At 38.8% G+C, this 60,948-nt stretch overlaps 3 protein-coding genes and 1 long non-coding RNA gene across 4 annotated transcripts; 1 reads left to right on the top strand and 3 right to left on the bottom strand.

Annotated features, from left to right (window-relative positions):
• Positions 1 to 2,700: 2,700 nt before the first annotated feature.
• On the bottom strand, positions 2,701 to 12,637 carry LOC141899619 (RNA/RNP complex-1-interacting phosphatase-like). Its single transcript, XM_074786030.1, has 11 exons — positions 12,489 to 12,637; positions 9,698 to 9,773; positions 6,814 to 6,845; positions 5,885 to 5,984; positions 5,644 to 5,723; positions 5,482 to 5,528; positions 4,833 to 4,893; positions 4,343 to 4,389; positions 3,967 to 4,036; positions 3,543 to 3,689; positions 2,701 to 3,126 (listed from the first exon to the last, which is right to left on the bottom strand). The coding sequence occupies exons 1-11, from the start codon at positions 12,512 to 12,514 to the stop codon at positions 2,787 to 2,789; spliced, it is 1,026 nt and encodes a 341-aa protein (XP_074642131.1). The 5' UTR covers positions 12,515 to 12,637; the 3' UTR covers positions 2,701 to 2,786.
• A 9,627-nt stretch (positions 12,638 to 22,264) lies between these two features.
• Positions 22,265 to 23,479, bottom strand: LOC141898396 (uncharacterized). The gene is made up of 3 exons (XR_012618554.1): positions 23,394 to 23,479; positions 22,798 to 22,867; positions 22,265 to 22,339 (listed from the first exon to the last, which is right to left on the bottom strand). It is a non-coding gene; the product is annotated as an uncharacterized LOC141898396 (long non-coding RNA).
• Positions 23,480 to 23,738: 259 nt separating this feature from the next.
• Positions 23,739 to 24,704, bottom strand: LOC141898995 (uncharacterized). Its single transcript, XM_074785143.1, has one exon. The coding sequence runs from the start codon at positions 24,702 to 24,704 to the stop codon at positions 23,739 to 23,741; it is 966 nt and encodes a 321-aa protein (XP_074641244.1).
• A 3,843-nt stretch (positions 24,705 to 28,547) lies between these two features.
• On the top strand, positions 28,548 to 54,078 carry LOC141898993 (uncharacterized). The gene is made up of 15 exons (XM_074785142.1): positions 28,548 to 28,656; positions 29,138 to 29,257; positions 31,255 to 31,327; positions 31,515 to 31,641; positions 31,816 to 31,906; positions 32,009 to 32,088; positions 33,283 to 33,431; positions 35,173 to 35,296; positions 44,228 to 44,377; positions 44,959 to 45,025; positions 45,386 to 45,472; positions 45,750 to 45,811; positions 46,867 to 46,964; positions 48,980 to 49,293; positions 53,061 to 54,078. Exons 1-15 carry the CDS (start codon positions 28,548 to 28,550, stop codon positions 53,171 to 53,173), a joined length of 1,764 nt encoding a protein of 587 aa, XP_074641243.1. The 3' UTR covers positions 53,174 to 54,078.
• The last annotated feature ends 6,870 nt before the right edge of the window (positions 54,079 to 60,948 follow it).

Here is a 60,948-nt window from a genome sequence, read left to right as displayed (position 1 = left end):
ACGTGTCACTGACATCTAAAAATCTAATAAACACATTCAACCAATTTTTAGCAACAAAATTCGGGCATGAGTCACATGAATCACTCAATTGTTGTTTCACTCAGAAACTAGGGGTCCAGGGACACCATGCCCACTTGAGAAGTGGTTCCAAATGCTCAACAATCTAACAATTTCAATATTCAACGCCTCCTGGTGACCATATATAGAATCCAATGACCTTGAAACTCACCACAATCATAGAACATGTCAGCAGCTACGATTTTGTAATTGATTGTGATAACAAAATATGCCTCGTTACCACTTAAATATGGAAATACTAAGTTATTCTACTATTCAACGCCCCCTGGTGACCATATTCAAAACCCAATGACCTTGAAACTCACCACAATCATAGAACATGTCACGAACTATAACTTTGTAATTGATCATGGTAACAAAATATGCCTAAGTACCAATATAATAAGGAAATACTAAGTTATTCTACTATTCAACGCCCCCTGGTGACCATATAGAATAAATAATGGCCTTAAAACTTGCCACAATCATAGATGATGTCATGAGCTACAACTTTGCAATTGATTGTGGTTACAAAATATGCATTGATACGAATATAATATAGAAATCTAAGATATTGCATTATTCAACGCCCCCTGGTGGCCATATACAAAAACCAATGACCTCGAAACTCACCACAATCATAGAACACGTTATGAGCTGCAACTTTCTAAATAATTGTGGTAACAAAATACGCTTAGGTATCAATATAATGTGGAAAAACTTTTTCCCACTTACGAATGAGTACTGCTGACACCAAGATGGCCGCCAATTGCGTCATAATTGGCTGATGAAAAATACCTGTCTCAGGTATAAAACATCCCTTTCCAAAGAATACCCATCACAAATTGCAATGAGAAATGATAAACCAGTAGGAAGCTACAGGACTCAGAATTTGGGCCAAAATTAACATTTTTGGGCACTAAAAATGTCATAGGACGGCCATCTTGAATCCGATCGACCCAATGTTTGTTATGCTGATGGGCCCTGGGGGAATTCACATAATCCGAAAGATTGATCAAAGCGTCTTCAAAATTTCCCTCAAAAAGTTCAAAAATGTGTAAAAAGTGCTGATTTTGGCGAACAACAATGGCTGCCAGTCGGCCATCTTGAATCTGACAGGGCCAGTTTTTGGGCTGAAGATGTGTCTAGGGTAGATACATGTGTAACCCAAATATCAAGACATTACCTTGAAGCGTCTTCAAAACCAGCCAAAATAACTGGATTCTGTCTACGGACGGACGGACGGACGACGGACGAAAAGTGAACGCAATAGCCCGCTGGGACTAAAGTCCAAAGTGGGCTAAAAAGCATTTGTTTTTCATTTGCGAAGATCAAAGTCACAAAAATCAAACATGATTTTTCAGCCGCCAAGTGCGCAACGTTTATCACTTGACAAATGCACATTTAGGAGATGTATGTCCTTAAAACTAGACCCAAAACTTGGTTGAAAAAGCTATCACTTTGTTTTTTAAGCACTTCATGACACCTTTGTAACCTGTCTAGAAAATGGGAATAACCCAATAAGTATCATTAGTAAAATCAAATAAACTAGAAATGTCAAAAGATCACATCATGTCCGGTAACATTTTTTGAAAATCTAACAAATACTGATTGTGACACAAGTTGGTTTTAGTTTTAGAATCCAGGAAGAAAGACACTCTAAATATTTGGATGGATATATGAAAGCTGTGGGTACTGGAGTGTGTAATGGGTAGTGCAGTGTGATCTGTGTGCATTTGTGGCCAGCACACAGATCACATTGTTCAATGGGGTTTGGTCCAGGACTCGCGAGATTTTCAACAACACGGAAGTAACGTGTAATAAATGATGACTTGAATTGCATGACTACCTTCCACCCCTCATTATTGTTGGAAAACTAAATGTTCCGCACTGACTAAAAATTAGTAATAACATTTTAGAAATGGCCAGAATTTTAACTTAGGTTCTATCTCATTTTCATTTTACAATTGCGATTGGTATAATTTTTTTTTAAACGGCCGTTAAGGCTTCATGTTTCGTCTGCAATTCACTGCAAATACGCAACTACGCACATTTCAGTGTTTTTGGCAGCTGTACACTCAATCGGCACCGTTCGTGACTAGCTTCACTGTGGAATTATCATTAATTAACATCGCCATATCACATCATCAACTTATATTGTGCCTTAAAACCCTAACAGCCGAAATAATTGAAATGCACACACGATTTCTATTATTGAAAATTGAGAGAGTGGCCATGTTTGTGTTTGCTGCTTCGCGTAAATCCCGCGCGGTGGCGCAGCAGCGCGGAGTGGGGCCGATACGTCCAGAAAATTGCGAGTTACAATTCAATTTGATGGGTAATACATGTAGCTTCTGATGAATTTTCCATGAAAATAAGGATTTAAATTCATCCTGTGTTTTGAATCATAGTTTGCAATTATGTCTGAGTGAGAGTCCGCTGTTCAATTTGTGTTGCTAATTTGCAATAGGTTCGATTTGAGACATCCCCCTTGTTAAGGAGATGGTAATTTCATTGAATTTCGAGTTGGATTTGCCATGTTTGTTCTCACAAATATGTTGGCGTCAAGGGAGCTCTGGCATAAAAACGAGGCGTTATCCATGTAACTGACTGAAGAATTCTAAAATTGACTATTCTCCATGTGTACCCGGTAGTTAAAAAATTCTTTATTGAAATTAAATACCTAACTTTTCGTGCATTAAATCGATAAAGATTATTCATTAGTCACATTACGGCGTTCTACGGCGACCTAAACCTTCTCTAGATCTCTTCGATGAACTCGGACGATCGTCAAACGTATCCTGCGTAAAGTCATACGACCGTTCGTAAGACCTAGGTTCGTACCGGTATCTATTTTGTTGTCCATAGTGGTAACTGTTCTGTCGTCCATAGCGGAAACTGTTCCTGCCGCAATTGTTGCTGTGATACGGTACTGAATGTCGTGAATGACGCCATCCATAGTCGCTGTATCCATGTCTTGAGTAGCCGTCGTCGTAGCCATATTGATTTCGATCGTTGTAACCGCCACCAATATTCGTCTCGCGCTGCTCCCGCCAGTCATGTTCCATCCTAATGAATGTTCAGAAAGACAAATAGACTTTGTAGAAATATTTTTTGTGACACTATTCAAGTAACACATCCAACTCTTTGTGAAATCGAGCGGCTTAAGGTCTGCTGGGCAAATGAAATGCCTGTATTACTACTAATTCGGATGTCACTCAAGTTGGACACATCTTCATGGTCCCAAAAGATCTAACTTGAGCAATACCAATACCCTGAATATTCATCCAAATACAACAGGAAACAAGACATGATCCACCACATGGATGGAAAGACAGGCGGACAGAAAACCTGACTAGTTTTAAAAACATAAATCTATGAACAGCTGGACTGCAAATAACATCCAGATCAGATTACCTGCTCTGTATTATGCTGGTGTATTACTCTTAATTGAATTAATGAAGACTAGATTATCATGAATTTACCTGTCATCATTTACCCGCCAATGATCATCCCTCTCACTATGTTCTGGATTCCAGTATTCGTTCACATCTTGCTGTTGCTGCTGCTGCTGTCTATGTTGTTTTCCTTGCTCTTCCATCCTATGCGTCCTCTTGTCGGGTGGGTCCACACTACAAATTCAAGTGTTAGAAACAACGTAAATGCAGTACAAAGCTCGATGAATACCCAGTATACATTCCTGTTGACATACATTGCGTTCCAAAACCGTTGAACATTTCCGAAATAAATTAGCATCCAAAATGTAGGCTATGCCTCATGAGGCCCAAAAATATCTTTTTTCCACTCCAGTGTCCCTCGACGTTTATTTCAGATGCCACCAGCCTCTTTCAATATTAATGAGTTCCACTAACTTAAGATTTCATTGTACAAGGGTTTTAGAAGACTTACTAAGGTTCACCGCGTAGATCAGCGAGGTAATGTGGTCGTTCCATTTCGTGGCCTCTCGCATCATTGAAAGCTGAAAACATCAAATTAATAAAATAATTGGTATTCTACCTATACAAGGTACGGTGCCAATAGAAAGTACAGTCAAACTCGTTTATTCAGATCAGTGAAATCTAGCTTGATCTAATCTGCATATAATTCATGAGCCACCTACTCCAAAATGTATATAGAATCTGACGTTTAATCCGGATATCTCATAAACTGATTTATTGAATTGGTCCCAAATCATAATGATCAAAATGAAGCAAGCTGTACTGTTTATCTTCTGAGAGCATTGGGATATATCAGAGATGTTTGATTTTCCAAAGATTTTTATAACCTTTTATAGCTGTTTCTGCATCGAAATTCATTCTGTCTATCATATACCTTTCAAAAAATGAGAAAAATAGAATTATAAGCCCATGAAAAGTCAAAATCCGAAAACTTCTGATATCATAAATCTATCCGACAGTTTATAGATTATAAGTTAAATATTTTTCATGGCCTACTAAAAGTCATCCTCCCCAGGCAGGGATTTGAACTTTAATGCTAGACTCAGCCACGGCATGAAACCCTGCCACACAAGAATGGGTGCCCAGGTGCAGGTTTGCTGCAGGTTTTCTTGCGGCACCAATCAGATGCCCGTTGTATAGACCTATTCGCTGAGGCAAATTTCATACATTAACTATAAATGGAAACGTCGGGCTAAAACAAAACAGGATTTCTGATTGTCTAATTATAACGCCATCTAAGCTGCGCACTCAGTCTAGAGAGGCAGGGTTTCATACCGTGGTAATCTCGATGTCATTGGGTTCGAAAACCGTACAAACCTGCAGACTAGGTATCCTGTTCGGTTGACCCCATGTGTACAATGAATACCTATCAGCTTTTCTGTAACAGAATCAATTTCATTAAAGTATTACATGTTAAGTAACTTCAAGCATTCATTGAAAGGGAAAGAAAGCAGCATTAGACAATCGACTGACTTCCATAAAATCAAATCGTTCAATTGTCCATGTGGATGGTTAAACAATTTACTTAAATGATTGTTGTTAACTGCCCAGCTAATGCCCCAATTATGGTAAACTATATGGGACAACTGTACTGCCCAAAACTTTCTAAATTGAATCACCTTATACAAATTCTGAAGAAATATCTGGTAACTGCTCTGTGGAGATCAGTCCGTTTGTTTATCCAATGGTATACTTTGCACAATTTTTGCCAAAACGTTTTTGAGAATAGGCAAAGGAAGGGAATTCAGCGATGGCGCATGTTGGCTCGAATCTTGCACACGATGCAAAACCCTGACAAGCAATGATGAAGTATCTGTGCGATTGATAATTAGTAATCAATGCTTCCATCAGGACAATTAATACATACCGATATAGAGAAAATAAAGATTTCTGAATTCAGAACAGTTTGCTAAAACTCCCAATATTCCATAAAAGAGTCCTTTGTATATGTTGTATATAAACTTACGGTTATCACTATTTTTCTGCAAGAATTCATCAACAGCATTCATGAAACTGCAAAAATAGGAAGGAACACGAAGTCAACATACATGAACCAGGAACAGGTATCTTACAATATTCATGTACCAGGAACAGGTATCTAAATTCTATTACAAACAATAATCTTTACCTTTCCTGCACTTTTTTACTCGGTACTTTTTGGCCTTCGGTATGTATTTTCTTGTATTCAACTCCATGTTTTATAATTTCCTGAAGAATTAGGCAAGCGTTCGTTATAACTTATATCCTCAACAACCCAGGAATAAGCTCATGAATTGATGAGACAAGTAGGAACATTGAAAAAAGACCACTTGGTTACCAGCTCTCATAGCTTGTGTTATGTTTTCATGAGCAGAATAAATCATACAAACCTCGCGATTATAGTATCTATTCGTGTTCGTCAGATCGATAATCAAACCCAGTCCGTCCGCTTTACATTGAACAATCTTTATCAAATCACTAGGATTAAATCTACAAAATCATGAATGAACAAATAAAAGTCAGTTTCATGCTATTGAACATCTAATGTATCAATTCCATAAAGGGTTATGTTGTCTTCGCCATCGCATCTAATGCAGTTGCCAAAATAATTTGAATCTGGTGTCATTGGACGCAGAGTGCTTTGGCATATATCATCTCTTGAAATATATCTGGCACACAGGTTTTAAATTTGGTTGATATTGTTTCTACAGAGGTGGATTTTGGGGGTAGTTTCGGGTCCGGAGCCCTGCCTTCCCCATGGAAGTTGCTCCTTTCGCCAAGAGTGAGATGATTAAAACGTGAAATTATATCTTTTCGGATGGATTTCTCCAAAAATATTTAACATCGCGGGTGGCCCCCACCGGTGACATTTGACGCATGCAGCTGCTTTCTCTGAGAAATGCCTTTTTTCTATTCTTCTTGGCCCCCACCTATTCACACATTTTTTCACAAACCACAAAAGGGTTCTGTATGGGTTGGTAGGTGAGCAATAAATTTTTCACTATAGTCAAACGAAAGTATATCTTTGACAAGACCACAAATAAATAGTTTAAGAACTAGTTTAAGTTCCAAATTAGACCGGTCAAGTTTAGACCGGTCAAATTTTGCACGGTCTAAAAGAGTGAACCCGGTACGGACCCATTTAGACCCGTCTAACTAGTTGTCGTGTGAACGCAGCTTATCTGATCCCATGGCCGCTACACAGTTTTGCTCCTTGCTACGGGCCTGGAAGAGAGCTAGCCTATTTGACTGCAGGGTTAGCCTATTGACTTTTCCATTTAAGTTATTGATTTATTGACCTTCACTTGTCAGCTCTTACCTGTCACTTTCCTTCAGTTTTCGATTAAGTGACTGAAATATGAATATAAATGAACATGAAAATAAATGAGTTAATAACTTTGCAATTGAATGCGCTGATAAAATATGCATAGATCCTAAATTAGGAAATACTAATGTAATTTCACGGTGAACATAGTCCTATGCAAATGCCAATGACCTTGAAAATCACCACAATCATAGAAAGCGTCATGTTCCACAACTTTTATATCCATGGGCGTCCCTAGGGAGGGGGGGGGTGGTTCGGTAGTTCGAACCCCCTTTTTTGAATTTTCAAACGTTGACACATGGTCTGCATTTGCTAAATCAGCAAAATAAAATCAATATATTCAAAGTAAAGGGGAACCAGTCTACCTATCGTCTCACAATTCCGCGATCTCAGTGTAGAATTTGCGCTGGTCTCTCAACAAAAATGGCTTCCGACAGGTAAATTGGCCCGTGATCGGACAGCCTCTGATTGCAAAAATTCCCATAAGAACTAGATTCTCTCTACAGACAGACGAATGGATGACGGACAAAAAATAAACGCCAAACCCCAGAAATGGGCTAAATAGAGTGAAAATTGTATCTAAATTCAAATGATGCGAGAAATGAAGAAAACAATTTTTTTTCAAATAGTTAGATCAAAGAATACTCTTTTCGATTGGAAAAATTATGATGATTGTGATGACAGTGGAAGACAAAAAAAAACAACTATGTGAGATTTTTGGCGGAATTCAGGAGTACTGCAATCAAAACAAAAGCCTGAGCTAGAAATAAGACGTGGCACCAATCAGATTGCCAATTGTATATCATTGCTTAGGCACTTTTGAGAGTATAACCCTGACTGAAATGAAATGTGCCATTCCCATTGGCTGATAGTGACAATTGGCTCCAGTTACTAGGGGTTGTCCGATGGGGTCAGGACATCCCTCCTTAACGTGTTGAGGCACCTTAAAAATCCATCCTCAAATATTCAATATTCAACTCCCCTGGTGGTGAGAACAAAAACCTGGGTAAATCCAAGTCCACCTAAAGAGATGAATACTACGACAGCGATACAATTTATCAAATATTAAGACTACAAATTGATGAAACTAAGAATAAGATGGCTACTGATTGTGACACGCTTGACTGATCAAAGAATATATTCATTGATCAGTTTTATGTCTGATATGTATAAGAGCCCTCACAAAGTATAACCTTCACGAATTTAATGAAAAATGGCCAACCATTCGGGAGCTACAGGTCTCGGAATTGAGTGCAAAAATGACCTTTTTGGGCACAAAAAAGGTCACATCATGTTCTCAAATTTCCCTTGAAAACCTTAATAAAGGACCATGGTTCCAGGAGGATCAACGGAGTACATTTTAGTTTTGAGCACAAAAATCGATTTGTTCTTGCAATGAAGTATAAACAGCTGATAAAGATGAAATCATTGTAGACTGTGTAGTAAGCATGTTCAACTTTGATGATATAGGGCCTACATGGTAATGGGTTTTCCCTATGAGTCACAAGAACATGGTAGCACAGTTCTTGATAATGTCACTCGGAAAGCCCTTCTAGAGGGATTTCCAAGTAATACCCTTCTGAAGGGCTGTCCCTGTGATGTCAGAAAACAAGGGCAAGCATCGATTAGTAGAATGGGGGAAAATTCAGTGAAGTTTTGCACATTTTCTCCCAGCACTTCCAAACGGCTTAGAGCTGATGGACGAAACTTGCCATATAAATTCCAATACCTATTTCCCTCCTAATGACAAAATATCAGTTGTGCATATCCATTGGTTACAATTGGTGCCACCAAGAGCTAGCAGAGAGTAACTCTCAGAACCATTCTATAAGGATCAATCAACACAGTTGATCCTAAAAATGTGTCAAAAGTGCTGATCTTGGCTAACAACAATGGCTGCCAGTTTTTTAGGCAGAAGATGTATCGGATCAAGTATAGTAATGGGATTGTAGTTCGTTCGGTGTAGCCTATGATTATATAGAAACGGAAGTTGTGATTTGGCTTTTCAGACGCAATGTTAAGAGATCATACAGTGAGAAGTGCCGGCAATTGGATGTGAGTTAGTTTTACTTGCTGACATCGCCAACATCGGGATCGACGGGATCCACTTTATATAAGGGTAATCCATGCACACACGCGGTCCCACACACAACCCCTCGATACCAGCCACTTTATATAAAGGTTATACACGCACACACCCAGCCCCTCGATCCCACCCACTTTATATCAGGGTACCCCACGCACACACCCAGTCCGTCGATCCCAGCCACTTTATATAAGGGTAATCCACGCACATACCCAGTCTGTGAATCCCAGCCACTTTATATAAGGGTTAAGGGTAATTCACGCATACGCTCAGTCCATCGATCCCAACGTCGGCAGGTAAAACTATTACTTACATTAAAAATCTCTTTTCCAATGTCAGCAATGTCGGTAAATAAAACTAACCCACATTAAATATCTCTTTTCCAATGCCAGCAATGTCGGCAAGCAAAACTAACCTACACTGATCTCTGGCGCATTGCTTTTTTTCTTGTGATAAGGCTCATCGTTTTACTTGTCCGTATCATCTTGAGCCGATGTGTTTAGGGTAGATACACATTTAAACCAAAGGTCAAGACAATACATTGAAACTTCCCAAAATAACTGGATTCTGTCTATGGACGAACGGCCGGAAAGTGAATGCAATAGCCCTCTGAGACTTAATTCCCAAGTGGACTAAAAATCATTGTGTATGAGCAACAACAAAATTGCGGCAAAGCTTAGAAAATTCCTTCAAACATTTCTTGAGTGGATACCTCCTTTTCTTTGACCCTGGATCCACCCCTAGAACCTCCTGCCAAAGGAAGAAAGGGTCCTTATGCAAAGCAAGACTTACTTCTTTCAATGGCACTTTAAAAGAGATGAATCTGGTGCCTTCTATTGGCTCACCACATGGTGTGTACGGTTCCCATCTGAAAGATATTCCATTGGTTTTATTATTGTCAGTAAATATCAGTGTCTATTTATTACTTCATGAGACTTGTTTTCTGTAATACTTTGCTTAATTTTAGGATTATATTAAAGGCTACCTCAGTAAGGTCTTAACATGACCCAAAAAATCTTTGATAAGGATTGGACATTCAAAGGATTGCCAAAGAGTCTTTTATAGGGCTAGCTCAAGATGTATCGGAGAAAGCAGCATTCATTTTTTTAAATTTCCTGAAATTGAATCCTTTATTTGATTGGAATCTTTAAACCAGTTAAGAACTGTTACAGTATTCATAGCCTCAAGGCCAACGAAAATTCAAGGCTTTTACCCTGCAAGAAAAATCCGTTTTTGCGACAAAATATTCACGCTTCATCGATTCGAAAACGTACAAAACAGCTTTAACGGGTGCCACTGCTGACCCAAATTCACCCTGCCCATGTTATGCCAAATTCACTGCCAACTGCTGCAACATCTTAAGAAATTACTAAGTTACTAAGTAACTGGTCGCAAGGCTCTTCCGTACAATTCAATCAAAAAGACATGAAAATTCATCAAATAGAAAATAAATCATGAAATATACTTGATTACAAAATGAACCCAAAAATTCCCAATTTTAATGGCTATGTTGAAATGTATGATGTAGGCCTAGTGCATATCAACTCGGGACTCACACAGTAGCGGTGAAGGAGGACACAATGTTTTGTACTCTCACTACTAGAACTAAATCATCGTCACACCTGAAGGATCGTCATCGTCATCGTCACGATGTAGATGTAATTTAAAAACCATAACAATAATTCAAGGATTTCAGCGCCTATTCAAATTTACCAACTTTAAAGGTCCAGTATGCCTATTCATGAACCCTACATTGCTGTTAATGCATGTTAGATACCGGGTACTGGGAAGTTGGAAAATTTAAGCTACTAAACATCCCCAAACTTCAACTACGAGCCTTTATCGTGCTTTTCACCAAGAACCTTTGTGTCTGATATTACCAAAGGCACTAAGATGCCAAAATGACAATTTCTCGTTACTTTCAAATCGCTATGACTTTAAACCACAGAAATCCTGTTTCACAGAACCGAGTGTGAAACATAAACTATCAACACAAACCTCAGATAATCAGTTTTCTTGTTATTATGTTTATGATCATAGTTGATGCATGATGCAATATGAATATGGAAATAGCAAAAAGTGACTGCATCTTTGAAACTATGCATTATAACACTGTAGTTCGTTAGCAACAAGACAACTTGAGCGATGCGTGTCTCATCGCTAAACAGCACATCATTTTTGTATCTCAAATTTAGTCGTACTAAAATCAGATTTATCGTCAAGATGATAATATGAACAAACGTAAAACGTCATGAGGTCAGTGTAGTTTATTCATCTCAATCGGCTGTCGACAAGTTGAAATCTTGCAGTTTGAAGACAGATAATTCTGGTAGACAACAGTGAACTTGCACGTGTCTGTGGTGGGTGGTTGGTTACACTAATGTCTATATATTTTCATCTGACATCTTTTTGGGATATTTCGCTTGTAACACACCTCAATTTGGTCTTAATAGGACCAGAGAAACTCATATGTGCAGTCCAGATAAACCATAGTTTTTATATCCATTCTAATGTCCATTTATAAAAGGATGAGACCTGTTTTTCTGGGATATTTCACTTACTTTTTGGGGTACATACCTCATTTAGGTCTTAAAAGAATGCCAAAAATCGCGGACAACAACTGAATATCAGATATCATTCCAATTCTGTACCAATTAGATGGATTGGCGAAAAGACTTTTAGTCCAGTTGAATAATAGAGAAAATCCTTCATTTTGTGAAATTTCTTGAATTTGAACATTGTCACCATGCCTATGCCACCCTGATTTAGTTGTTGAAATCTCACAAGAAAAATAACATCATTTCGTTAAATGAAGTTATTTTTAAGATCTCTGTGGAGGACTGGGTGAATCGCGTTCTGTTTCTGTATAGGCCTAGTACGTTGCTGCATCCCAATTTGCCATAGGCCTATACAAACGCAGCGGTGAGTTTAGTACCTAGCCGTTGTTCCCCAGGGAACCCATACGTAACGACTGGTAGGCTAACAATTCAATTCAAATCAATAAATTCTCCAGTTCGCGATTTAAATCATCAAAAATATTATTACAAAACACGTTTTAAAAGTCAACAAGGTAACTAATTAATTTATTTTAGTACAAAGGTTTGATCCGACACTAAAATCAGTTGTTGCATCATTGCAATTAACAGGAGCTAACCTCTATTTAGCGTCAGACGTTGTAGGGAACGGGTACAACAACTGGTATTCAAACTATGGTGCGTTGTGATAACATTTTAGGATCGTTTTATAACGTTTTAGGATCGATCAGGATGATGGGTCGGTGGTAATTTTTACCGACACACACATAGATCTAGTCTAAAACTAAACTAAATATAGTGTCCAGCCATTGCTCCTTCAAACGGTTGTTCCTCCAAACAAACAGTTGTAGGGGACTGCAACAACGTCTGGTATTCAGACTAATACAGATCGGTTTTTTCCTGATCCTGTCTACACCGACTTTTCTTCAGTCCTGAATCTTCGCTTTTTTGCTGTCGTTTTTTTTATTTAGACTCTTGACTTCTTTTCTCCTTTTCTCACTTTTAAAAATTACTAAATCTAGTAATTGATGAAAATTACCGATCATTACCTGTTAGGAATGTTGTTAGGGGCCATTGTTTGAATAATCCTAATCTTCTCAATCAATCTCACATGAAGTGTACTACGTGGTATGGCAGCCTATTGCATCGTATGTAGTAAGAGAGCCAGAGGGGAAAACCAAAAACTAAATCCGCCATTCGCGCAACGACCTTGAGATCAAACATGTTCCGAATTTAGCTTATGCTGTATATTGTATATTTTATCAATCAATTTATAATTCATTTATTAGGATGATAAAACTAACGTTTACAAGTATGAAGTTGATAGGCCTCATGTAATATTGAACGATAGTATTTAGAAAAACTATTTTTTTAATGATGATGACGCAGTGGTGGCGCCGCGTTTTTTGAATCAACGTATCAGGAGGGCAACCGTTCGACCGTATCAAATTTGAAACTTTTAATCCGTCGACATCCTATTGTTTAAAGGTCAGTAACCTAATTATCCGTCATATACAAATTTGCTCCAGAGCAGAGGTGCACACTGCGCGGCAAATTCGTCGAATGAGTGGAAGTTACTTAATCTTTAGAAAATTCACTGAATCCTTGAGAAAATTGTTCTGAAGAATTTTCTTGTGAGACATGCCGGTGCAATAACTTGATCCTCTCTTAGTCAGTGTTCTAATTACTATAGGCCTATGTTGACTCGCTATTTGAATAACACGGACATCCAGATACCCGGACACCTTCTCGAAAACGGCAACGCGCTGTTTGACTTTGAACAAATTCACTGCACTTTTTGTTACAACTTTCATTACTACGAAACCGTTCAACCATTTCATTTTGATTTTGCGAGCATGGAAAACATCGGAAATTCTTGTTTTGCTATTTAAACTCTGTTTTGCAGCCACTAGCTGCTCTAGATTTTACTTTTGACAATAGACAATGGTAGGTTTACAAATGACTTGAATACAACCTGAAAATCCAACTATAGTCTATAGTTCATATATAAATGTTTATTTTGCTCTGTACTGTCTGTGTCTGTTTTTGTACTGCTGTACGTGTCGTTCTACAATTAGTGTAACTTTTATACGAAAGAAATAAAATTAAATAATTCAAGAGTGAGTTACTTGCATGTTTCACAGATTTACCCATTTTCATATACGGATCCAACGCTGTCTTATCGTATATTACAGTCAACCCCGTATTCGTAGCCCTGGGGACTGACGATTTTTCTACGATTTACGTGATGTACGAGTTATCTATAAGTCGTGGTTTTATATGAATTCTGTAAATCAGTGTCGTAGCTACCGGTGCGGTTGGTCCGACATGACGGACCAATAATTACCAAGGTGGTTAAAAAGATAAAAACCCACTATCTACAGATTAAAAGAATTTAAAATCAAGAATTTATTTATTCGAACAATCTAAAATATATAATAACGACGTTTTGATCTCACTCTAGAGATCATCGTCAGGTGAATTCTAATTCGTTCAAATTTGCATTAAAACATTTCGAGGGGGGTTAGGTTAGGATTCGATTTTTCTCGAAGTCACTGTCCCGTGAACTGCATCGGGGCCAGAAATTATTTTCGCAATGCCTGATTGCGGCATTTCATCATTTATCGCATCTGGCAATCGAATGCGCGTGAGCAAGGCGAAGGTTGTTGTTTTCTAGGGATTCGAACCTAACTGATCTCACTTTATTTATCTATGATTTGGGTATTGTCGGAGCCATCCTTTTCATTGACTCCAGACATAAACAACAAACAATCGACCACGCGTGGCAGCAGTCTTAAGTCTTATTTTGTCATTAGTCAATGCTGGAAAATGGGCCTCAGATGGCCCAAGAACCCCTTGAAATTTCGAAATTTTCTTGGGGGAGGGCCCCCGAATCCCCCCTTAAAGAAAAAAGAGCATTTCTAAATGTTCTTCCAAATATCGTTTCTTGGACTTGGTCTGGATATTGCCAACTAACGTCTGCCAATTTGTTTCTAGGAAATCCGAGAAAGCTGCTGTTCTCAGAAAAATCAACACTCGGCAGTAGTTACTTACTACACACTGATTTGGTAGTCTCAGTATGTCATCTAAACCATGTTGTTTCATCTGCATTCCGCAAAAAAACATGAGAATTGAGCGAAAAAATGACTGAGCTGGAAATCCTTCACAACCTGCCAACGCTGGCGTCACCTAGCAGCCAATCTAGCTAAGCTTGTTCCAAAAATAATGAATCGGTGCTGAACGTGTTAATTTCTAATGCGCTTGTCTGGGTGTTCATGTCTCCCCAGCGGGGGGCAGCAGCAGATTTTAGAGGTGGTCTCCAGGGTCCGGACCTTTACCTTCTCATTGAGGTTGCCCTATTCGTCGTCAAATCAAAGATCTTTTGAACCTGCAAATTTGACACTCTTATGGAAATTGCATATTTCTTTCGCAATTACATCAGGGGTGGATCCAGGGACACTGTCGAGGGTAGCACAACTTATAAAGAGTGCATTTTGAAAGAAAAAGGGCATTCTGAAATTTTGGAAATCTGCTTCTGCTGCAATTTCCAAGCAATTAAAGTCCTGACACGAAGTGCTTTCTAGGAAATTAACTGCATTGAAATGTAGTTTCCACGTAATAAAGACAAAATCTTTAAGATTTATGTGCTTTTTGTGTAGAATCATCTACCTCGTCTTGTAAGAAGGTGCCCTTTTCTAATTTGGGCATTAAAAAATAGGCACGAGATTTTCGCGATGGTAGCACGTGCCTACGGTGCTTCTGTCTGAATCCACGCCTGTGCATATGTATTTCTTCATAAATATCTAATGATGATGGATAACCCCATTAAAAAGACTGCTTCATCTGAAAAAAAGCCTTTTCTTTTGGACCCCAGCCTTGCAAATTTCCTAGATCCGCCCCTGGGAGGGGGAGACATCATAATCATGTTTTACTCAGTCTGCGCTGTCCTTTTGAGACTTCATTAGTGCGCTGCATGCTGCAAATCTTGATGAATTTTTCTTAAACTTTGTGTGAGAATTGAGGCAAGTGAGATGTCCACCCTAATATTGGAAATCAATGGAAGTTATTGGCCAAAAAATATGGCACTAGGGCAGCCATCTTATATATTTCTTGTTAGCACGCTTGTAGGCAAATTGCTTAGGCATTCTTGTGAAATTTAGTGGGTAGATTTGAATTTTTTAGCGAGACACAGCCAAGTTCTTGATTAATTTTCATGAAATTAAGTGTGCGGATTGGGGCAGGTAAGGTGAACTTAAAAGGTAACAATAAACGTTTTTCTCACCTACGTATGCAGGAGGGTATGCTTACATACAGGGGGGCTTAAAGAATTGGAATTTAATGCGTACGTAATAGATGAATGGTCCCATGGCCTCGTTACGACCGAAGCAGGTTCGGTTATTAGTTCCCACCACTAAAACTGAAGTTCGTCTATTAAGCTGTCCACCCCAACAAAAATAGAAGTCATCAGCCATCAAATATGGCCACCAGCCAACTCTTTTCAGAATTTCTTATTATCATGATACAGCCTGCAATGCCGGATATCTATGAAACTTGATGTGAGAGTAAGTTTATCAATTTTCGACTTAAGGCATAAAAAGAATGATACCAGTACCTTGTTTCTCATTTTCATAATCCAAAAACGACCTGGCAGGCAGGTGTTTATTTTCATTCATGAAAAAAAAACATGAATTTTTGGAAATATTGACTAGGCAGGTGGCATTTTGATAATTGATAAGAATATTTTCTAGCTTTTACAAGTAATATGTGTCATAACAGGGTCCGATCTAATTTCTTGTCCGATTGCCCGGGACAAGTATATTCTCATCGACAGGGCAAGTAGGTAATCATTATCACTTGTCGGTCGGCCTAGTGCAATTTTATGTCACATAGCTATTTTCCCACTCGATACAACGGATGATAGTGCCACCAATCGGACTGCCTGTGAAGGGCAAGTATTTTTTGCAGGGGGCAAGCGAAATTTCAGATATGCTTGCCCCCGGGGCAAGTGGCTTTCATTCCTTAGATCGGACCCTGCATAAAGAAGTTATCGGGCATTCACTCGCACCAGATCCGAGAAATCACTACACAGGTATTCCCACTGAATGAAAATGTAGTCAAAAATACTTGTGACCCCCAAGTTTGAACCCCAATGAAATGAATAAGAAAACAACAAGAATATATTCCGACAACTGCCCGAACGGTTTTTATTTTATTTTCTATGAACCTAGAACTTAATTTTCAACCAGCTAGCCGGCATGGTTTTATTTTACCGGGTCTCTAAGTCTGAGACTTACGCACCCAGCTGGAAACGAGAAATGAGGTATCTCATTTTTGGCTTTAACCAAAAATTCTTAGGAAGTAACAAATAAGTACTCTGCTATTTATGAAGTATGCAATATTTTTGCGTTATCTTTGTTAGTGATAGTGGAGTTGGCATTGAGTCGATTATGTAAAATCGCGATATGTTTTTTTTTATATGAGCAATTGTTTCATTTTCGGCCTAAATGATGAATAATTGGTGCGATTGAAGACATACTTAACCTCCAGCAATGTCATGGTCAGCTTCGTTAAAATTCCTTGAAAAACTGTTATTGGTGGGAAAGGCATCAGGCCACACTGAAAAAAAATCCTGTTTCTTCGGGCGGGGCAATCACCAATATGGGTAGGTAGGTAGGTAGGGAAATTCTTCTTGAAATATCGGGTCGGTCGGGACGGAGAAACAGGGTTTTCTTTTGGCGTGGCCTTACTGGTAACTCTTGCATTATAAAATTGCAATGACCTTCATTGGGGGCATCGTCTCTACGCGAACGTGATTGGCTATTTTTGGGATATACGGGAATTTCGAGGCTACTGACATATTAATGGGTAAGCTACAATCGGAAACAAATTGACAAGCATTTCAGTCGACACGTGCGGTTTTGCTTCCTAGGCCAAAAAATATACGTTTGTTTATGGTTTCTGACAGACCCTGTCAAAAAGGTGCCGACCGAAAATATTTTTTTGATATTTTGTTTGGGAGAATTTGTAATAAAATATCATTGATTAATATTTCTTGCAAACCTGAAAATACTAAGCAGCAAACAATAAAAATATTTTAGTGGTAAAATCCAGGGTCTGAAACAATCCACGTATTTATTATATGCTAGTTTTTTACCGTACTGCTAGTTGGCAACAGCGGTCCTACATTTGAATAGGTTGCCAACACATACTAATGAATGGTGATATCGAGTCATATGAAATTTTTTTTGAAAAAATATTTTTGATATTGTGTGAAAAATATTTTTTCAAATAATTTTTTTTCCCTATCTACCTACCGACCCTACCAAATTTTGGCTATGGACCGTGTATCTATTTTTGGTTTTATTTGACTACAAAACAATTCTTTATAAAAGAAAAAAATACAATATAGAATAGAACTTTGAACTCTAAAAATAAAAAGATTTCTCATAGGCAATGCCCTAGGCGAACAAGCTCTAGTTTTTGAGGTAAACCGCTTTGCCCACGGGCAAGTTATTGTTACCTATTTCTTGCCCTTTTACTGTTTGAACTGGTGGTGCATGCAAATTTTAATAGTCATTATTTCAATTTTAGCTTCATACCTCTAATATTAGGGAGTATTCATTTGGCATATTTATAATTTTGTGACAACTAGTGGTTTACGTGTATCGAAATACAATATTTGAGTATATTGATTGCGATTAGAAAAATAAAGAAATCTGCTCATCACAAGAAATTGTTTGCATCCAGTGCTTCGGGGTTAACTTTTTCCTGTTAATTTTGTGTAAACAATGAAGTAATTTGAGGAGGTCAATTTTCGAGATTTTTTTAGTTTTGATAAGGTTTAGACAATACAATGTTACCAAATGTGGGATAGGAGCATTTTACTTTTAATACCAAGATTTCCTCCAAGGTAACTAACTAAGTGTTCAGCATTTTGTTGAACAGAAGACCCATCTCTAGTTTCAGAGATGCTAGTTTTCCGGAATTCCGGAAATTTAGGATCGCCGATGTCAATTCCGGAAATTGGGTGAGAATTCCTCGCGGCGACCAGTAATGGCACAGACCCTAAAAGTGTTCGTTTGCTTGTACTCGTCGTCGCTTCTGTGTTATGTTATCTTGGTCTCTGTTTCCAAGGACGTTCTGCTACAATGTATATATGTGTGCTTGTTGTGGTATCTGTGCGTGCGTAGGCGGAGCGCCACTGTAGTGACGCCATTTCCAATTAAAAGTCAATTATCTTTACGCGCCGTTGTACATCGTCCCGCTGACGGCCAACAATGTGAAGATGCACGTGGTAATAATTAAGATGATGTTTAATAAATATCATCTTTATTATTACCACGTGCATGCTCAATAAAAGTAGTCATTGTTTTAATTGAAATTTCTTAATTTTCGCGGGGGAGGTCCCCCAAACCCCCCTTTAGGGACTTCTCACTTACGGTGCTCGCGACAAGCCAGCAGTAGTTAGCCTAAAACTTTTATTTCAAATTTTTCCACGTTTTTTAAACGCCTCTCTTTTCATCCCTGTGTATGTAGAGCATTGAGAATTAAAATTTCATATTGGAATATTAGATGATATTATCAAAAGATTTATGTTGGTCTTAATCCAGCCAACTGGCAGCTATCTTAATACGTGGCCTTTAGTAGAAACTACTCTATACATACTTGATAGCCTCGATCCCCATGAGGCCAAATTTGGCCCGGAACAACTGTTCACACGGGTGCCAAATGGGTCCGAGCCTGTTTGGCCCGACCAATAACGTCGGACCATGCCTAAGCCAAATTTTAGCACCAAACAAATGATTGCCTTTCAATTGCAACTGCTGGCACCGGAAATGATCCACTTCGCTTTGTTTGAGCATTGTTTAGTATTGAGTGAATGGTTTGCTTGTGAACGCGCTCTCTAATTAGGCACGGGCCAAATTTGGCCCGAGTCTGATCCCTGCCAGTTTGGCCCGGGCCAAATCGTCTCGGTATGATTGCAGCTGATGAATCGCCTTGTTTCTTTACCAGTTTCCCTTAAGTATCAATTATACATGCATGGTTGCTTGGGTGTGGAGTATAAACTACTTGAAGTATGGTGGGCTCCCACTGCGCTGCTCAACAACCAAAATATATGTATGTTGTGCTTCATTTGGCATCCTTCGTTCTGAAATCTGTGTTTCTCTCGCATGAAATATTTTTATTACCTTTTTTCTAGTATTAATGTCATGTTATTAGAGGGTAATTAGCAGGTATGGAATTGACCATTTCAGATCCCGGATGTCGTACCAGTACCGTAAACTGGTCGTCCTGGACGCCTGTTTCATTATTGCCACCTGTAAAGTGTTATGATAGTGTTCTCTATGTAGAGCATTGATAATTCACATTAGAATATCAGATGACATTAACATAAGATGAACCTCGGCCTTAATATCATCCAGGAGACTGGCGGCCATCTTACTCCGAAGTGGCCTTTAGTAGAAACTACTCTATACGTACTTGATGAATCGCCTTGTTTCTTCAACAGTTTCCCTTAAGTATCAATTATACATGCATGGTTGCTTGGGTATGGAGTATAAACTACTTGAAGTATGGTGGACTCCCACCGTGCTGCTCAACAACCGGAATATTTGTATGATTGGCTTCATTAAACATCCTGGGTTCTGTAATCCATGTTTTCTCTGCTTCCATGTGAAATATTTCAATTATTTTTTCAAGCATGAGTGATGTTATATTTTTAAGAGGGTAATTAGCAGGTATGGAATTGACCATTTCAGATCCCGGATGTCGTACCAGTATCGACAACTGGTCGTCCTGGACGCCTGTTTCATTATTGCCCCCTGTAAAGTGTATTGATTATGTAGTTTTCGTAGAGCATTGATAATTCACATTGGAATATAAGATGACATTATAAAAGGATGAATCTTGGTCTTAATGTCGACTGGCGGCTATCTAACTCCAAAGTTGCCTTCTGTAGAAACTACTCTTATAACTTCTTGATGAATCGCCTTGTTTCTTCACCAGTTTCCTATAAGTATCAATTATACATAGTTGCTTGGGTGTCGAGTATAAACTACTTGAAGTATGGTGGGCTCTCACTGTGCTGCTCAACAACCAGAATATATGTATGATGTGCTTCTGGCATCCTTCGTTCTAAAATCCATGTTTCTCTTGCATGAAATATTTTTAGTACCTTTTTTCTAGCATGAATGTCATGTTATTAGTTGGTAATATATAGCAGGTATGGAATTGACCATTTCAGATCCCGGATGTCGTACCAGTACCTTTAACTGGTCGTCCTGGACGCCTGTTTCATTTGGCCCCTGTAAAGTGTATCGATTATGTAGTTTTCGTAGAGCATTGATAATTCACATTGGAATATAAGATGACATCATAAAAAGATGAATCTTGGTCTTAATGTTGACTGGCGGCCATCTAACTCCAAAGTTGCTTTCTGTAGAAACTACTCTATACATACTTGATGAATCGCCTTGTTTCTTCACCAGTTTCCTATAAGTATCAATTATACATGATTGCTTGGATGTGGAGTATAAACTACTTGAAGTATGGTGGGCTCCCACCGTGCTGCTCAACAACCAGAATATATGTATGATGTGCTTGATTTGATATCCTGTGTTCTGTAATCCCAAGCCTGTAAATAATTTTTTTGCCAGTGCCTGCCACATGTCACCAACTATAATGCTGCCTGACATTAATGAGTTGGTGCCTGCCATTTACATGGCAGGCACCAACTGAATGGTGCCTGACACAAATGATTTTGGTGCCTGCCATTTAGCAAAGTACTACTGTTTTATAGAGAATTTCCTAATTACTAACATTAAAAACATGAAGAATTGCACACAACCTTTTTTTTTCTAGCCTCAGATTTTTACCCAAAATATCGTGATCGGCTTATTGGGCGGATATGATCTGAGATAAAAAATCACTTCCTGATCTATGCCACTCTAATGCTCTCAATGATCGTCAAAATCAAGAAAAGTGGTCGATATTTATTTGAGGTCATTATTTACTACCAATTATAATCTATTTTGAACTATTTTATTTTTACTTTGATTGTTCCATCACCGCACAGCGGCAATGGTATACATTTATATTACGCGCGAGTTCATCGTACTACCACGTGTCAGTTCATACATTAGTATATATGCAAATCAGCAGTGAGCCGCGTACTGCGTGTATGGCTGTGTGTATAGTAATCAGCTGAGCGAGTCTATATATAGCACAGTCACTCGGCGATGGATAGTATACACAGCACTCTCACACATCGGGGGGGGGGGGGGGGGGGGCGCTACTGTCAGCCTCTTAAATCGTCAATTAAGACGAACTAATTGACAAATCAGTGAATTAAAATCTCTGATGAAGGGCCTCGGCTTATTGGGCGAAGTTTTATGAAATCCATGTATTTTAGGCTAAAAAACTGCCCTCGGCTTATTGGCCGAGTCGGCTTATTGGCCGGAAAAATACGGTAGCGCGATTTCACCGCAATAAGCAACGGAATTGATCAAAAGACAACTGGCGCGATTTATCGCAATAAACATCGGAATTAATTGATCGGTGATAGGAAACGGCGCTATTTATTTTCATATCGGTTCAAAAAAGCTAAAACTATTAGAACCATGAAAATTTTCGTGCCGGTCAGCGTGACAGGCAGGAGCGATTTTGCAACGGACATCGTAGCGTTTTGAGCCGGCCAATGTCCGTGACCGGCCGCTTATTTACAGCCTTGTAATCCATGTTTTCTGTTGCATGAAATATTTGTATTATCTTTTTTCTAGTATAAGTGATGTTATATTTTTAAGAGGGTAATTAGCAGGTATGGAATTTACCATTTCAGATCCCTGATGTCGTACCAGTATCGACAACTGGTCGTCCTGGACGCCTGTTTCATTATTGCCACCTGTAAAGTGTATTGATTATGTAGTTTTCGTAGAGCATTGATAATTCACATTGGAATATAAGATGACATTATAAAAAGATGAATCTTGGTATTAATTCCGGAATTCTTAAATCCGGAATATTTGTATGATTGGCTTCATTGAACATCCTGGGTTCTGTAATCCATGTTTTCTCTGCTTCCACATGGAATATTTCAATTATTTTTTCAAGTATGAGTGAATTTGTATTCTTATGAGGGTAATTAGCAGGTATGGAATTGACCATTTCAGATCCCGGATGTCGTACCAGTACCGTATAAACTGGTCTTCCTGGACGCCTGTTCCATAATTCACCCCTGTAAAGTGAATTGATTGTGTAGTTCATGCAGAGCATTGATAATTCACATTGGAATATTAGATGACATATTCAAAAGATGAATCTTGGTCATTATATCATCCAGCAGACTGGCGGACATCTTACTTTGAAGTGGCCTTTTGTAGAAACTACTCTATACATACTTGATGAATCGCCTTGTTTCTTCACCAGTTTCCTTTAAGTATCAATTATTACATGCCATTACTATTTATAGAAATTTTGCAATGTCTTCATTACAAATGATGAGTTACGATTTATTTTCTTTTGAAAATCATAAAAAGTGCTTAATAATTGTGAAGAGGGAACTATTTCCATTAAACTGACTTTTCTTTGATGAATTTGTAGTGGTGACTATTTTATACCACACATTGTCATCATTAAATATTAGATGGACGCTTTAAATCTATCTTACATAGAAAAACTTAAAACGCTTCCATTAGTAATAGGTTTTGTTGATACTTTAAAATGTATTTTAGTTGTAGGCTGTATTCCGGTTTGTTAATGGATTTAGTAAATGCTTTTAACAGCTATTATATGTGTATGTTTAATGGTCGATGATGCAATAAGATAGTGTAAAAGCTGCGTTTAGTCAGATCGACGAAAGTTGGATCGACACTTATATCGGATGAATATCTTGACTTTTCCTACTTTTTTCAAAGAAATTGTATTCCAAAGTCAGATTTGATAAGTTGCACACTCACCTATCTCTTAGCACTTGATCCCAAAATAGAAAATCAGTTAAAATCACTCACTGAAAGGGCTATTTTCTTCCTATTGCAGTTTGATTTGTTCCCTGTTCTGACCCCTATTTGTGGCTTGAAATCAACGATACATGTCAACAGTCGCTATTTTAAAAATAGAGAAATAAACCCGAAATATTTTAATGTTTTTAAATCATTTCTTGTAGATGTTGATTCAATTTTTCCGTCTACAGAAATTATTTTTCAAGTCACAGTTTTCGGGAAAAGGCTGGAAATCCGATTTATTCCATGTCGCGGACTTTTTTTTCTAAATCAGACAGAGGATTTTTCCCCAAAAGATCCGCTTTACTCTATTTTTCTACATTGAAAACACTGTTTCAGCGTTTTCCGGAATTCGGTTCCCGTCAAACAATATATGTAAAAATTAACGGCGTAATTTATGCTGAAGACGAATTGAGCCGTGTCCAACCAGTTCGCCACCGGTAAATTCGGTATTACCGCCACGAGAATACAAATACTGGCCATCGGAGTGAGCAAGATTAAAAACGTAATCGACACGGCGAGAACGGTGACGGTTATTTTCTGGGTGTTGTTCGAGTGAAGTTTCGTTTTGTTACTTCGTATTAATGACAGCGACGACGTCGATAACGACCTGATTATAACGACGTTCAATAGAGTGATAATACAGATCGGCGAATAGATGAAACTGGACGGGGCGATCGCGTAGTGCGCCTTCATTCCGCGTAACGACGATATGAAGCAACCGAATTCGCCGTCGTACGAGGTTATCGCGGCGGCGTAAGACGTGAACGCGAACGAAAACGATACGACCGCGACGGTAACGATCCGCGCTACTTTTCGCGTGCAGAATATTCGGGCGGTAAAGGGACTGACGACGGCGAAGCATCTTTCTAGCGTTATCGAAACGATAATCCAAGAACTTATCAGACTGGACGCGTAGAATACGTGTTCGGGTAAACGGCACGTGTGGACGTCCGTAAATCGTATGATGACGTCGCCAGTTAGAGAGTACACGATCAGGTTCGTTGAAGCCATGAACGTGCCGATCAGACTGACGGAGTCGCTTGCGGCCAAAACGGCGATATACGCGCTGTACGAATGACGGCGAAATCGACGGTCGAACATCAAGACCGCCGATAGCGAGTTGCCCGTCAGTCCGCAAATGAAAACGATCGGATAGAAGTATAGAAACAGAAACCGATTCAATTCGCTTGACGGCTTGCGGGAAAAATACTCGATGAAATTCACCCAATAGGGTCGTATTCTGGTTATATTCGGCTGCATTGGCATATCTTGTTTGAAATGTTAGATTAAAGCGGTACGTGCATTGTACACATCTAACTACTGAACATTAGGTGCCTTGAAAGTGGTATTATACGTTTCAATAAGAATGATCTCTCTAAATAGGCTTGGTTGTTTGATAGCTCGAGAGGCAAGTATATTTTGCTTAGGAAATGTAGGAGGAGGAATCGAAAGGCAATAGTTTTCTAGAACCTAGTCTAGTTGGATTATGGTTTCATAGAATTATTGTGGCAGGATTGATAGTTAAAAATTCTAGGGAGTGCTATTTTTTATCGACACTTGATGGCTTTTGAATGGTTCAAAATACCGACCATATTTCGAAGTGTCAATCATATCTGGTTCAAAATCTCTGACCATAAACAATTTTTGTTCATTCTCATAATTCCCCTTAGTTTGTATATCACGGATGTCGTTTGGCAGAAAAACTATTATCGCTGCTTTGCAGAATGTTCATTATTTTCCACCTTTTTTTCTTATCAGTAATACTCACTAATCAACGTTGTGAAAATTGTAGCAATCTGAAAGCATGGATTAGAATTTTTTGAAATGTATGACGTACCCCAAACCGGCTTAAATGTATGAACCTATCCTGCTTTCAATCCAATACTCGTACATGCAATATATAGCCCATCATCGCTTTCGCTGGCTTGACTCGATGGCGGCTGGTTAAGGCAATATGTCGAAAAGGCTAAAGATCACAGGTTCAACGCTAACTTGAGATTAATTTTTTTTCCTATGGACAATTTCCCTCTTGAGTTTAACTTAGGTTTAACAAAGTCATTTGATATAATAATGTAACATTTTATTGCCCGAAACAAGTACAACCTAAGCATTGAAAATCATAAATTGAATCATGGTGTGTTCTTTTCATCATTCAACGATTATAGGAAGAGGCTTTGGACTATGATATTGGCAATTCAGTTCAATAAAGATTGAATATTTGGTTCCAAGGAATAGAATCATTGATGCAGAAAACCCGTTCTCACTTTTGCAGCTATATTTTATTGTTTTCGATTACACAATATTATTATTCATTGTTGTTGGCTCTAATTTGATTTATCTGTGATTGTAATAGGAAATGATACCAATTAATGATTGTTATGTTCAAATACTTAGCTAGAATTTTCAATCACAGGTTGTTCGAAAAGGACGAAACCTGGCATGTCGGGAACGTAACAACATTAATTCGTGGAGGGCCTAACCTCTACTTGCACCACCAGTAACGACATGTTTATGGATGACTGTGAGGCATATCAGTCCTGATGTTTCATGGGTAGCCATACTGATGATTCTTGATAAGATGAAACATGTCTTTACCTAGAAATGCATAACGTGTAGAATAAACTTCCTCAAAATCTCAGGCACTCCTATTTTCCCTTTTTTTCCCCATATTTTTTCGAATCAGTAGCATCTGAAAAGATCTTGTATTTCCCACTCATTTTAAGTATCAAATTTATAGCCAGATTAATCTGTATAATGTTATTAACCGTATGAATGTTGTCCGGTAATCATCAGATTATCATCAATTTGTGAATTATGGTAGTTGTATTGCAGGAGATAGGTAACAGGCAATGTCTGTCTCCAGTACAAGCAGTTCTGACAGTCGCTCAAAAATTGCTTTAGTCACCCATCTGCTCCAGGCATTATGGCACCCGGTCTGTCGTCCATGTAAATAAGTTGTAATAAACACTATTAGACCTACTGATCAAAATTTCATCATGGAAAAATGATCTAACATTGTTGATCCTATGAAAAACATCACTAAAAGATAATTTAGTAATGTATTCTTAAAACAATACTTCGAGACTTCGGTGGTTGCTATGCCACTGTGTAAACTTCAGAAGCTGGGTCGGGAACTATGTTTCGATATAAGCTTCTCTTTGAAACACATACAGCAGTCTTTCTTGTTTGTTTTTCAGCATTTCTGGCCGTGCTTGTAACGATGTTCTACAGTACAGAAATACTGCAGCGGAGAAGTGGAAAATTCGGCATTATTTGGTAAGCAGTTATCAGTATAAACAGATTATACAATAGCCACTATTACGTGGAGATAGGATTTGGCCTGGTCCAAATTGCTACAGATCGGGCCCGAGTCAAATTTGGGCCGTGCCTATTAATTAGAGAGCGCGTTTACACGCAAACCATTCATGTGATACTAAACAATACTCAAACAAAGCAAAGTGAAGAATTAAGGCAATTGGCGGCATTAAAAAAACGAGCCATACACTTAAAAGTCAATGAATCATATGAAAGGAATTTTTAAGTGTGTTACTTGTTTTCCGTGCCAGGAAATTGTGCGACAATCTCTTTGATCCAGTTAGACTCCCCAGTCCAAACATAGAAAATGCACTTATTTTGACTATAAAGTCAAATTTCACTGAGAGAACATGGAAGTGGATCCTGTTTGGCTAGTAACAGTAGCGGTCAGCTGGAAATGTTAATCAAATCTAACCATCAGTCTTAAAGAAATTCAGAAAATGTCAGATATGACTTAAAATGCTAACAAATGAATTGGATATGGAAAATTTCGACCATAAAATCCAGTGTACCCAATCAGATTAAATGAAATGGGCTTGATTGTCATGCCTTACTTGAGGAGGCTCATGGCTGGCATTGATAGTGCAACATGAACAAGCTTACTAATCACATTGTCATTACGCTATGATTTAATACATTCATTCATTGTTAAACTGAAAATTAGGAAACGTTTCATTTTGCAGGCTTGCTGCGACTCATGGCAGAAGTCTGAGTAGGAGGGATTATCTTAAAGTTGATATTAATCGATCGTGGTAAGTAAACTGATCATTCTAATGTACATGTTTAGTACATGAGTCCTTGGTTATACTATTGTTGATGGCTAAAACCATAGAAACAATTAGTTTTGTCATAGTTTAACCCTTTCAGTGCATCTACACCGCAGTGCGGTGAACGAATCAGTGATGGATTTTGCTAGTGCACTGCACTGCGGTGTATTGATTTAATTAGTAATTACTAATTATCTCTCTTGAAAGATGGCAGCACCTGTCAAACATAGTGAAATATTAGTAACTAACGATATACCGCGCCAGGGTGTAGACGCACTATAGTGCTATTCCCGTTATTCAACACACTAGGGTGGAATTTTTCAGAATTTTCAAATCATCTTCAGCACTATAGGGTATTAGTAAGTCAGCACTGAAAGGGTTAAGGAAGGGCAATCTAATCGAGAAAAAATTCATTTGAATGTATTCGAACTTCTGAATTAATTTTGTGTGTGCCAGTGGTTATTTTGATGACAAAGTGGTATTCGAAAGCAACTCATTTGCGTAATAGGAACGTTCTGCAACAGGTATAGCAGATTTTGTGAAATATATAGCGTAAGGCGGATCGGTGAAAGTCGGATAATCGCTTATCCGATGTTTGTTGATGGTCCTGATTTTCCCTTTTTCCAAGAAATTTATATTTCAAAGTTTTTATCTCTTAGCACTTTTCTCGATCCCAAAAAAGAAAATCAGTTGAAATCCCTTACCGAAAGTCGGAGGACTATTTTCTTCCCATTGCACATTGATTTTTCCCTGTTCCGACTCCTGTGTTCATGGCTTTAAATCAACGATACATGTCAACAGTTATTTTAATTGTGGTAGTGTATTTGAATAGAAAAATATTTCAATTAGTGTTTCAAAATCATTGCATTTGACACCCATGTAGATAACGCTGATGATGACATTTAGGGGTTACACGCTGAATTCAAGCTAGTGCGAACTTCTAGATTCATATTGATATTCATGGATTTTAAATTTTTGTTATCCCTGTCTATATGACCTGCTTTTTGTGCATAGTACATTCATCAGCATGCGGTATATAAGCCTCCAAGAGGCGATGGAAACTATGATAGTACTGTTAAAATCTCATATTAGTCGTGTTTACTTTGTCGGCGGCCGCGCTGTTGTGCCGATTAAAGGTAAAAAATTATATGATTTGATTATATTTAAATGATTAAAGGTATGATAATACCAATACTTAATCATGAATTCAGTTGGCATCGAGTAGGAAAAAACCAATAAAATTTACACTGATAATGTGTGTACAGTGCACATTGTATTCACACTGTATAGCCCGTATGATGTCACATGCATAGCAAATAGTCAGTGCACGTGCAGAAAATTTGTGCACAGCCCAAACATTTATTCAAGTTCAGTGTTTATTGAAAAAATAAAATTTTTTACTGGTATATACATGGGTAAGTTAACTATTGAATAAGATCATAATACGAATTTTGATGAATATGCTTCACTTGATCTTGCTTGGTGATGAATAGCCCCTATTTATTCATATTTTGTACGATTGTCAAAATGTGTGCAATCATTTAAGAAAAATTAAACCAAAGGTACCAGTTATTTTTTTTTCTCATTTCAGCGACGATTTAATCCGACATATTGTAGTTCAGCGGGGGAGATGCGAAGAGATAGGTGTGAAGTTTCCACGGTTATCACTTTATCTGTCATCTCAACTTATCTACGGAATCCTCAAAATCTACGTGAAACAACAAGAATATTTTTTCCGTGAGTAGAGAGTCTAGAAGGTGTGGGTGAGGTAAGGGATTGGGACAGCCCCTATTGAGGTTATCGGCCGTCTAGTATGGCTGCCAGGGTGAACCAGTGGTGATTATTTTCATTCGTTATTTCTAAGTTATTATTAGGATATTTAAAATTTTCCGCCTTTTTGATAATGGCCTGTTTTCATCCCTGGCCTGAACTTCTTGGATGTCTTGTTAGCACGACATACAGGTCATAGTTCTAGATGGATTCCAATAAACTTGGTAAGGTCTGAGGTTTGATACATGTTTATCCATTTCATACTTGAACCAAAAATTCTTACAAAGTTAATAACAATTAGCGGTTCTTGATTTATTTATTTTCTTTCTTTCGAAATCGCCAGTTTATTGACTATTGAGTTCTTGTAGTGGGAAATGTTGGCCATTTTTAGGATCAACTGTGAGATAAAGTAATTATAAAAAATGAGGATTTAGCCCTGTGATTGAAATCACGAAAATAATTACATTTATAACTCGGACAGTCTTAATGCAGGCCGAGGCCAGGTGTTCAATAATTGGTTTAAGTTATAAATCATTGAATAGATTCCATGGTGACATTGCAATCTTAATTTTCACAATGTCAGTTATCCACTGGTTATCATTTCAAAACATGGTGAATGAATGGTTCCAGCATTTTCCCCCAATGAGTGGCAGTCTCGATTTGCACAGTGGATCATCGGCTGAGTACTTTTACTGATTTGTGGTTAGAGTTAAAAATCTTGGTTAAATTTGATTTTTGTTCCCCGTACGGCATAGGCTGCGGGCGGGGGACTTGGTATCTGCGTCCGTCCATCCGCATCAGCTTGTGAACGTGATTCGAGAAGAACCGTTGATCGCAGGGCTATGATATTACGTAGTATGATTACCCCTAGGTAGAGGATGTCCCCTATTGATTTTGGGGTCCAAGGATCAAAGGTCAAGGTCACTACATGTCATTCATGTGAAACCTTGTGAATGTGATTCAAGAATTACCATCGATAGCAGGACCTTGATATTATGTAGTATGATAACCCCTAGAGAGAGGATGTGCCCTATTGATTTCGGGGTCTGAGGATCAAAGGTCTAGGTCACTTCAGGTCATTTATTTGAAACCTTGTAAACACGATTCAAGAAGAACCATAGAAAACAGGACAATGCTATTTCATAGTATGATTACCCCTGGGGAGAGGATGTGCCTTAGAGATTTTGGAGTTCTAGGGCCAAATGTCCAGGTTAGTAGAGGTCTTTTACCTAAAACCCCGTAAACTCAATTCTTTTATAACCATTGATAGCAGGACAATGATATTTCATAGTATGGTTATCCCTTGGATACACTCATCATTTTTCGATATTAAAGATCAGTGTCTTAGGCGTCATTCCCTAACTGGCTTATTGTGGGGGACGTAGATTCGTAGTATCAAGTTGCCTTGTTAAGTCCTTGAAAATTTTCAATCTGGGTGCATATAACAGACAACTGTGGAACTGGGTCCTGGGGCCAGTTCTATAGACAGGTATTAGCTTTAACCCCGAGATTAACTCGACTGAAAATGAATTAAGTTAGCACGCACGTTTAAGTTAATACCAGTCTATCAGGGGCGGATCTAGCTTTTCAGAAAACGGGTTGCACACTTCTTACTTGGGTCACTACTTAAATATGGGGCGGGGTCTGGGTATGCTCCTCCAGAAAATTTTGAAAAATTAGATGCATTCTGAGCACTTTCCTAGCTGAAATTGATAATGAAATGTGTTCACAATTCCACCATTTTTAAGTCTTGGGTAGAAAATTCAAAGGTCACATTTCCGAAAAAAGGGTGCGTGCCTCTGCCTATAAAACTGGCCCCTGTATTTTATCTAAGGTCACTGAAAATCTACCCCATATTTCCCTGTACTGCAAATAACTTGGGCCTGCAAAGTGTAAGTATCTAAAAATGAACCCACTGCGGTTTGTTAAACTATCTTTGATAAAAAGATGTTTTTGTTTTTTAGAAGATACCCTGAATTTGTCGAAAAGAGTTAATTTTCTAACACGACTCTCGAATATAAATCTACCTGAACGAAAGTAAGTGTAAAAGCTCTTTCATCTATGAAGGCTTGATAATAAGATTCATCAAACGGAGTTTTCCAATTGATAAAACTACTACATTATCATACATCTGCTTACATCGAATATGAACTTATGATCTATATCGATAAATGATTTACGTATGATAAATGTACAATGTATACAAATGATTTTTTGATTACAGAGAAGAAAAAGGTAACATTCTGAATGATCCTCTCTCTCACAATGTATCAGTTCAGTTTGACGATCCTTTCATGTTTGATGAGGAAGTCCATTTGCAGCCGTTGCCAAATTTGGATGATATTGTAGTAGTACGTATGGTTTGTTGAAGTGGTCCCTTTTGGCTATCTAATTGTCATTATGAATCTGTCAAAACACGTAATTCTTTTCAGAAGAGAATTATGAGTGAGTTTTGACAGATTTGTCAAAATATCGGCCTGGTCATTTCGATATATATAGAAATATTTTTCTTCAATAATATCTAGGATTTCTGGCAGCCAATACTGTCTCCATGTGTCGTCGTGCATCCCGAGACTATCCCCTGTACACCAACAGCAGCAGATATATTGAGGCAAGGTAAAAACTACATTTAATCCTTACTTCGATGATACTTTGAACTAAAAGATCTGATTAGTATATCTACTCTGAAACTGATGACGTTTAATTCGTGTTATTCAGCTCAAGATTCACCACATTCTGTTCAAGCAGAAAAAATAACATTGATAGAACCCGAAATAAGTGCAGTAATTGATGATCAGGTGAGTGCAGATAGTGTTTAGATAAATGGACTTCCTTGTTTTATAGTGTTGTATTTCAGTGTAATGATGATATTCTTATAATCATTCAGCTTCTCATAGATTTTATTGATACATCGGAGCCTCGTTACTATTAACTTCAAGGGACAAGAAAATCGATTTGTTATAACCGATAGTTCGTTATATCCAGAAGCATTAAAATTGTCCTATTTTGGGATGGAATTCTGGGTTTGTAATAACCGATAACTCGTTATATCCGAGATTGTTATAGCGAGGTTTGACTGTTGAGTAAACAATGAGTAGCAAGTGGGATGCTTTGAGACCGGAAGATTTCCTCCGACTTGAAAAAAAACTCCTTAACTATGAGAAAGTCAAATTTTCTAGCTATTCAATGAAAAGAAAGGGAACTCAATCTTAGAACCATTGACTTTTGATTATGTGATGACTGCAGATTTATCTCAGATTTATCCCTGATTTAGTGTGTTTAGTTTAATGACGGGAATATCTCTGCATGTTTAAGCGTCATGTCTAAATAAAGAACGATTGGTTCTAATACAATTCTTATCATTCGAAGCATATAAATGCTATTTCTTATGACTTAGGGATGACAGTCAAAAATGAGGGGAAAAACTAGAAAATTTTCCTCAGACCTGAGTGTTTGTCCAACCTACCCCATTGCTCGTCGTTAGAGGCATCATTGCAGGTTGTTGCATCATTACAAAAAAAAACGTAGAATTATTGACATGAATGGAATTGTTGAGATAAGTCAATACACTGTAGTAACCACTAATGAAGCTGATTGGAATGTGGAGTGATCATTATGTCGGGGAACTGATTTTAGATATAGCATGGTAGCAGAAATTATTATCAGAGGGTCCAAGATGAGCGGGCGGTCAGGAAAGTGACCCATGGTCAGATTTTGCTGACAACTGATCCTAATATGATAAATGGGAGTTAATCAGATTTACAAGAATAGTCCAACCACATCTAGTAATACGAAACCCATTATTACCACGATGATTTCCAGAAGTCCAGACTCAAACCTTCATATCAACCCACGTTCGATTATACAAAACCCATTGAAACAATTTCACTGCAGCCTATGGGATTCGTATTAACGAGGTTCGATAACGAGATTTATAACAAACGATTTGGACGAAATTTATTCAGATTGTAATGGAGAATTCTTATTTCTAGAATCGACAAGTTTTTGAACAAGACTTGCCCGGATTTCCGGACAACGACTTGTTGTTACAAAGTATCGATCAGGAATTACCCCAACACGATTCTGTTTTGCTGTCCCCTCATCGTGTGCAGCCGTCAGATGACCAAACAGATGTTGTTAGGTAAGCCAAGCTGTCAAATGAATCCTCCCTAAATTTAGCACTGGTAGTTGAACGTTCAACAACTGGTATGTCCATCCTCGCTTGCCAGGGAGGGTCGGAATGCCATCCACCGAAGCTGTCCACCCAAGAATTCTTGGTCAAGGTGCTAGATCGATGAAGAGTTTGCGCCTAGGGTGTGTGTTGGTGTGAACTTCAACGAGAGGCATTCAAACCCTGGAAAGTCGGGATGTGGTATTTCAGATCAAAAGCCTGAACTCTATGATGACGCTTTGTCTCATTGCCTCTCTGCCAGGAGCGAGATGATCATCTCACTCCTGGTAGAAAGGCAATGAGACAAAGTGTCAGGCCAGTTGGTATCAGATATCTACTGGCCTGACAGATGACTTCCATGCACCTGCTGCAGCTTTGATGATGTTACTTTTCTTTTACTACCTCTACTATTTGAGAGTAGCAACCATTTCAAGAGCATATTTACTCCGGAAAATATAAATTTAACCGTAAAAACCAGAATAATTTCTAGTTCACTTCTAATCAAATTACTGTCTTTGACATTGAATTGTTCTCAATTTTGGTGAAAACTATGCCAAGGTAGTCAAATCTGGCCCAGCGAGAATCATTTGGTTTGTCTAAATTAAGATATGGGCACATGGGGGCTGTTCAAAAATTACGTAACACATTGTGGGAAAATTTAGACACCCCCTCCCCCTGTGTAACAGCTTGTCACACACGTCGTCACACCCTTAGATATTATGTAAGAAAATGAAATTACCCCCCCCCCCATATAGGCCTAATTATTCATTTAAACCATTAGGAAATTGGGTAGGCCTAGGTAACACTCTAGCAGTAAATAGTGCACCACTTATTGATTTTTAGGTGGTTGTTGTATGAGATCATTTTCCCAACAATATGCAATATTAATATTTCTAGTATTTTACAATCTTTACAAAATGGCTTTTAGTAGTAGTGGTCAAGACTCTTAGTGTTTTTGTAAATTAGTTATTGTCAGAAAGTTTAAGTTCAATATAGTTTAGCTATTGTTTCAAGCATATTCAATCCATAGTTCAAAGGGTATTATGAAGAATTTCATCCTTCTGTGATTCCCATGTGTTTTGTTATGTAACAGATGTCCTTACAACCCCCCCCCTTCCCCTGTAACAAGCTGTAACAAAATGTGTTAGACCCCCACCCCTGACGCGTTACATAATTTTTGAACAGCCCCTTAGAATATTACAGTACTAATTATTATTGATTGATCATTGATGCTTGCAGTTCTTGTGAGCAGCCCTGATCTCTGCTGGCTTTTGAAAGGCTCCCTCAAAATGTTGTGGATTTTGTAGGTAGAAAATGCCAGATTTTGTTTTGCTACTATTTGAGATTTTCTATTCTATTTATGACTTCTATTAATTTCCAAAATAAATTACAAAATCAGAATAATTTCATTTTTCTATCAAAAACCAATATTTTTTCCGTAGAATTACTTGTTTCTCCTGTAAGTGTAGAAACCAATTATCAATGCATCTCGGGTTCAATCATTACTTAAGCCAAAAATGGCCTGAAATCTGACGACTGTTTTTATGTTGTTACAAGTACGTGGCTGTAGAATGTGGTGTTTTGCCCGCGCATATGTTTGACTTAATGCCTTGACTGTAACTGACTCTAGCTAGCTCATCTGAGTCACTTTTCATGGAACAGATTGCTAGGTTATGTGATAATTCGTGTGTTTTTTGTTGAATGATTACAGGGAGCCGACTGAACTGCCAGGAGCGGCTGATATAAATCTGTACCCATCTCCTGAAATACGGATGACTCCGCCTCAATTGCCGCCAAAACCGGATGTACCAAAAAAACATAAGAAAAGCAGAAAGGTGCGATCTATTTATTCTCGAATCAGTTTTGAAAGTATAATACAGTACATGTTAATGTACTGCAGCAAAAATAGAATCTTCTGATTATGTAATGACCAAAGATCAGAAAAGTGGACGGTACAAAAGACTTTTTACAATTGGTTTTTGTCATTAGTGGTGAAATCTCGTTTCATCATCGCCTGTCAATGCTGCCAACCATCACAAAATTTTATAGTTCGTCTCGCTGTACCGGGAAGCATTTAAATATCGCAGATTTTAAAAAAATGGCTTTTTGTCTTGGTAAAAATATCACACTTTTTTTAATATTTAGCCCACTTTGGACTTGCACAGTCGTGACTTAAGTCAAAAAGTGGTCTAAAGCCTAGCGCACGTCGACACTGCAATTGGAGACAACTAGTTGCTACCGAACGATTACCCCGCGCACATCAAAATCTAGTTACAACCGGTCAGTTGCAGCAACTGCATGGCGCGTGTCGATCGTCGAGATCCAGAGCGCGCACATCGACGGATATGACTGCGATTGAGTACAACCAGTTGCTCAAAAGTAGAACATGGGCAACTGGCTGGAACTGGAGATAGGTAGACGCTTACCAATCGTAAGCTCGCTCACAACGACACAATCAAGCAATTTCCTCTCATGCGCCGAAAACTGCCTTGCAACAAATTGTCTCCAATCGCAGTGTCGATGTGCGCTAGGCAATCTTAAGACCAGTCTTAAGTTGTTAGATTGGCTATAGAACTAAGTTGGTCTTAGACTGGTCTTAAGTCTAAGCCATGACTATGCAACCGGCCGCAGGGTATTATTGCATTCACTTTTCAGGGCTGTCCATTCCTCTGTCCATAGACAGAATCCAGTTATTTTGGAAAGTTTTGAAGACCTTTCATATGGTATGGTTTACACAATACATCTCCAGCCCAAAGTCTGCCTGGTCAGAGTCAAGATGCAGCCATTATTGTTCTCCAAAATCAGCACTTTTTACACATTTTATTACTTTTTCAGGGGATATTTTGAAGACGCTTCCATCAATTATCTTGGTTTTTCATATATATTTTTATCCCTCGGAAAATTTACTTTTTATTTAATTTGGCAAGTGACAACACTGTGGCGCTAGTAGTCGGTTCTTAACTATCCCACACTTTGAGTGTGATTGAAACTTTTGTTCATGATGCAGTCTCCACCTAGTCTTGACTTACGGTTAAAAGCTTAAGAATGCTGAATCTTTAGGATGTCCATAAAAATTGTTGGTTGTCCCGGAAAATGAGGATCTCTGTCCCTCGGAACAATTTTCAGGGTTTGGCAGCTCTGGCCGGTAGGGAAGACTTGTTTGCGTGTTCAGTTTTCTGTGAATCTCGAATTGAAATTTACCTTCCAGTAGTTGTTGTGCCTTGAGTGAAAAATTGATATCACTTAACATCTATATATTGATACGAAACTCTGTACCAAATAGCGTCGCCGTGGAAAAGAATTGGGCCTTAAAATTTTGTGTGGTAGTCAATCATTGTATAAACTAATGCAACGGGTATAAGCGGGTATGAAAATATTTATAGGGGGCCAAACGGAGGCAGACAAAATTTCAGCCAATCAGTAAGCAGGAATTCTAATTATAGGCTCTTACTGCAAGAAAACAATTCTACAATATTTCATCACTATGCTGTCACAACGGCCCAGTTAGTAGAGTACAAGACTGGCACCTGATGATAAGTCAGAAGTTCGAGACCTGCGCAATACTGTACATATTTTGTTTACCTCCGATAGTTCCCGCTCTCCACGGGTACAGGTCATCAAAGCTCATGGGTTTCCACGGGCATGGACATATGGATTTTAAATGGCCCGTCTTAATTCCATTGCGAATAAATTGAACAATTTGAAGTTCTGGGCCAAAGGCAATCACCCGTGGTTTCCACGTTCTACTCTAGTAATGATAACTCTCGTATCGACAGAAGACTCCATTTCTCAACTTAAATCCTTTCAACTTCAAATGTCGCTTAACCCTTTCGTGTGTGGGCTATGATTGCCACATTAAATGGTCCAGGTTTGAGTAAAATAAGCAAGACCGCCGGAGAGGTGAACAACGACCAATATGTTTGGTGTCTAAGTAAACTCTGATTTATTTATCTACTCGCTACAGCATAAGTTCATTCGGGGCTTACATAGGCGGGGTTACATGAACTGAGGGGAGTGCGTTACTGGTAACTGACATATAACAATTCCCGACATTCTCCCGGGCGACAGAAAATAGATAGATGTAATTAAGAAAAATGTTACTACAACTAAATAATATCGATATTCGAATAAATGATGCATGTATATTGTTATAAATTTATGATAGTCAGATAAGGAACTACTGACAACTAAAAATGATGTGTATAATTGAAATTAATTCTAAAACTAAGATTATACAGTCTATTACATTGCGTTGTGTTTGTTGTTTAGGTCCGAGTGACCTAGCGTTGACCTGAGCGGTTATCAATTAATTAACTACTACATGTATCAGACAGCACGTTAGCCCATCTACTGATGTTATTTCTAGCCTCGGCAGCTGCCTTTCTCGTCGAATGACGTGTGACGGGTGCAGAATTTACGTTTGAGTCCGGTTTGCACGTGTTCGAGGGATCTGTGGCGCGCACTTCAAGAGGGTAGAGTTTGCTAATTGGTCGATTAGTTCTGCCATTCGAAATTTTGATCTTAGCGGTTCTAACTAAGCCGTCGTTCCCCGGAACGAGTTCCTCGACCAGTGCTAATTTCCATTTCAGACGCGAATTATGATTGTCGTCGTGTACTAACACGACATCACCCTTTCTGATGGTATTCCCAGTTAATCCGCGATTTTTAAATTGGATGTGTCTTTCGCGTAGGGCTGTTACGTATTCCTCAGCCCAACGTTTCCACAGATGTTGTTTTAATGAACCGATTCGCACCGAACGTTTTTCAAATTCTGACGGCACATTTCCAAGCGTCGGGTCGGTCAGTTCATCGTAACTTACGAACAGATGCAGTAAACTCGTGAGAACGCGACCAACGCGACCGTGAAGGAAATGTGACGGGGTTAAAGGTTCTGGGTCGACCACATCAGATGAACAGTACGATATCGGGCGATTATTTACAGCTTGTTCAGTCTCTGATACGATCGTAATCAATTCCAGCAGGGATACTCGCGCACGCCCCAGAACTTTTTTGATCGCGGTTTTTGTTATTCCAACTAGCCTTTCGTAAAATCCACCAAACCAGGGGGCTCGACGAGTTATCATGACCCACTCTGATCGGTGTAGGCTGAAGTACTTTCGGGTTTCGATCGATTCGTATATCTTTTTGATAGCATTGTTACTCGCAATAAAGGTTGATTGGTTGTCCGATATTATTTTCTGTGGTAACGAACGTCTGGCAGCCATTCTCCTCAACGCGTGTAGGAATGTTGACGTAGTCATGTCCGTTACCACTTCCAGATGGATGGCACGCGTGTTGGCGCAAGTAAACAAGCATATATACGCGAGTGACTCCTCCCCGGATTTCGACCGAAGATGTAGTGCACCGGTGAAATCTAAACCACAGACGGTGAAGGGTGGAGCCTCTTTCAAACGCGAAGATTGTAACGGAGCGCAGTTTGGTAACGAGTACGGTTTACCGGTGATATATTTGCAGAGTACGGTTTACCGGTGATATATTTGCATATGACGCATTTTCTCAACAACTTCTGAGCCACTTGACGAACACGAGTAATCCAATACTTTTGTCGGACTACGGTTATAGTAGATTCTGTACCGAGGTGTTTGACCTTATTATGGGAATCCAGTACGATTAATTCACTATATCTACAATGAGGTAACAATATCGGAAACTTTGCATCGTATCCGATGGGCGCGTTATGGAGACGGCCTCCAACACGAATGATATCATCTTCTAAAAACAAACGAAGTTTCTTTACAAGTGATGGCCTTTTCTTAGATTTATGTTCTAAACTAACTTTCACGTCATTGAAGTAACTCGATTGAACACCTTTGTTCCATAGATCTTCGCATTCTGCTATTTCGTTAGCAGTTATTTCATCCGATTCATGGTTTTCGCGTCTTAACTTTTTAATAAATCGTCGAACTAGCGCGGTTACGCGTAATAGCCTTGTTAACGAAGTGAAATCGTTCTGATCTATTACGTTACATATTCCGACTTCGTTGTTTTCGCAGATTTTTTCGTCAGGCTGTTTGTCCTCGTCCATTTCGGTTATGAGCAAAACTGCTCGATCGATCGTGTCGCAGGTGGGATAATTACCTTTGCTAAGCCAGCTAGGGCCATTCCACCAGAGCGTGCATCGCGTAATTTGTTTGCACAATATTCCTCTGCTTAACATATCAGCCGGATTGTCACTCGTCGGACAATATTTATAGCGACCGATAGTTGTCACCGATTTAATTTGACGCACGCGATTAGCTACGAAGACGGGAAGCTTTTTCTCGGGAGTTGATCCAGTGTAACACAATCTGGCTATCTGACCAGAGCACGCACTTTGTTATGACTATTTCAGTAATCAGACCGTTTCGAACGTAATCTGTTAATTTAGCACCAATCAATGCGGCCATTAATTCTAACTGCGGTATCGTATGTTTTTTAACATACGCGCCACATAGGTGCCACACGCGATTTAGACATGACGAGTACCGTCTGATCTCCACGTTTTAGATAAACGCAAGCGCCGTATGCCAATTGGCTCGCATCGCAGAAAGTGTGCAATTTGTACTTAGCTTCCGATTTCGCTTCCGATTTCGAGTAGCGTCGATCAACGCGTATTTCGCTAATTTCACGCAATTCCGTTATCAACGAGATCCACGATTCGACTACGCGCTCGGGTAGGGTTTCGTCCCACTCATAACCTTCCGTCCACAACTGCTGTACGAACATCTTCGACTTAATATGGACAGGCGAGACATATCCTAACGGGTCATAAAGGCTCGAGACAGCCTTAACGATTTCGCGTTTGGTAATCAAGTCAGGATTGGCGAACGCTTGTTTGTTTTTGAATGACAGCGTGGAGTCTGAGCGTAGAAACAATAGTTTTCTCGTCCGATAAATTATCGGAATCTGCTTTGGCCTTTAGTAACGAAGGGTTAGAAGCATAAGACTGAAGTTTAAATCCGCCGTTTTTCATAATGCTATTGATATTCATATAGTATTTCATGAGATCGCTCTCAGATTCACATCCACTAATCGCATTGTCGACATATATATTTTTAACTAAGTCACGTGATACATGGTTATTATAATTATTTAGATGAAAACGAACAGTAGCATTCAATATAAAGGGTGAACTCACCACGCCGAACAATATAACCTTGAAGCGATAGGTTTTGAGTTCACTTTCTGGATTCTTAGGATCAGTCAACCATAGAAATTTCGTATACTCGCGATCATCATCGTGCAGACCAACTTGAAGAAACGCCTTTTCGATATCCGCCGACAATCCGAATTTATGCAACCTGAATCTGATCAGGATTGAACCGAGGTCATTCAGCAGCGTCAGACCGGTCTCCAAACAATCATTTAAACTAGGGTTTCCCGCGGTCGATTAAGACGCGTTATAGATGATACGGATAGGGGTTGTTGACGATTCCTTCTTGACCGCGCGATGCGGTATATAATGACCTATGTTTCGGTCATCATCTGTGACTTCTTCGATGAAGTCTCGCGATAATTGATCCATGATAATGTTGTGGTAAACATTTCGAATTTGCGGCGATAGCCGACGAATCATCGATTGTGTTATGTTTCGAGTAACATAGTAATTTGTCGGAAGAGGGGCGTGTCCACTCTTCCACGGCAACTTCGCAGTATACCGTCCCGTGTCGGATGTCGTCAGGCTTGATTGACAGTAGTCGAGTAGATTGAATTCTTTTGAATCCGCATCTGTTGCATCAGTTACGCCTATGGATTCGAGATCCCAGAATTTTTGGAGGTTGACTTCCTCCGAACGATGTGACGTAACATCCACGTTGTAAACTCGTGCAGTATTTATTGGATCGCAATCACTAAGCGGTCCAGAGAGAAGATACCCTAATTTCGAAGATACTGCCGTGGGTCCATTTCCGCGGATTGTGTGGTTACCGACCACTGACCAATAGAAATCGGCACCGATTAAAATGTCGATTTCGAAGTGTGATTCGGTAGAAAACGGATGCGCTAATTTCAAACCTTTCAGATACGGTAAATCTTTGATAGATCTGCCGGTTTGGTTTCGCATTGTCGACGCAATTTGTGGAACAATTAACGCCGTTATCGGTATGTCGGTTTCATCAGAACATAGTGTAAAGTTCGCAACAATCAGTGACCGCGCACTTGATTGTTTCGCGCCAAATGTGTTGATCGATATAGTTTCGGTTTCTTCACTGTTTATATATAATCTTTCGGCTGTTCTTTGAGTAATAAAACTCCGCTGAGCGCCCTCGTCGAACAAGATGTTTACGTTAGTCGTTACGCCTTCGCGACTTTTTGCGTTCGCGATAGCTGTTTTTAATAACACTGTTCCATCGGCGGCGCCCAGATACTGATGTCAATCCCTGTCAGCTTTCTCATCGGTTGATTTTGCGGCCACAGGTGTGGTTGATTTTGCATCTAAATGAACTGATGTGTGATGCTTTTTGCCGCAGTTTGTAACTCTGCATCTGTTTTTCGATAAGCATTTCGTCGATTTGTGACCGCTCGAGAGACAATTAAAGCATAAATTATCCCTAGCAACAATTTCTCTGCGTTTTTCAGCATCTGGAAACGTTTTACAGTCCACCGCAACGTGATTGATCTTTTTGCAGAACGCACATTTTCGATCGTTTTCCCGTGAAAAATTATGTCTGTTTTTCGCCGTAACTGCGAACGCTCCCACGGTCCGAATTGGCGGGAAAATCATCCTCTATCGTAAGGCTTTCGATACTAGCCTCGAAGGCCTCAATTTCTTTAAGGAGTGACTTTCTTAGATCAGTCAGGCTCCAAGCATTGTTACCGTGGTCTCTGGTAATCTGTTGTTTAGTTCCGCTCAGTAGTTTTTCCATTATGATGGGTACTAACAGATCTCCGTACGATTCTTCGGATTTTCCGAGTGAATTTAATCCACGAATATAAGATTCCAGAGAGTCATAGAAATTCCGTAGTGAGTTGTCGCGATCACTCGGTGGTGAAAGCTCCCATAACGCTTTCATGTATGCGGCCACAATTTTGTGTGGTGTCCCGTACCGGTTTAACAAAAGTTCCAAAGCTTGATTATAATTTTCGTTTTGTTAAACTCAGGTTTTCGATCGTTTTTGCAGCGTCGCCCTTTAGCTGTGCGGACAGATATTGGAACTTTTGGATATTCGTTAAGTTCTCATCACTATCAACTGCCGAGAAAAACCCATCGATGAACGTTTGCCATTTCAGAATATCGCCATCGAATGTTGGCAAAGATAACTTCGGCAACTGGATCGGTCTTTTCGCAGTTTTTTGTTGCTCGGATTTCATGCGCGTCGTCGGTTCGATTTGATTCTTTTTCCGTTCGAGGTATCCGATGAAGGTTGATAGTTCGATGTTTATTTCGTTCATATAATCATCGGTTTCACATACGAGGTCTTCGAGTTTCCCTAACTCTGCGTTCGCAATCAGTTCCGAATCATATCCTGAGATAACTTCCAATTTTGTACGTATTCTAGTTATGACGCCAGACAATTTGTCTAGGCTTTCGTCACTTTCCGAATGAAGTAACTCCCTCGCCTGATCAAAAAGTTTCGTCATCTGTCGAATTTGCGCATTTCGCATTATCTCTTCTTTCGACGGCATCTTGGCTGAGTTTCCGAATTTACTGCTTGTATATCCTGGTCACGGCACCAGAATGTGGGCTATGATTGCCACATTAAATGGTCCAGGTTTGAGTAAAATAAGCAAGACCGCAGGAGAGGTGAACAACGACCAATATGTTTGGTGTCTAAGTAAACTCTGATTTATTTATCTACTCGCTACAGCATAAGTTCATGCGGGGCTTACATAGGCGGGGTTACATGAACTGAGGGGAGTGCGTTACTGGTAACTGACATATAACAATTCCCGACATCGTGCCCGGATACTTTATTTATATCCAGTATCCTGTGCCCACATACTTTTTCACAATATTTTAATGAATGACCTTTTTTGCTAAACTGTTATAAAAACATTATTACTTGGAATATGTATATGATATTTTCAGGGTATAATGGCAACATCCAAAGCTACAAAATTCCACCAGTTTCCACAGGCCTCTGTAAATAGAATATATGACTAAGTACCCCTATTTTTTGCCCACAAATGGACATAGAACACCCGAATAATCATGCTATTATCACAAAAAAATACTGTCAAGCATCAAACAAGCATTCTCAGTAAGGTATATGAGCGATATATACCAAAAAAATAGCTTTACAGCTGTCGGTGTCGATGTAGAAACCAGGAAATACATGAAATAACAGCTCCGCAAAACGGCTCCACAATCGACAATTATTATATTTATAAAACGTCACCTAAAACTCTTGAATTAGCGTTGTAACAATTCGGCAGATGGCAGCACGTCCTAGTGTGATGGTTTTCTGACGATTATTAGCTAGTACGGTGCCCGGTATGGCTCACAGCCGCTGGTGAGTGAGTGCTTACGTCAACCCGGTATATACCGGGAGCGGACAATATGCACGGGTTCCCTGAACCCGGTACATACCAGGAGCGGGCAGGAAAGAGTTAAAACTCGAACACCAATCAATAGAATGTCAATATGATTCCAATTTCCTCTTACTTGAATTATTGTCAGATTTGTATCTGACAACAGCTACGTATATTTCATATATACAACCTATCCATCTTTTATTACTCTTAGATGCCACTGGTCCATGTTCGGTGGATCATATGAATACAACGTTCCAAAATTCTAAAATGAAATTGTATTTATTTTCTTGCAGCGCTTGATATTAGCAGACATTGAGCCGCCTCAGCCTGGCACACCGCCAGCGCGTGTGTACGGCAAATTTCCAATCATCGACGCATTCATCAATGTTCCGAAAAGAGTTACCAGCAAATACATGGCAACGAAAGGAATTCATTGTCAAACGGTATGAGGCAGATACGAAAACTATTTACATCTCTGGTGTCGAAAACTTTTCTAGTACCTAGTTTTTCAAAATTTGGGTACCATTTTCATGCTTTTTGGAAAATGAAAAGTTATCCATTCTCCAATGATTTATTCAGGTACCCAGGCACTTCATATTTAAGATCAGCCCTCTTTAATTAAGAAAGTGCCCCGTTTTATGATGAAAAAGTGCCCTTTTTTAAAAATAGAATTGCCCCCAAAAAAAGCTTGGCACGGGCCTGGTTTCAAAACTATGTGTAACGCAGATTTTCTTGTTTTCCAAAGCTTGGGAAAGTTATGGAATATCAAGTTTTGTATTAAGGTTATGATATAGATGGAATTGTGGTCTGGATTATTCTTTTATTAAAGGCCAAATTTTCAATTTTTTCTGAATATAAGTGCATACCTCATTTAGCAGCATGAGAATTGGTCATTTGGCTCTAGAAAAATTATGCAAAGTATGGAGAATCAAAGACTGCAAACTGTATGAACCTTGAAAGCTATGTTACATGTATGTATTTCACCAAAGAGATTTATTCATCTTTACTGAATTTCATGTTGCAGCTCAAAAGGGTCAGTGATGAATTGATTCATGGTCAAGATGTTGATACTCTATTGTTAAACTTACCAGGTATTCACTCATAATTATGAACTACAGAGACAGTAAACAGTCAGATTGGTGTTTAAGTGTTGGGTCACACTTGTTTCTTCTCATCTTTAAATGAATTTTTGTCCTCAAAGATAAATAACTAAAAGCTTAATTCTCATGTTTTGAAAATTAAAAATAGCATGTATCAAAACTGCTAGCTGTAAGCTTGATGCTGAAAACTTGTTATGATATCCCGGACACTAGTCACTGATACAACAAGTATACTAGAATATAACATGATGAAATAGATTTACATTCAACTAAATCAATCAGTATTATGTCCTTAGATGCAAAAGTCTATACTACATGGTTTAGTCAAAAGTAGTTACTTTTCCATTTCAGGAAGACATAAATTCTTCAATGCAGGACTGGCTTCCATGATAACGAGAAATTATGTCACATGCCAAGCATCTGACCCTCCTTTCACAGGTAAATTACTGGTAAATGTATACTAGGGTTCACAAAAATACGAAGATACGATGGATCATATTTTTTAATCACATTCCCACTAATTTAAAAACGTGATTGCAGTTTACAGTATGAAAAGCTCAACTGTAATTGAAAAATTTTGTTCTAATGGTTGACTGTAATGATGTGCAGGATCTAGAAATTGTTTTGATTGAATAAACTTTGGATTTGCGAAAAAATAGTAGATCTTTCATGGCAGTTTTCTAGCACTAGTGTGTAAATTTTTTGCTTTGATTAGATGAGAGTGGTGGCTCGGCTGGTAGCTCTGGTATTGATGAAACGGCATCGACTATTAGTATGGTAAGCAAAATGAATTGAAGCCCCCTCTACTCTTTCCTCCCCCGGCAGGGATTTGTACCTGATGGCATCGAGACCCTGCCCCACTAGACCAAGTGCCCAGCTACATGCGCAGCTAGACGGTGTCATTATTAGCCAATCAGATATCCCTTTTTATCTCAGCCCGGGTTTTTCCATTTATAGTTCTTCCTTGAAATCTACCTCAGCGATTATACACAAGTTTTCATGCGGCAAAACTGCACACCAGGTCTAGTGTGGCAGGGGTTCGTGCCATGGCTGAGTGTAGCAATGCCATCAGGTTCGAATCCCTGCCGAGGGAGGATGCCTCTATTCCAGATCCAAGAGTGCAGTGCTCTAGGGCACATCATATGCATTTCATTGTATAAGACATTTCTACTGTAGTTCAAGTTGAATCCTTCAATTGAATATTCAAGATCTGGGGTTAGTTACTAGTTTGAAGAGAAAAATACAGATGTTCCGTTTCAAGAAAACAATTCACATTAAGTGAGGGTAGCAGTTTATGGGGAGGGGGTACGTTACATCGACTGTTGGCTGTAATCGGTCATTTTATAATAATAATAATAATAATATGTGTCTTATATAGCGCTAAATACAGCGAAGCTGCTCAGAGCACTTAACATTTTTCGGTATTATTACCCCGGCCATTTTATTACTCTAACATGTATCAGTCATCTTTCCCTGGTAGGAAGTAACACCGAGCGGCTAACAAGCGCTCGGGAGTCATCTATCAGGCCAGGTACCCATTTTACTCGTGGGTGGAGAGAGGCAATGAGGATGTGTCATGCCCGAGGACACTATGGTAATGTACAGGGTGGGAACCCACGACCTGGCTTCCCAGAGCTTAACGCTCTAACCATTCAGCCACACCGCTCACACATTTTGCCTACACGCTCACACATTTTCACACATTTTGCCTGCATGTGTGTCATCAAAATACACAACAAATAGCGATCTTTGGTGTCATGTATGGTTGATGATGATGTATTTCTGGTTGTCTTCTAGTCTCAACTCCACCACCAATCTTGTTTATCTTCTAGTCTCAACTCCGCCACCAATCTGCCACAGAAACGCCTCAACAACAATCCATTCGAGATTCGATCGTGAATTCGCGAGAAACGTCGCACACCCATCACAGGTACATCAGGAATCTATCACAACCATGTTAATACCTCCCTAAGGCCACACCAAAAGAAAACCCTGTTTCTCGGGCCCTACCGACCCGATATTTCCTCATTTCAAATAATCATTTTCAGAATAAAATATAATCGCCTACCAACCCTTTTTCAAAATTTTAGGTGAAGTAACTTTTTTGCAAAAGTATATATGTGGCCGACCGACTACCAAACTCCTTTCTCATAAATATTTTTTCTCCAAATCGTGATGTCGGCTTTGAGATCAACATCATAATAACATTTTATTATATCGGATTTAAAATTTGATTCTGGAAATGGCGCAGCCATGCTCAGACCACTTTGCTAATCCATTGGACTTTGCTGGCGACTTTGGATTGTAGGAATTCCAGGAATTCCGTGAAATATGTTCAAAATATAGTTTTTTTATAGTTAATTGTACAAACACCTCAATTTCCTTTTATTATTGTGGTCTACTAGCTGTTAATCATATTCCTGACTAAAAATTTAGTTCAGTAAAAATTGTTTACAGCAACCTACCCACTGATAGAAGAATAAACGATATTTTTTTTTTCTATAAAAATTTTAAAAAAATGTCCTACCTACCTACCCATTTTGGTGATTGCCCTGCCGGAGAAACAGGATTTTCTTTTGGTGTTGCCTAATGCTCAGTTTATGATCTTATGGTCCACACCTGTTTATGAAGGGTTTGTTATTTTGTGACGTATAATCTGGAATTTTCGCAAACCGGATTACCAAATGATCCAGAGTAAGCGCGATCTACTGTACGACGTAATCCTGTATGAAACATGGTTTGCACAGTACAAGGAAAACGGGAACGACTTCGGAATTAGTAATTGTATTTCAGGTTGAAAATATTTGGGAATTTTATCCGGGATGTGTTTGCGAAATATTGCGAATACTAACATAGTTATTTGATGTATCAATCGATGGTCCGAGGGAAACTTTCTTCAGCAATTTTCTTGAAAATCTCCTTTATCAACCAGTAGCTGCTAAAAGAGGGAGCTGAACCCTCATTTTCCAGTCAGATATTTTGTCAGTTTCTATAGATTTTGATTCACCTTAGATTAGCAGTTTTCAAATTTTCCTTGAACAACCAACACATGGCAACATACGTTTATGTCAATGACCCTAACCCACGAGACTAATGGTCATAGTTCAACTTGTATAGATATAGTTGCTCCCATCCATTGGATTTCTTGAATATTCTTTTGTTGTTCTGTCAGTCACTTCCATCTTAAAACGCCTATTTTACGATAAAAAAAAATTTTAATTTTGATTTTTCCCCCTTCGCCTGCCCATTTTTAACTCTCGAGGAACGATAGAGCTACAACAAGGGTGTCGGCATTGTGTTGTGTATGTTTACTGCGAACCAAAGCGCAACATTTTTACAGTCATTGAATTAACGAAAGATCCAATAAATGGGGTTAAATACGCTGCAAAAATAGATCCGGCAACTTTGTATTCAAAATTATTTCACGTTATGTTGGATTGAATGGTGATAGAAGTTCATCACAATAATGAATAGATTTTTGAATAATATTTTATCAATTATTCATAAATTTATTTTACAAGGTGAATTAATAAACGGATGACTACATCACTTGGTGTGAACGGCCACCTTGCACCAAGGGTTGACACCGTAGCGGTCTTAAATTCCGTAATTTAAGGAATAGTTGAATGAACAATGTAAATGTTTTCATAAATATTCTAAAAAACTGGACCTCGAGAGCACAGGACCTGTGGTACTCTAGTTTGTTGAAAGAAATCTGTATGCTGATGTGATTAAAAAGAAAAGGCCTTATCGAGCCCTTGTGGAGATATATCCAATGATTCTCGGAAGAACAATGTACAGTCAAACTCCAATATACTACCCTCCTATATACCGCCAGGTTTTCTCGATGTACATCTCCATTCAAAAAAAAATTGTAAGACACCCCCTGTATACCGCCATACTCTCTAGAATGACTCTAAGTGTCTGTTTTTATTTCGATGTTAGATCATTTGAAAGACCCGGGGATGCAACATTTATGCAGCCGCCGATCGATGATAGTGATCACAACATTTCGATGCAACCCGCCGCCGTCATCGACGACCCGATTCCCGAAGAGATCCCGTCATTCGCCGAACCGCCGGTGCTTCCACCATCATCTCCGGTGTTAGAAAATAGAAACGATAGTCGTAGAAGAATGAAGAAATGCGTAAAACAATTGATCCTGCAATCGGACATACGGCAAATCTATTTTGCGGATCTTTGCAAACCTTCGGAAATGGAACGCGTTACTGTAGCTCTGTGGTTTCAGTTTTTGTTGGGTAAGTTCTTTGGTGTTTTTCTTCTGTTCTCCTCCTTACTCTTTTTTCAGCAAATCATATTCATTGCTGTTGTAATTACGATTTTTAGCTGCAGCTATCATTTTTGTCGATTGGAAAAGCGTATGTCTGACATCTCTCAAAATCTGATAAACATGTTCCCTAATTTCCACCTTGAAATTCACTCCTATAGTGCCCTTAACTTAACAGAAAATAGAATGGAACAAATCGTTAGCTGCTATCACACAAGCGTTTTTGTCCAGTGTCAAATTTGACGTGACCGAAAACATTGGACCAGGCCCAAGCCAAATTTTAGCATGGCTAAAATAATTGCGTGTGAATTGCTACTGGTTCCAGAAGTGACTCATTTCACTTTGTTTAAGTATCTAGTGAGTGGTTAACGCATAAGCACGGTCTCTAATTAGGCATGGGCCAAATTTGACTCAGGGCCTGATCTGTGTCAATTTGCGCCTGCTCTTGTGATCGAGACTCATGTATCGAAAAGCCAGTTGTTATTGATCAAGTTATGGGCAAAAATGCCTATGCTGATCGTGACAAATTGTTAAGAGGCATATGTTAGAGGGGTATTTGAATAACTCAATTTGAACTCTTAATCTGTAAAAATTCTGAAATCATTCTTGAAATTTGTATAAAGATGTCGGGATTTGATCCTACTTTCCTTAGAAATTTTTGTATTCATAGAACTACAGATGAAATTCATTCTTCAGTCAGGAATGACATTAGTCAAAACTTTCTGAGGTGCTGAAAAGTTGTTCCCCGGCTTTCTGTATCATGTGCGGTGATCTAATCGGCCCTTGTCATATATAGGGTTGAAAATGGAATGTGTGAAATAGGAAACTATGCTGCCATTTTCAACAATCACTGGGCCAGTTGCTCAAATTTGATTAAGTTTATCATCAGCTGAATACTGTAGTAACAATGAAGTTTTAATTGCCACTATGCCACCTATCCACTGGTGTAATCAGGGTCCGATCTAAGCACTTGTCCGATTGCCCGGGACAAGTTTATTCTCATCAGGGCAAGTAGGTTATCATTATCACTTGTCCACCGGGCTAGTGCAATTTTGCGTCACAAAGCTTTTTTCCCAGTCGATACAACAGATGATAGTGCCACCAATTGGACTGCCTGTGTAGGGCAAGTAGTTTTTGGAGGGGCAAGCAAAATTTCTGATATGCTTCCCCCCCGGGGCAAGTGGCTTTCATTCCTTAGATCAGACCCTGTAAGTAACAGATCTTCCAACAGTTCCTGATTTTCAGTAATTGTTACTCGTTTATAACACGAAATACTGATTTGATTTGTTTAAAACCCTTTCAGTGTGTCTACACCGCAGTGCCGTCTATAAATTGGTGATGGATTTTGCTAGTACACCGCACTGCGGTGTATTGATGTAATTAGTAATAAGTTTTTATCTCTATTAAAAGATGGCAGCACCTCAAACATAGTGAAATATTAGTAACTAACGATTAACTGCACCGTGGTGTAGACGCACTATAGTCACACCTGCCAACCGTTACGTTTTTGCCGTATTCCGTTCCGGTGCTACCCGCGGTAATACGGCGTTACTGGCACAGGCAATGGAATACGCTTTTTTCCAATATCGTTCCGATGTTACGCGAATGAGCAAATAAATACGGCCTCAATAAAAATCTCCTTATATTATGTCAATAAAGGTAATTTTGCAGTACATAATCGGTATTTTAATGGTTTATTAACATTTATTACGGGGAAATTTGGTTTTTATTTGAGTAATTGTCACAAAGTTTCCATACAGCCGGGAACCAGTCTAGCGAATTTTCGGTTACAACGAGTAATACCGGGAACCAGTCTAGCGAATTTTCGGTTACAACGAGTAATTTTCATCGCTCAAATTGTCATGAATGTTGCAAATGGCGGACGAAGTTCACGACGTTTTGTCAAATCTGGAAAATTCGGAGGGTTCTCCGTCTTCTTCGTTAAAATTAATTTCTTTAGTAGTTTTAATATTCTATATTCTGATTTTAATCCGAAAATTCGTTACTGGCCATATTGAAAATGTTACTGGCAAAGGTAACATCAACTCTAGTGGGTCACTGGCAAAATCTAAAAAATACTGGCAAATTTGAAAAATGTTACTATCTTGAAAAATTCAATGTTGGCAGGTCTGTATAGTGGTATTCCCGTTATTCAACACACTAGAGCGGAATTTTTCAAACATTTTCGAATTATCTCCCGCACTATAGGGTATTGATGTCAGCACTGAAAGGGTTAACGTGTACAGAAATATTAAAGATGTTACTGAGAGCTGCCTGTTGATTACTGATTGATTTGAACATTTTCATTTATATTTCAATGAAATGTTACAGAGAAGAATATTAAATTTATTACCGATTTGCACTTTTCATAGGTTAGCAGCTCTGAAATAATGGCTGTCCCATAAAAGATGTCCAGGGTCGAGGGATTTGGGAATTTTGGACTTAAGTGGGCAAGGGGGAGGGGAATGTTTGGATGTTTGGATTCTTCCTGCCAGAACGAATCATGTAGCGCATTACCTAGATAAGTAATCAGATTACTTCAACTTTGAATCAACGGAGAAATAGTTCACGTATATACTGTTTTCAAGATAATGTATGGAATAACAAACTGTAGTTCAGAATATATAATGTTATTAGATGATTATCTGAAATTATTATCAGATGAAGTATCTGAAAAAAAAGATATTTTGCGTGACTGGATATCCGATGTCTTTGACTGCTTTTTGTCTGATGGACAAGGGGGAAGGGGGTTAGAGCAATGTGGACATGGAGGAAGGGGTCAAAATTTTGCACTTTTGATCTTGGACAGCCCCTAACTTACTTTTAAGCAATGGACCCCACTTGACACAGTGACACAGTACAGCCGCAATTTGGCAGCAATCAGTCGCGTACGAGTCCTGCTTGACCAGAACATTGCAGTGACTGACAATTTTTTGGTCACTGGCAGTCAGTGGCAGGTTGCTAGGACATGGTGATGAATCAGTTTCTCAAAATCCAGTCACTTCTGGTTCTGTCGTATAACCTGAGGCGGGCAGCTTGTATCACTAACTCATTCAGAAACAAGTGTGCATATGCAGAAAGTACTTTACTTGTGATTTTCATGTGCACCTTTGACCAGTTTTCTGGGTAAATTTTGTTAGGATTATTCCTGCAAACCACTTATGAAAGGTCGATAAGCTTTGTAATTTAGGGAATACAGTCAACCCCCGATATACCGCCCACATCGGTGTATAACGATTTTGGCAGTATAGAGGGTATGGCGGTATATCGGGGGTGTTTTACTATGTATTTGTATAGAGATGTACATTTAGAAATCCTGGCGGTAGGCGAGGAAGGCGGTAAATGGGAGGGCGGTAAATGGGAGGGCGGTGTATCGGGGGTTTCACTATAATTGCTTTAGGCCTTTTTTTAATAGCTTGGTTTAAGGGAACCACCTCCCGAAATTTAAAGAAAAGTCAAATAAAAATACATTTTTCTTAATTCCCACTTGTGGAATGAAAAATTTGAGCACAGTGTCCAGAATTCGAACTTTCCAAGAATCATTTGTTTGAACATATGTATATTGCCATATCGGCAGTTCCCTTTTCCTTCAATAAGTGATTTTATCTCACTAAGGGAATTTTTTTTCCGAAATGATATTTTAATAGGTCTACCCCGTAAACCAAGCTATTAAAAAAGACCTTGCTTTACATATACGCTTATGAATATATATCTACCAATATGATGCTTTATTTGCAGAATGCGTTGGAGTGGTACAATTGAAAGTCGAACAAAGTCATCCATTCAGTTACATACGTATATCGCCGGGAAGACGGTGGGAGACGCTTTGTGATGAAGTGGAAAGCAGTTAAATTGAACTTAAAAGTGCAATTCTCAGGAGTGAGAGCCCAGCTTTTCGAGATCGTATATATTACCTTTCGACAGTTCAGCAGTTTAAGATAGATGTTCGTGCTATGAGGAAACCAAAATTTGTATCGAAATCTATCTACGCATTCTATAATCGCTGTACATGTACAAGTGTAAACAGAAATGATTTTAGGAAAATAAGTTAACGAATGTTGTATGAGATCAAGGGGCCCACATACCAGCATTATCTGTATGCAGTAAATGTTTACTGCTAAACAAGTGCAATTTTGGCATGTGTAATAGAAAATCTGTATTTTGCGATGGTACTATAAAGTTCAAAGGTTGGAATGAAAATTAGCGGTATGCAGATAGATGTTGAGTTTAGTAAAGCCTGTTTGAAAAGCCAGATCTTTTTGCACGCAGGACTCTCGTCCAAAGCTGCAAGTACCGGTACTATGTGAAATGGTCCAAAACATTAATTAGGAATGTGAAAATTTCACTTGACTATAAATTAATAAAAATGAACCGGTAACTGTATTGTCCGGTGGGACCTTGAGACAAATAGATTATTTAATTGTTAAAACTTATAAATCAAATTGATTTTTGTTTATACAACGTAATATTTTGCATCTATCGCTGGATATAAACTGCAAAATGTATTTTTAGTGTCGTTAAGCTATCTTAAGATCCATCCAAACCTCCTATTTCACTACTGAAATAACAATGAAGTGCAATAACTAATAAGTTTTTATGAACTATAGCTCTGTGCAATTAAGTTTTTTTTGTTATTCTTGAATTTATTTTTTATCGTGTTGAATTTAATATTGATGTTAAGATTTGATGAACGTATAAAAGTTTGAATTTTTTTGATATATTCAAACACTACCATGTAATTAATAAAAAAAATATATCGCGTGCAATCTTTATACTGTTGAATTATATAGGCATACTTTATAATCAGAAACTAAATATGTTATGAAATATAAGATTAAGTTAAGTTAATCAGGGTTTTTGAATGATTATTGTTATTAGTGTACACTGTTAATGAACAAGTTTATTATGAAAATAAATCATAATTTTGTATTTTTCATTCAATATGGTTGTTCCTGTATTCATTGTGAGGCTTTAAGATGAAATTTAATTTGGTCTAACCACATACAATCAGGATTTGAATAAAAAAGATATCAAATTTTAAATTCTAGGAAAATTTCTGCCCATTGCCAATCTATAACGCCACCATTCAATTTGTGGCTATATCACAAACTAACCAGGAAATACACAGAAGTTGGATTAGCGAACTGTGATTCATAAATTACTTCTTCGGTAAGAATTAAGTTTGATAGATATCCTCAGATTATTTGATCATACAACCTATTTATGTAGAGTCGTAGTAATGCTTTAAGTTGATTATATTATTGAACCAGTGAGTCAATGAATTGTTTATGACACGGCAAGCATTACATTATTCTTCTACATGCAAGTGTGTATAGTAATAGTACTATTATAGGCCTAGCATATGTATTCTATATAAGGTGTTGTTTCTTCTACAAGCATTTAGATAAATCGATTGTCAAAATTGCCAGTCTGATATGAGAAAGTAGGTTATGATGTTTGGAGGTATGTTGACATTGATCAAATAATGCCCATTTATTGAGGGATATCTAACAAGTATAGACTAGTGAACCACCTACGCAGTGATTACTATGGTATTATAGTTTCAAGAGTTATTCAGGTAATATACTGTTTGCCAGTATTTTGGCATCGATATACAGTACTAACAGGTAGAAGTATAGGCCTATTATATACAGTGAGTTGGATATAGTGCGAAAGAAGATAACTAGATAGGAGGGATAGGAGTGCCATTGCTAAAAGTATGGTTATCAGAAATTATTTTCTTCTAAAATAACATTCCACAGATTAGATAATGGGTATTCGGTATGTGTTGCTATCGTGATGTGTGACCAGGGAGTTCCCACCACATGATGTGACATTGATTACTATTAATTAATTGATCATGGTGACTTATAAATGTGTATGAAAGCTTCATGCCTAAAATGTCTCTTCAATTATAATCCCATGGACTTATTCTTGCAAGAAAGTATTTAATGGATGACTGAGATACAGAAGTGAAGGTTTGAATTCGATAACTCGCCATATTAATGTTTAAAATGTAATACCAGGGGCAGATCGAGGGGCCAGGAACACCAGGAAAATTGAAAGGCTGGGATCCAAAAGACAAGTAAAGCCATTATTTCGGATAAAGTTACCATTTCATCGGCTAATGACTAATGTCTATTTTTTTTCACCTGACATCCGCTTCTCGCTTCATTTTTCGAAAACTAACCTTAATTTGGTCTTAATACGACCAGTGAAACTGTGCAGTCTATAAACCATTGTTTTTATATCCATTTCACACTGTATTGAAGGATTGCCTAAACAGTCTTCATTTTCTCGTGTCAGAATGAGAAAAGATCAGCTATTTTTGAAATTCTAACGATCGGATATGTTTCTTGTGTTTCCATGCCTACGAGTCATCATTCTTTATGATATGTAAATAAATTCAAATGGTAGGCAAGGAAACATATTGTTAAGATTGATTTTAATTTCATAAAATGGAGTCTTCTCTGATTCAAATGAGTTAAGACTTTTAAGCTATTTGTTAAGAGAAAAGTTTAAGAAGTTAAAAAGTTTTATTCCCAAAATGTCGATGTCAAACAAAAAATTGACTTTAGTGGGGTCACCATCGTTATTGGATATTTTTTAAGAATTACGTCGGAATTAAACGCAATTTTCAAAAGGATGAGTGTCAAATTTACAAGTTTTAACCATCTCTGTCTTGAAGAAAAGGCCAACCTCAATGGAAAGGCAGGGGTCTGGGACCCCCGAGACCACCCCTTAAATCCACCCCTGAATTCTTGAGTTTACATCTTTCTTTTTGAGCCATACCCATAGATATTTATGGTTACAAATTCTTGTATACATGCTAATGTTCATAGGAAACTGTTGCCTAACTTAATATGGTATTTGATAACAAGCATAGTAGACTCCTAACTTTTATTAATGGGGACCAATTGATTCTTGTTTGAGGTTTGTGACTTGAATGTTGTTAAGAGCAACTCGCTGTAGTTGAAATTGAATTTTTATTAGCGAAAAATGTATAACACATCTATGTATCAAATGCTTGTCAATGATATGGCTGAATTGTCTGTCACATGAGGTCACAGTCATAATATCCCCCAAAGGTGTAATCGATTTTGGCATGTTTTATTTGAACAGATGTTCATATTGTAAATCTATATATTTGCAGATCTCACGCTACAGCCCTTGTCTGTCTGATGTTTTCCCAGCAAGGCCCGCTGCACTACTGCTGAATTTTTGCCGATGATGCTTTAGATATTGTTTGATAGTCTTTTATTTGGAAGTCGATGTCAAATGGAGAAGTTCTATACGAGAAATAGACAGAAACCAACTCCGAAATATCAAGACTGTTTAGAAAAATTATACCAAGAAGGAAAAATAACGTATGATCCAGCAAACTTTACTCGTCCGGTGTTGCAGGAAGTGCCTCCGGATTATCCACCCCCACCACCACCTGTTGAACCAGTGGAACCAACTTCGGTGCTCAGCAGTGACCAGTACTATCCTCCGGAAAATCTGACTGCTCAAGTGATAACCGATAAACACCGATATCCGGTCGGTTCAATTCAGGATTATTACGAGCCGAAATACGCGCAGATTCGAGCGGTCCGTTCACCCGGTAACGTTCAGCACAAAAACGACAGTCGCAATAGTTACTACGATACGCAGTTTGATCCACCAGAAAGTTCAGGATATCAACGGGAACCAGAATCGCATTACGGAATATACACTGGCGGCGATTCTCGACATGGAAAAAATAGACAAACGAAAATAAGTCCTCGTTCCGAAGGCACATATTGCATCAACAATATTAATAACAACCCACCACAAAATGCCTCGAATAATCAGACAAATAGTCCAAGGAATAGCCAACCTGGTGATCTATATGCAGAAAGAAAACATGATAATGCTAGACGAAATCGAAGACACAGTAGAGAGTCTTTTGATGAAAGATATGATGTGAGTAAAGCACATTTTCCAAATTTCGACCAAAGCGGGTATTCGGCGATAGTGCTCAACCATGGTTCTTCAGTTGAGTCCATGGTGTCATCTCATTCAGCAAGTCCTCGGTGGATTGAACAAAATAATGCAGAAGTACAGCGACACTCGTCGAATAATTCGCCAAGTTACTATCCGCCTAGAAAGCACGCAAGTAGATCCTCACAGGATGACTCTAATTCTCCTCGATATCATCAGACTCCGTCCAGAGAGCATTCCAATAGCCGCAGGTCATCAGATCAGTTACATTCATCTAATCATCGAAATCCAGTAAGACAATATTCCGATTCTCGAAGGACTTCGTGGGAGGAACGTTCCACGAGTTCACATTTTTATCAACAGAATTCGTCCAAGGAACATTCCAATAGGCCTAGAATCAGAAAGTCATCCAGAGAAGAACCCATATTTCATCAACAGAGTCAATTGAACAGTCCATCAGGTGTGCCACCGAATGAAGATAACAGATATCAAGGTCGGTCCCATGAGAGTGGGAATAAACCCCAACCTAATGAAAATGAAGTATATGACCAACATCGAAAACGAGTACCTAGCCACTTTGAACAACCAGCATACCCTAACCGCGTTCCCCAGTATCGACATACCTCTTCAAATGAAAACCTTGGTTCTAATCGACATTCCGCTAACAATGACACATGTGATATTCCATTCCAGCCAGAAAGTTATCCGAGCCATTTTAATCCTCCAGTTCAATCACTTACTATCCCTCCAATGTCAAACAATCAAAACTGTCCTAAAATAACAGAGATGGATTTCGAAACTATTGGCAGTTCGAGAGCAAATGTTGAAATTGATGATAATGATGAAAATATGCAAAGAGAAATTGTTAGTAAAAATGTTTTCATTGAATCGATTGCTGCATCTAACTCAAAACCTGCGGTGCCTGAGAAGTTGTCTTCTGAAGAATGTGATAGTAAACATCGTGCTGCTGAAGATTTCGCCGGACGATACATAGAGAAGTTTACGCGTCGATACGAGCGGGTCGGCGCGGATTCATATAGAAAGTCGGATTTGGAAAAAACTGATGAATATAAAGCAAGGAATGCGTCGTCGGAAATGGCCACCGATGCGAACGGGGCAACTAAGTATCAGCGAAGTTTATCCATGGATGAACAGTCTAACATGGCACCAACCACTCACTTAAGAAGAAGCAGCACGAATCCCTTTCTTGATATGCAATTGGACGACATCGACATGTCAAGTATACCGTACGCACCTCATAAATTCCTCCCCGATGAGAAAGAAAATCTCGTAACTCCTGAAATCGACGAAGATGTCACCCCCCCTCCTCCGCCGAGGAAGTTTTCCGATGCGATTCCTGTGGGAGAATCAGCAGGAGAGGCTTGTTCTACCGTAGCTGCTGATCTTCCTAGTGAATGCAAGCGAGAATCTTCAAAGACGCACAATAAGCGAGGTAAATTCGAACACAAAGTAAAACGTAAGTTAAAAGCGAAGAAGCTGTTGTCTAAGGACGACGGAGGCAGGCAGATTTTAGAGCATCCGAAATCGTTACCAGAGTTACACGCTCAGGGTTACATACATCCGAAAAGTATGACGTTACCGCGACGAGCGATACAAACCGATGGAAATTACACGGACGACAGCGAGGAAGATGTACCTTCTCAACCGTTGAATAGTAATCCATTTCTACATGGCAGCTTACCGTTGCTGGATCAAATCAGTAATTCCGATGCACAGCCTAGAAATATGACGAATGATAACCATGACGAAGAAGAAACGCTGAATTCTACCAAGTTAGATACAAGTTTAAAGCCCCGTGTTGTTCTTAGACAGTTGAAGTTGTTACTTGAAACGAGTAAATATCCAGAAGCGGAAGCATTTGTCGATCGGTTGTCTCGGAATAATTTCACCGAGATCCTACCGAATTTAGCTTTAGATAATGTCCTCGTACACTTTCCGAAATGCTTGCCGTTTTTATGCGTGGTATTGGATAAAATCGACTTGATCAGTTACCCCGCCGACTATGTCGAGTTTCCGATTAAGAACTTGAACATGGACGTGCTAATGAAAGAAATCGTGAAATATTTTGCCGACAAACCGATGCAAACGCCAATAAACTTTGATGAAAACGTGCGAAACGTCTTGAAGGTCGTCGCGCATTTCAATCCGAAATTGAAATCAGCGATTTATAAACGCAAGCGAACATTAGAACAATGCCTGACCGGATTGGCGAAACACGGGTTCGTCGCGAAACCGGATGGTAAACTCGTTCAACTGCACGAAGCTTTTCGGACAGAGCTTTCGAAGCAATTACAATTATGCAAAACAACGTTGCCGAAAGTGGATGATTTGCTACCGAAAACGCCAACGAAATCGTCGCAGAAATCATCGAAGTACGCTGCGAATTCGCATTCGTTGCCACCAGAAGCCGGTCATCAGCGTATGTTAAATTTCACGCATCGCGAAGTCGAAGATCGGCTGATAAAAAATCGCGCGTTGAGTAGCGCGTTGGAGGGCTTCGGCTCGTCGTCTGGGTATCTGTCAAAGCTGAACATGGAGCTGGACGAACGAATACAATGCGATAAGTACATTTTACTTCACTACAACGAACTTAGGAAACAGATGAAAATACCGTCTAAATCAGCTTGTATGTCACCGCATTTACAGCGATACGCGCTCGCATTTACAAAAGTTCTCGAATATTTTCCGAATGCTGAAGACGGTGATTGCGATTATGAGGTATTTGATGATAAGTGGAGCGATATGGATGTAGAAACCTTGGATACTGCTAGTTGTTCATCATTATCTGTATCGAGACATGGAAAAGCATCCGTTTCTTCTGTTGGTGAGTAAGCTTTTCATTAACTATCTGATTCTATATTTCAGCAGGGATACAGTCGGCACTGTAAATATTACCTGGGTTGCCCAGATTTGAGAATTAGAGAAATATAGTTGAACCTTGTCAATACAATACCGTTTAAGGTGAAACCAGTTCATTACAATGATTTCCAGCATGTCCCAGTTGAGATATTTATATCGATCAAGATTTGGATAATCCAAAATCCGTTTAATACGGCAATTTCATTTTTGTCCACAAGATTTGTATTAACGAGGTTCCACAATAGAAGGTTTTTTCCTTGAATCAGCTGATTTGAGTGTTTTACTGATAATACATAAGATTGAGTCGACTGAACCATTTATCTTGGCCAGAAGTTGTGATCTACTGTTATTGAGAAATCCTGGCTTGCTCTTAGTTTATGTAATTCTTATATTGAAGAACGACAGAGGGTAGAATAAAATTACTGGCGCTTCTGCGTATGACGGTACTTCCTTGTTCGGTAAAATGTTCGCTGATTGGTCCATTAAAGGGGAAATCAAACAGAAGCCTACTGTCGTGATTGGTACTACCGGATTCTGGTCCGCTAGTTACGTTACTACGAACAATTTTTGATTGGAGGATACATTAAGCCTGGTGCAGGGTGCTGCGATTGGTAGTGCGAGTGATTCTTGAGCAATCGATCCCTTGGTGTCTCCCGTGTGTTTATCACTGGGGACAGAGAGGTGATAATCTTTCCACGGCAAACATCCATATCATGTGACTTGTCAAAATCATGGCCGCACTACTGCCTCGGAAGTCGCTGTATTTGGAAATATCACATAATTA

The sequence above is a fragment of the Tubulanus polymorphus genome, chromosome 2 (assembly GCF_964204645.1).
Source record: "Tubulanus polymorphus chromosome 2, tnTubPoly1.2, whole genome shotgun sequence".
In the NCBI taxonomy this organism is placed as follows: domain Eukaryota; kingdom Metazoa; phylum Nemertea; class Palaeonemertea; order Tubulaniformes; family Tubulanidae; genus Tubulanus; species Tubulanus polymorphus.
This window is presented reverse-complemented; position numbering and strand designations above follow the sequence as displayed.

Bases quoted from the DNA above. Each gene is read 5' to 3' on its own strand.
- LOC141899619 (XM_074786030.1), bottom strand. From the start codon at position 12,514: ATGGCCCCTAACAACATTCCTAACAG. The intron at 5,529-5,643 runs GTAAAGATTATT...CTATTTTTGCAG, and splicing joins AGTAAAAAAGTGCAGGAAAG to TTTCATGAATGCTGTTGATG. The intron at 4,894-5,481 runs GTAAGTTTATAT...ATTCTGTTACAG, and splicing joins GCAGAAAAATAGTGATAACC to AAAAGCTGATAGGTATTCAT.
- LOC141898995 (XM_074785143.1), bottom strand. From the start codon at position 24,704: ATGCCAATGCAGCCGAATATAACCAGAATACGACCCTATTGGGTGAAT.
- LOC141898993 (XM_074785142.1), top strand. From the start codon at position 28,548: ATGCGGTATATAAGCCTCCAAGAGGCGATGGAAACTATGATAGTACTG. The intron at 31,328-31,514 runs GTAAGTGTAAAA...TTTTGATTACAG, and splicing joins ATAAATCTACCTGAACGAAA to AGAAGAAAAAGGTAACATTC. The intron at 45,026-45,385 runs GTATTCACTCAT...TTTCCATTTCAG, and splicing joins TCTATTGTTAAACTTACCAG to GAAGACATAAATTCTTCAAT.